Here is a 72,089-nt window from a genome sequence, read left to right on the forward strand (position 1 = left end):
TGTAAGCCAATTCCTTGTAATAAATCTCTCTTTCAAAAGAAAGAAAGAAAAATATCAGATTTAACAAAAACCTAAACCATCATGTCCAGGAATATCAAAAACAAAAACCTTGAAAAAATTTTAAAACCACAAAAACTAATTAGCTTACATATTCATCAAGCTCTTATTATACATGGGAGTGATATTCTATAAAGTCAGCAGGAGCAATAAATTAGAGAATACTGGACCATTGCTCTTAAGGAAAATACAGTGTTAAGTTCTAGTCATAGTATTTTTGTCAGCTGATCAACACATAACCTTAAATTATGTGTGTATTTGTTTAAAGGCACCTTATTTAATGTACATAATTGATTCACCAACATTGTACATTGTAACTTAAGCCTGAATAAAGATTATCTAACACATATATTTTCTCAATAAGGTACATTTCAGACATTTTACACTAAAGAAAACAAACCTGTAACTCCTCAATCTTGTTTTGGTCCATATAAAAGCTCCAAAATGAGAGAAAAATAGTGCTGATTAGACCGCCAAAGTGGACTTGTTTACAGTATGAGCTTAAAACAGGAAAGCGTACTGTCAGCCTGTTTGACTACAGTGGCCTGATACAGTGTATCAGGTGACTCAGCTCTTTCACTTCTCCATGCATGTCTGTGAATGACCACAGACATGCCAAGATTAATGTTTTGCATTGATCTGTGAGTTACAATTAAATTTTAGCAAGTAGATAAATTTGAAAATGTAGAATCCATAAATAATGAGGATCATATACACATACCCCATGATTAGTATGCACATATCCATGAATATACATAGATATGCACACATAAATCTGTAAACAAGGGGACTGAGTGCACACTTATACACACTCATACACTTGAACACTATAGTAATTCCAATCCTCCTTAACTTGCTTATTTATTTTTTTATAAATGTCACCGTGTTCTAATAATATATAGTATATTTATATTGTATGTTTATAATTATGTATTATTTCTGTTTCTTATTTATTATCTATCTCAAATTTAATGTAAATCTTATGAGAAAAAAGAAAAAGCAGTCTCTTCTGTTCACTGATGTGTCACCATGGCTTAGAAGGGTATTTATGATACATGCTAATAAATATATTTCAGTGAATGTTAGGTCCTTGATATAAACAGTGAGTTTTAAGATAGTTCATTTACTGTTCTCTGTAATGAACTTGAAATCAGATTGCTCCCTCTAAACTTATTCTTATTGGAAATTCTAGAGTAGACGGAATGACACATGTCTAAATTAGTTTGATGACATCTTTTTAACAAGTTTGTCTCATTCCCTGGTTGCTCAAATCTAAGAACCCAGCAGCACAACCAAGTGGGACAATTAGTAAACAGTTTTTCCTTGAAAAGTAGAACTAAAAAGAGGATTAGGTTAGATATAAAGACTTAGAATTGTGTATAAAGGTGATGGCTAAAACTGGATAAGTGTGTAAGCTGAGGAATAATATACAGATAATTCAATAGGACTGGAGAAGAAATAAAGAAGAACCTAGAGAAATTCTAAGACCAGCTAAATTTAAAAACAGAAGGAAGAAAATGAGATAATTAAAGATATAGTGGAGAAAATACTATTTCTAACATCTACCCATCAGGTTCATGACATTGTACAGGGACAGGGATCAAGACCATCCCCATGGAAAATAAATGCAAAAAAGCAAAATGGCTGTCTGGGGAGGCCTTACAAATAGCTGTGAAAAGAAGAGAAGTGAAAAGCAAAGAAGAAAAGGAAAGATATAAGCATCTGAATGCAGAGTTCCAAAGAACAGCAAGAGATAAGAAAGCTTTCTTTAGCGATCAATGCAAAGAAATAGAGGAAAACAACAGAAACAACAGAATGGGAAAGACTAGGGATCTCTTCAAGAAAATCAGAGATACCAAGGGAACATTACATGCAAAGATGGGCTCGATAAAGGACAGAAATGGTATGGACCTAACAGAAGCAGAAGATATTAAGAAGAGATGGCAAGAATACACAGAAGAACTGTACAGAAAAGATCTTCATGACTCAGATAATCACTATGGTGTGATCACTGACCTAGAGCCAGACATCCTGGAATGTGAAGTCAAGTGGGCTTTAGAAAGCATCACTACGAACAAAGCTAGTGGAGGTGATGGAATTCCAGTTGAGCTATTTCAAATCCTGAAAGATGATTCTGTGAAAGTGCTGCACTCAATATGCCAGTAAATTTGGAAAACTCAGCAGTGGCCACAGGACTGGAAAAGGTCAGTTTTCATTCCAATCCCAAAGAAAAGCAATGCCAAAGAATGCTCAAACTACCGCACAATTACACTCATCTCACACGCTAGTAAAGTAATGCTCAAAATTCTCCAAGCCAGACTTCAGCAATATGTGAACCGTGAGCTTCCTGATGTTGAAGCTGGTTTTAGAAAAGGCAGAGGAGTCAGAGATCAAATTGCCAACATCCACTGGATCATGGAAAAAGCAAGAGAGTTCCAGAAAAACATCTATTTCTGCTGTATTGACTATGCCAAAGCCTCTGACTGTGTGGATAACAATAAACTGTGGAAAATTCTGAAAGAGATGGGAATACCAGACCACCTGATCTGCTTCTTGAGAAATTTGTATGCAGGTCAGGAAGCAACAGTTAGAACTGGACATGGAACAACAGACTGGTTCCAAATAGGAAAAGGAGTATGTCAAGGCTGTATATTGTCACCCTGTTTATTTAACTTATATGCAGAGTACATCATGAGAAACGCTGGACTGGAAGAAACACAAGCTGGAATCAAGATTGCCGGGAGAAATATCAATCACCTCAGATATGCAGATGACACCACCCTTATGGCAGAAAGTGAAGAGGAACTAAAAAGCCTCTTGATGAAGGTGAAAGAGGAGAGTGAAAAAGTTGGCTTAAAGCTCAACATTCAGAAAATGAAATCATGACATCCGGTCCCATCACTTCATGGGAAATACATGGGGAAACAGTGTCAGATTTTATTTTTGAGGGCTCCAAAATCACTACAGATGGTGACTGCAGCCATGAAATTAAAAGATACTTACTCCTTGGAAGGAAAGTTATGACCAACCTAGATAACATATTCAAAAGCAGAGACATTACTTTGCCACCAAAGGTTCATCTAGTCAAGGCTATGGTTTTTCCTGTGGTCATGTATGGATGTGAGAGTTGGACTGTGAAGAAGGCTGAGTGCCGAAGAATTGATGCTTTTGAACTGTGGTGTTGGAGAAGACTCTTGAGAGTCCCTTGGATTGCAAGGAGATCCAACCAGTCCATTCTATAGGAGATCGGCCCTGGGATTTCTTTGGAGGGAATGATGCTAAAGCTGAAACTCCAGTACTTTGGCCACCTCATGCGAAGCGTTGACTCATTGTAAAAGACTCTGATGCTGGGAGCGATTGGGGGCAGGAGGAGAAGGGGATGACAGAGGATGAGATGGCTGGATGGCATCACTGACTCAATGGACATGAGTTTGGGTGAACTCCAGGAGTTGGTGATGGACAAGGAGGCCTGGTGTGCTGCAATTCATGGGGTCTCAAAGAGTCAGACATGACTGAGTGACTGAACTGAACTGAACTGAACCCATCTATCAACCTACCTATCAACCTGTCCCAATAGGGAAGTGCTTGATGTGCCAATGATGAAGACAAATTAATTTATGTTTAAATAGTCTGACCCTGACAGTGGGAAACAATTTTTTCTTCCTTCTAAGTATTAAATGTCCATTAAAACAATGGTCACTTTTAATGTCTCATAGAACTGGTACATGGATGGAAATCAAAGGCTAACTCCTAACAAAGGCTGATTTTCCTTATGTGGCTACTTTAAGCTTAGGGGAGTAGGAAAATCTTGGAGCTAAAAGACAAAGCCACAGTGATGGGGTAGATGAAAAATATTCGTAATAAAAAAAAAATCTTCATGACATTTGCAAGTTTTTGGATCCTCATTAGTTGGATCCTCATAAGAGGCTAATGAAGTAGAAAGTTAAAGGACAGATATTTTACTAAAAGTGTAACTCTGTCTTGTCATTGATCAAATCCTGATAAGGTGATGATCTCAGCATTCTTCTTTACTGGGAGAGGAAAAGAGAGAGTTTTTATTGGTGGAAGATATTATCCATACTTACACAGGTCTTTTAATAAAGTCTGGTTTAAAATTTTATAAAAATTACTATGCACACAAGATGCAAGAAAATGTGACTAATAATTAAAAGAAAAAAATTGAACTAAGCAGCAATAACTAAAATATCAACATTAATATAGTAAGGTAGGAAAGGATAGGAAAAATGGATGCTGCTGCTGCTAAGTCGCTTCAGTCGTGTCCGACTCTGTGCGACCCCAGAGATGGCAGCCCACCAGGCTCCCCTGTCCCTGGGATTCTCCAGGCAAGAACACGAGTGGGTTGCCATTTTCTTCTCCAATGCGTGAAAGTGAAGTCGCTCAGTGGAGTTTGACTCTTAGCGACCCCATGGACTGCAGCCTACCAGGCTCCTCTGTTCATGGGATTTTCCAGGCAAGAGTACTGGAGTGGGGTGCCATTGCCTTCTATGGATAATTTCAAATATATTGAAATCTATAAAGAATAAAAAGACATTCTAGAATTAAAGAGTTTAATATTTGAATTTAAGAACTCATTAGATGAGTTTAACAACTGATGTAAAAAAAAAAAAAGAAAAACATTAATGAACTCAAAGACAGAGCAATAGAAATAATTCAGAGTGAATTATAGAATAGAAAAAAAAGAATGGAAACCATAGGGAAATTTAGATTTTGCTAGCTAATCTACTATAATAAAATTTAGAGTCTTTGAACAATAACCTTTTATTTCTTCACAATTGTGTAGGTTGACTAAATGCTTCTTTGGGTCTGAGCAGGTTTAAATGATCTCTCCTAGGCTAAGAGTTCATGCATCTGGAGTTATTTGGTAGGGGTGTGTGTGTGTGCGTGTGTGCTTGCATGTTAATCATGTCCAACTCTTCATAATCCCATGGACTATAGCCCACCAGACTCCTCTGTCCATGTTTTTTTTTTTTTTTTCCTCAGGTTAGAATACTGAAATGGGTTGCCACTTCCTACTCCAAGGGATCTTTGTGACCCAGGGATTGAAACCACGGATGCATCTCCTGCACTGGCAGACAGGTTCTTTACTACTGCACTAGTGATTAGATAATCAGGACAACTTCCCCTAGCTATTATTTAATGAGTTATAGGATGGCCAGTTGTTGTTCAGGGCATTTCTCTCCTTCCTGGCATTTTCTTCTCGAGAAGGCTAACTCAGATTAATTCACATGATGATTTCAGGGTTCTAAGCATATGAGAGAGAACGTGTTCCAATGCTGAAGTAATTTACAAGCATTGGTGGTGCTTTAGTCAATCATTCATATCCAACTCTTTGTAACTCTAAGGACTGTAGCCTGCCAGGCTCCTTTGTCCATTGTATTTTCCAGGCAAGAATATTGGAGTGGGTGGCCATTTCCTTCTCAAGGTGAACATCCTGACCCAGGGATCGAAAGCAGATCTCCTGTATTGCAGACTGGTTCTTTATCTCTGAGCCACCAAGAAAGTCTTTTCAATCATTACTTCCACTGTAATTGCCCAATGTCTAGAGCCATTCAAACAGTCAAGACAATACTTAAAGAATGGAGAAACAGATTCAATCTTTTGATGGGAGAAGCAACACATTTCCCATAAAAGAAAGCTGTGCTTACCTGGAAGAGAGAAAAAAAAAAAAAAAAGGCCATTTTTGTAAACTACCATGTTTGGAATTTGAAACCCCAGAAGAGAAAGACAGATGAATTGAATCAAATGTAATATTTAAAGACTGAGAATTTTCCAAAAGTTTTCAAAGACACCATATTCCAGATATTAGAAAAGGTATAAAATCGCAAGCAGAATAATTTTAAAACAAACAAAAAAATTTAAGAATATGTTAGCCCAACTATTAAAAAAGAATACATTTTAAAGATAGCCAATGACCTGTCGAAGAGACAAAAGTAGCATACTGACCAATGTCTGAACAAATATTGTGAAATTCAGAAGATAATGAAATCGTATTGTTACACCATTGAAAAATAAGTATCTATCAGAAGTTTTTGATAAATAAGTATAAATAATGGGTTTAACATTATTTATAAATAAGTATTTATAAATAAGAATAAATAAGTATTGCTAAGATAAGGGCTAAATAGAACACTTGCACATTGGTAAAATCACTTTGAAAAGCTAATTAGCAACACATTAAAAAGCCAACATGCATCTTCCTTTTAACTCAGTAGTTGCATTCCTAACTGTATATCCATCCAAAAATAAGGACATAGGAACACCAAAATATATGTGCAAGATTGTTATAGCAGGTTATTTCATAATAGTTACTTATTGAAAACAACCTAAATATCATGAAAATTAAGGTTGCTAAATATATTTTTACTTTTCCTTCAGTGGAATACTAGTGTGATTTTTAGTATTCACAGTGTAATATTTAGTAATTTTATCCTGAATTTCCACAAATGTTGAAACTAGACTATACACAGAATATCATTATTCTCTTAAAAAGCAAATAATGACTCTGTGGTTTACCACTATTCAGTTCTTACTCCTGAGGTAGTATGATGAAAACCAGGTCAGAAGTCCTATACATAAAAACTTTAGAGTCTATGTCATAGGAAAGAGGTAGATAAAAATTCATTTTATCTGTTGACAACCAGGTGAAAGAGAGATATCACTCTCTCTCTTCTCCATAAAGAAGGGATAAAAACTTTTACTTCTTGAAGAAGAAATCAAAAGGATTATGAATTTTTACTCCAACCTTTTGGAATAGAAACAAAATCTCTCCAGGGGCTGAAGAGTCCCAGGTGTATTCATAATTTACAACCTAGAGATGTTGCCACAGTCATAGACTCTTTTTCTCTTGAAATATAAACACACACCTCTGTAGTTAGTTAAATCTCTCTGAAGAGCTCCTACTCTATTTAAACACAAACATATTTTCTCTACACTTCATAACAACACAACAATGTGAAAGAATAAATTAATTTTAAACTCAGCATCATGAATGAATCTCAAAGATATGATGAGTAAAGAGTGAGAGAAAAAAGGAGTATGTACTCTCTTACTCTATTTATATAAAATTAAAGAATACATTAAACTATTTATGGTGATAAAAATCAGAAAAACAGTCTCCTCTGGTTGGGAAGGTGAATAGGAAAGGGCACGTGAAAAAATTATGGTGTTAGAATGTTTGGTGTCGGAATTTATGTGATGGTGGCACTGGTGTGTTTGTATGTAAAACTCAATAAAATTTACTCTTAGAATTTGTGCCCTTGTACACTTTCTGTAATATTTCAGTAAAAAAGTGAATAAAAATATCTTTTTGCAAAGACTAATTTTTCAGTTAAAGAGGTGGATCCAATCAGAAGAGTTTTTTCATATTTTTCCAACAATATTTGTTAGTCCAAGTATAAAAGTGAAAAATATACAAGGAGTTGGATTTCTCAGAGGTTGAGAGTAAAAGATGCCATAGGAAATTTTGTTAATAGTGATTGCTTTTGCTTTAAGTTTGATCATGTAATTTATGCTAGGCAAATGAAATTAAAGTAGGAGATTCAGGAAGATTAAATAAAACATCTTCTAATAATATTTTCTTTTTAAGTCTTTAGAAACTATTTCATTTAATCTCGCCAAAAATCAAGACATAGGAAAATTTTGCATTTCCAAAACAAAAATAGAAGAAATTACAAAGATTTAAATATTAAGGTTAGTTATTGGTGGGTAAGAAATCAAGACTTAGACTAAGGTTCAGCAATAATGCCATTGCCTTAAAAAAAAAAAAAAAAGAAAAAGCTTATAGCACCATGTTCTCTAAGGTAAAGTATTTGAAACAGCCAAACTATTAAATAAATTATGAGACATACATAAAACAGAGCATTAGTAGGTTAAAAAAGAGGAAGGAAGAAGAAATAAAAAGATTACTTCCAAGTGGTAAGTATAAAAACAGTTGCACAGTTTCTTTATTGTATTTCCTAAAAATCAATCTTGGAAAAGGAATTTTACACTTAGGAGGCTTTAAGGATTATATTCAAAAATAATATCTCTAATCAACTGAGGAAGCAACCTCAGGCAGAGGGAGAAACTGAGCTATGATGCAATGCAAAAGAGGACTTCATTGGCCACAGAGTCCTTGAGCTGGGATGATCTCCAGAGCTTTTCAAACTGATGTAAGAGGTTCACTCCCTTGTATTTCACATAGATCAGTCATTAGATAAAGGCTACTTCAAGGACAGTGTTGAACTCAGTCAAAGCAGCTGCTTCCTGTATAGTACAGGGCAAATCAGAAGGTGACCTCACAGTGGCTGGCTGAATAAATCCCTCAGTCTTTAAGGTAGAAGATCTGGATTGCATACCATTGTGTCCATTGTAGTCCATTCATTGTGCCACATGGATCTACCTGCTTCTTATAACTTTACTTTATATAGACATAGACTCTCCAAGATCCCAATCTGTGTCTTTACCTGGAGAAATATATGAGAAAAGTTAGCAGTACAATATTTTGCCACTGTTGCTGGTTTGAGGTCAAAGCTGATGTTGATCATCTGCCTCCTCTACTAGACTTTCAGTTAGGTTTTACTTAGTTTCAGCTAGCACCTCCATGTGCTACCTCAAGGAGTGAGCCACACCACACCCTAAACTCTTAAAAGAGTTTAATTCCCTTGTTACCATGTCCTTCTCAGTGGAGAAGGCAATGCAACCCACTCCAGTATTCTTGCCTGGAGAGTCCCAGGGATGGAGGAGCATGGTGGGCGGCTGTCTATGGGGTTGCACAGAGTCGGACACAACTGAAGCGACTTAGCAGCAGCAGCATGTTCTTTTCAGACAGATTTTCATCCATTCGCCATCAAAATCAGCCACTGAAATGGCATAAGAAGCTGCAGAAGATGGCCTCAGTTTCTAATATAACCTTCCTTTCTGATTTTAGGTGCAACACTACCTCCTGCTAGTAATTTACTCATTCCAAGTGTAATTCCATTTCAATTATTTTTCTTGACTGCCTTTTCCATGGCATGTGTAGTCTGGCATTAGAGAGGGGCAGCTACACGTTAAGGTTTAATGGAAATTTTACTATGTCCCTTATAGCTCAGTCTGCCTGCAATACAGGAGACCCCGGCTCAATGCCTGGGACAGGAAGATCCTCAGGAGAAGCCGTAAGTAACCCATTCCAGTTTTTGTGGCCTTTCCTGGGGGCTCAGCTGGCAAAGAATCCGGCTGCAATGCTGGAGACCTGGGTTCAATCCCTGGATTGGGAAGATTCCCTGGAGAAAGGAACGGCTACCAACTCCAGTATTCTGGCCTGGGGAATTCCATGGACTGTACAGTCTGTGGATTCACAAAGAGTTAGACACAACTGAGCGGCTTTCATTTTACTGTGTCCCTTAGAAAAAGTTCCCTCTGGGAACTAGATTTTCTATACTCACTAAGTCTACAGTTGTGGAAACTGGAGGCATAAATTCTCCACACATGGTTCAGAGAATAAAATAGGAGCATTCAGCATACACCCCTTGGTCCAGTAGCCCAGGGATCTTCCTTTGTGAAGATGTGGCACTATATCATGTTCACTGAATTGTGGTATATCCTTAAGTTGGGATTATGTTCCGTCCTCACAGAATATTATTTCTGAGTTACTATAGCTTCATCATCAAGAAGCTGTTCTACCACTTTATTATGCTAATGGTTTCTGTGCTGCGACATGATAAAAACCATAGATCCCATGATGTAATAACCAGTGCTGTACCTCCTTTTGCTCATGGTACGTGGTGTTATGAAGAATAACATTATGGTGGATCCGATTCTTAGAACATCCTGAAGGTTTCTTTCTGCAGATTCAAATTCCCCTTGAGCAGGTAGGTAGCAGGTCTGAAAAGGGCCTCCAAAGCCTCAAAACTGATCAAGTGTGTTTGCCTAAAAAGCAGAACGTTGGGTTTAGGAAAGAGGGAGGACAGTTCACCAACAGGGAAAAGACAGTTATGTTGCCAAGTGTGTGGGAATATTGCTCAGAAAATTTTTCAAGATGTAATTGTCTCCAGTTGAAGTCTCTGGGCACCAAACTTTCCCATTCGGGGGTCCTCTTCTTGCAGTATGGAAACTTGATAGAGTTGAGAATTAACTCTGGAACCCTACTACCATTTTATAAAGTCTTGGGTCTGATCCTCAGTTTTTTCTGTTCTCCAACTTTAGAAAGTAAGATGTTCTGTACACTATTAAGGAAGTCTTCTTTCATCTATTGCTTAGATTTTTGATCATTCTCAGCCTTGAATTTTTTTCCCCAATATATCAATAGCACCCGATAACAGATATCCGATTCCATACTCCTTACAATTACTATTTTCCTATTTTACTTGTACTTTCCAAATGCTTGGAATAATCTACCAGCCAACACATTCTATTTTATCAGTACCCTATGCCATTTTATAACCAGTGTAAATTTTAATAGTTGCTCTACTACACCATGACATGGGCTAAGTATGTCAATTACCTACTACAAATGATGAAAACCTTTTTAATAGCCAACTAACCATTAATCTATTTCAAAATCCATTTTTAACCTGCTTCCTCAGACAATTCCTGGCTTTTAAAACACCTAGATGGCAATAAATAATAGTTTAATAATCAAAAAGAATCGACTTCAGTGTTCTAGGCATACAAAATTGGGAAAACACAGCCTCTACCTAAAGTCACTTGGGTTGAAAGACAAACACAATTCAAGTCATTATAATATTAATTACTATATTAACATTTAAGATGAAGATAATATGAATTAATATTTTTAACACTTATAATTTAAGTTTTAAAACTGAGACTCAGAGGTGCTGGGTTTCTGAATGCTCTGACTCTTTAAAAAAGAGTGATTTTAAAGAACAGTGTCAAAATCAACTGGAAGTGAAGATGTACTGTGTATCACTGTTTTTGTGCTTCCATATTTAAGGTAAAATAAATGTAAACAAATTGGAAAGCCAATTATACTTCAAAAGTTCTTCGTTTCAGTAGAACTAGTGATCAGAAAAAAAAAAAATGTTACTATCTATCACTACTCATTTTGAAGAGTGGCAACCAGCTGGTAAGTTTCATTTGTCCTTTAAACTATATACCAGTAGGTACAGAAAGAGAATAGGGAAAAAATTAGGGTAGGGATTTTCTTAAATTTACATCAAGGAGATCATGCTGTTATCCCCATATAAATCCAAAGTGTAGAAACAATTCTTTCGTATAGGAGTTAGCAGCATCCAATTTATTAGATGCACATGGTGATTGCAACCATGAAATTAAAAGAAGCCTACTCCTTGGAAGGAAAGTTATGACCAACCTAGATAGCATATTTAAAAGCAGAGATATTACTTTGCCAACAAAGGTCCGTCTAGTCAAGGCTATGGTTTTTCCAGTAGTCATGTATGGATGTGAGAGTTGGACTATAAAGAAAGCTGAGCACTGAAGAATTGATGCTTTTGAACTGTGGTATTGGAGAAGACTCTTGAGAGTCCCTGGACTGCAAGAAGATCCAACCAGTCCATCCTAAAGGGGATCAGTCCTGGGTATTCATGGGAAGGACTGATGTTGAAGCTGAAACTCCAATACTTTGGCCACCTGATGAGAAGAGTTGACTCATTGGAAAAGACCCTAATACTGGGAGGAATTGGGGGCAGGAGGAGAAGGGGATGACAGAGGATGAGATGGCTGGATGGCATCACCGATAACGGACATGGGTTTGAGTGAACTCCGGGAGCTGGTGATGGACAGAGAGGCCTGGCGTGCTGCGATTCATGGGGTCGCAAAGAGTCAGACATGACTGAGTGACTGAACTGAACTGAATTTATTGGCTTTTGATCTTTGAAGAGTCAATTAAATATATTCATGTTGATGTATGGCAAAACCAATACAAAATTGTAAAGTAATTAACCTCCAATTAAAAAAAATAAATTTATATATATATAAAAAGAAATAATCAGCTTTTTATTTGCTTCTCAATTAGAAGGAGTCTAGGTGATCTGAAGACAAGAGCTTATAACTTTCTGAGTTCATTTGTAAAATCCTTTTAAACAACAGATATTTTCAAAAGGAGTTGTTAGACTACAAGTGCTATAAAAGACATTATCACATTTTCATTCTGAAGTGAATTGAAGTAAAGTTGCTCAGTCGTGTCCAACTCTTTAGGACCCCATGGACTGTAGCCTACAAGGCCCCTCTGTCCATGGAATTTTCCAGGCAAGAGTACTAGAGTGGGTCGCCATTTCCTTCTCCAGGGGATCTTCCCGACCCAGGGATCAAACCCAGGTCTCCCAAATTGCATGCAAATGCATTACTGTCTGAGCCACCAGGGAAGCTGAAATCCAATTAGTACAGTGGACACAATTCCAATGTATATTCTAGTCCTGTCCTTCAAAATGGTGGCTGGCATTCTTTAGTTTTAAAGTAAAATCCTGGAATTGGTAAATTATATGTTTATTAAATTTTTGAGAGAGAAAAAAAGATGTAATGGAGTAATATATTTGAAAAGTCTTGTTTTCCTTTTGGTTATTTCAGAGGAACAAAGTCTAATTTTCAGCATGTATATTCATTACATAATGTGTGTGAGTTTATATTTTAAATGAGTATAAATTTTAACATTATAATTTTGCATAGCACAAGCTTTCAACTGCAAAGAATGTTTTACCATATTTGTTAAGTATTCCTTTGTTTTGATGTTATGAAATCAAATTTTTCTACTATCCCAGTTGCAGTATGGTAAACTACACCATTTTGGTGATTACTTTTCCTTTCTTCTAACTGATTACAAACCAAATTATAAAATGCTGGAAGCATTCAGGCTTAAATAAGTTTTCAACTTTAAAGCATGAAAAGCCTGTAGTAAAGATTTAATGAATTTACTTTTCTTTTCTTTGTATTTTGTGGTAACAGTTGAAGCCCATGGCAGTTCCTGTTTGTCAGATGGATTTAACACCAGACATGAGATTACAATATAAGATTTATAATTGAGATTTTTATTTAGGAATGCCAAGTGTTTCTGTGGAGCTTCTTAGTGTCAGAGCTAAATTTTAAAAGAACAGAAAAAACAAAAGTATAAGACTCTTGCAAATATGAAAAAAACGAAAATCATTTCAATAATAAAATGAATTGAGATATAATATAAAGCTATATGACTATATTAATGCTTTTATATATTTTATTCATATGAAATATAAATGGCAATCATGCATAAGCAGAAAAGAGCATCATCACAGGGGATTTCTTTTTTTTAAACTTGAGCATTTATGACACCATGACATAGTGATTAGGAAGAGTCTGAAATTCACATACCAGGTTTTCCATTCACAAGTTACCTGACCTTAGGCTAATTTAACCTTTAAACATCCGTTTCTTATTTAGAAATGATTAACAAGAAGTATAGCACTGATCTTACACAGTTGAACCTAAGTTTAAATGAACATTTGTCAACATGACTGAAGCTTAATTTTACTTAAAGCAAAGAATGTGAGGACCTTCCTGCTGGCCCAGTTTTCAAGAATCTGCCTGCCAATGCAAGGAACACAGATTCAATCCCTGGTCCAGGAAATAAGATCCCACATGCCATGGGGCAACTAAACTTGCACACCACAGCTACTGAGCCCATGCACCTGGGGCCCCTGCTCTGCACCAAGAGAAGCCACCACAATGACAAGCCCGTGCGCTGCAAATAAAGAATAGCTCGTGTTTCCCACAAATAGAGAAAGCTCACATGCGGCAGTGAAGACCCAGCATAGCCATAATAAGTAAAGAGTTGTAACAAAACTAAAAAGAGTCTGAAATGGTCTGACTCTGGTCATATGACTTGCTTTGGCCAATCATGGCTGGGAAGTGTGACTAAGAGACTTGAGAAATACTCGTGCTTGCACTCTTGCTTCTCTGCCTTTGCCATGTGGGAGGATGGAGAAAAAGAGACCCAGAGATCAGAGCCAAATTGCACCCATTATTCAAATTTTCTTCCTTTAAGATGAACTGATAGTATGAAAAATAAAAACTGAGGCATACTTTAAAATTTATAAAAATTTCAAAATTATAAGAGATTATTTCAGCATTAAGGCAAAAGGGGTGTCTGAGGAGGATTTATAAATAGCTGAGAAAAGAAAAGAAGTAAAAAGCAAAGTAGAAAAGGAAAAAATATACTCATCTAAAGGTGGAGTTCCAGAGAATAGCAAAGAGAAATAAGAAAGTCTTCTTAAGTGAACAATGTAAAGAAATAGAGGAAAATAGAATAGGAAAGACCAGAGATCTCTTCAAGAAAATTGGAGATATAAGGGAACATTTCATGCAAAGATAGGCACCATAAAAGACAGAAACAGCAGGAACCTAACAGAAGAAGGAGAGATTAATAAGAGTAGCTAAGAATACACAGAACTATACAAAAAAGGTCCTAATGACCAAGATAACCACAATGGTGTGGTCATTCATCCAGGCAGACATTCAGGAGTATGAAGTCAATTGAGCCTTAGGAAGCATTACTATGAACAAAGCTAGTGAGGTGAAGGAATTCCAAGTGAGCTATTTCAAATCCTAAAAGATGATGCTGTTAAAGTGCTGTATTTAATACATCAGCAAATTTGGAAAATTCTGAAGTGGCTCAAGGACAGGAAAAGGTCAGTTTTTATTCCAATCCCAAAGAAAGGCAATGCCAAAGAATGTCAAATTACTGTACAATTGTACTCATTTCACTTGCTAGCAAGGTCATGCTCAAAATTGTTTAAGCTAGGTTCCAAAAGTACATAAACCGAGAACTTGCAGATACTGAAACTTTATTTAGAAACAGCAGAGGAACCAGAGATCAAATTTCCAACATTTGTTGGAACATGGAGAAACAAGGGGATTCCAGAAGAATATCTACTTCTGCTTCATTGGATATGCTAAAGCCTTTGACTGTGTGGATCACAATAAACTTGAAAATTTTTAAAGTGATGGGAATACCAGAACAACTTACCTGCCTCCTGAGAAACTTGCACGTAGGTTAAGAAGCAACAGGTAGAATCAGACATGGAACAACAGATTGGTTCAAAATTGGGAAAGGAGTACCTAAGACTGTATATTATCACCCTGTTTATTTAACTTATATGCACAGTACACCATATGAAATGCTGAGGTGGATGACACAAGCTGGAATCAAGATTTCCGTGAGAAATATCAACAACCTGAGATATGCAGATAATATCACTCTAATGGCAGAAAGCAAAAAGGAACTAAAGAGTCTCTTGATGAAGGTAAAAAGAAGAGACATGAAAAAGTTGGCTGAAACTCAACAGTTGAAAAACTAAGATCATGGCATCTAGTCCCATCACTTCATGGCAAATAGATGGGGAAAGAGTGGAAATTGTGATATATTTTATTTTATTGGGTTCCAAAATCACTGCAGATAGTGACTGCAGCCGTGAAATTGAAAGATTCTACTTTTTGGAAGAAAGTTAAGACAAATATAGACAGAGTATTAAAAGGCAGAGACATTACTTTGCCAACAAAGACCCACATAGTCAAAGCTATGGTTTTTCTAGTAGTCATGTATGGATGTGAAAGTTGGACCGTAAAGAAGGCTGATGCCAAAGAACTGACACATTTGAACTGTGCTGCTGGAGAAGACTCTTGAGAGTCCCTTGGACTGCAAGGAGATCAAACCAGTCAATCCTAAAGGAAAACAACCCTGAATATTCACTGGAAGGACTGATGCTGAAGTTGAAGCTCCAGTACTTTGGCCACCTGATGCGAAGAGCTGACTCATTGGAAAACACCCTGATTCTAGGAAAGATTGAGGGCAGGAAGAAAAGGGGGCATGAGAGGATGAGATACTTGGATGGCATCACCCACTCATGGACATGTGTTTGGGCAAACTCCAGGAGATAATGAAAGACAGAGAAGCCTGGTGTGCTGAAGTCCATGGAATTGCAAAGCATCAGACAGGACTTAGCAATTGAATAGCAACAACCTTTTGAACTGGGCAGTTCCAAACCAGAAGTAGTTAGGAACACCACTAAGAAGAGGGTGACAGGAGTTCTAGGAGAGACTTTTACAGAGAAAAGAAAGAAGCAAAGTAAGAAAATTATTGACTGGCTGTAGTTCAGTTCAGTTCAGTAGCTCAGTCCTGTCCGACTCTTTGTGACCCCATGAATCCCAGCATGCTAGGTCTCCCTATCCATCACCAACTCCCAGAGTTCACTCAAACTCACCTCCATCGAGTCTGTGATGCCATTCAGCCATCTCATCCTCTGTCGTCCCCTTGTCCTCCTGCCCCCAATCCCTCCCAGCATCAGAGTCTTTTTCCAATGAGTCAACTCTTCGCATGAGGTGGCGAAAGTACTGGAGTTTCAGCTTTAGTATCATTCCTTCCAAAGAACACCAGGGTTGATCTCCTTCAGAATGGACTGGTTGGATCTCCTTGCAGTGCAAGGGACTCTCAAGAGTTTTCTCCAACACCACAGTTCAAAAGCATCAATTCTTTGGCGCTCAGCCTTCTTCACAATCCAACTCTCACAACCATACATGACCACAGGAAAAACCATAGCCTTGACTAGACGGACCTTTGTTGGCAAAGTAATGTCTCTGCTTTTCAATATGCTGTCTAGATTGGTCATAACTTTCCTTCCAAGGAGTAAGCGTCTTTTAATTTCATGGCTGCAATCACCATCTGCAGTGATTTTGGAGTCCAAAAAAATAAAGTCTGACACTGTTTCCACTGTTTCCCCGTCTATTTCCCATGAAGTGATGGGACCAGATGCCATGATCTTCGTTTTCTGAATGTTGAACTTTAAGCCAACTTTTTCACTCTCCTCTTTCACTTTCATCAAGAGGCTTTTTAGTTCCTCTTCACTTTCTGCCATAAGGGTGGTGTCATCTGCATATCTGAGGTTATTGATATTCCTCCTGGCAATCTTGATTCCAGCTTGTGCTTCTTCCAGCCCAGTGTTTCTTAAAGCCTAATTGGCTGTTTGTGATTAATTGTCCTTAGATATCGATTTTATAACCCTGAGGCATTCAAAGGCTTAGATTTAGGTTTGTGTGGGTAGGCTACCAGGCCATTAGAGCCACCTCAATCTAATGACCTCTTTGTTTAATTAATTTAGCAATAGTCATCCAACTTTCAGACATGTGAGCAAGGCGTTAAAACCTTTAGAATTACCAGTTTGACACTCTGTTAATTCCATAGACATGAGCAATGAGTATTCATTTTACATGATTGAGTGGGTTTTTGTTTGTTCATTTGCTTGGTTTCTTTGTAATATTGTTGTTGGTCGTGTCCATTTGGTGGCAGGGGCATATATTTATGATGTTTATCATTATGATAAAATATAACCTAAAAAACTCCATGGATGGAGAACATTTTTATCTGGGACAGTGATATAATGAGTTTATAGCTTAGATTATCATCAAATGCTTTTTTAATTCTAATCCCAGTTCTCTTAAATTTTATGAAATGAAACATACTGGAGAGAAACCCATGAGTATAAAATATGTGGTTAAGGATTTTTTTTTCAAAAAGGTTTACAAAATCATGAAAAAAAAATCACACTATACTCTGTACTTGCTATTGAATTTTATGTGATAAGATTCTGAAAAAAAAAAAAAAGGATATATGTATATATAAAACTGTGACTGGGGCTCCCCAGTGGTGCCAATGGTAAAAATCCACCTGCCATTAGAGAGACATGGGTTTGATCTCTGGGTCAGGAAGATCCCCTGGAGAAGGGCATGGCAACTCACTCAAGTTTTCTTGCCTGGAGAACCCCATGGACAGAGGAGCCTGGCACAGTCAATGGGATTGCACAGAGTCAGATACAATTGAAGCAACTCAGCGTGCATGCTTCTTTAGTGGACCCCAGTCTGAATTTGAATATTGAATTGGCATGATAAACTACCTACCCTTTTTTTTTTATCAGAAGTGCCAAGCTAGTCATTTAGACACATAAAATTACATACATATCACAAAAAGTTAGTGCATCTCCACTAAAATTGCATTTTCTCAAGAAATAGATTCATATAGAGAGAGTGATGGTGGTGGTGGTTTACTTGTTAAGGCATGTCTGAATCTTGCAACCCCATGGACTATAGCCTACCAGCCCTCTGTCCATGGAATTTTCCAGGCAAGAATACTAGAGTGGGTTCCCATTTCCTTCTCCAGATAGAGAGTGTAGAGTTTACAAATATTTTTACTTTTATTGTCTCATTAGGTATGGATTTTTGTACCAGCATCAATACTAATTTGAATATCATCCAAAACTGTATATAATATACCATAAAATTAACAAATGTGCTAAATAACTGAGTATAGGAGTTACTATTCAATACGTTTCAACAGATTGACTTAAGTCACTTGTAGTTTCATAAAAAACTATTAAAATTAATAAATGAATTCACCAAGGTAGCAGGATACAAGATTGATATATATAAATATGTTGCAATTCTTCACATAATAATGAAATATTGGAAAGACAAAGTGAAAAAAAATCCCTTTTAAAATTGCATCCAAAAAAGAAAACAAACTATGGGAATAAACCTAACCAAGGAGGTAAAAATTTTACATGCTGAAAGTTACAAAGATTGATAAAGGATATAGATGATGATTCAAAGAAATAGAAAGATCTTAAAGCTCTTGGATTGGAAGAATTAATGTTATTAAAAGGGTAGTACAACCCAAAGCAATCTATAGATTTAATGCTATCCTTATCAAATTATCTATAGCATTTTTCACAGAACTAGTAATTCTGAAATTTATATGGAACCACAAAAGGCCCAGAATTGCTAAAGCAATCCTAAGAAAAAAGAACAAAACTGGAGATGTAACCCTCCCAGAATTCAGACAATCCTACCAAGCTACAGTAATCAAAACAGTGTGGTGCTGGCACAAAAACAGATGTATAGATCAATGGAATAGAGTTTAGCAATAAACCCACGTATCTTCAATCAATTAATCTTAGGCAAAGGAGGCAAGCATATACAATGGACAAAAGATAGTCTCCTCAGCAAGTTGTATTGGAAATCTGAACAGCCTCATATAAATAAATGAGGTCAGAACACTCACTCACATCATACACAGAAATGAACTCAAAATGACTTAGAGACTTAAATATGAGACATGACATCACAAAACTCCTCAAAGGGAACATGGGCAAAATATTCTAACATAAATCTCAGCAATATTTTCTTAGATGTAAGTCTTCCAAAGCAAAAGATAAAAAAGTAAAAATAAACAAATGGACCTAGTTAAAATTAAAAGCTTTTGCATAGCAAAAAAAAAAACCATGAACAGAACAAAAGGATAATTTATGGACTGGGACAAAATATTTGTTGTTGTTCAGTCACTAAGTTATATATGACTCTTCGCAACCCCATGGACTGCAGCATGCCAGGCTTCCCTATCCTTACTATCTCCTGGAGTTGCTCAAACTCATGTCCATTGAGTTGGTGATGCTATCCAACCATCTCATCCTCTGTCACTCCCTTCTCTTCCTGCCCATCTTTCCCAGCATCAGTGTATATGTGTGCAGGGGTGTGCGGTTAATCATGTCAGGGTCTTTTCCAATGACTTGGCTCTTCGCATCAGGTGGCCAAAATATTGGATCTTTAGCTTCAGCATCAGTCCTTCCAATGAATATTCAGGGTTGATTTCCTTTAGGATTGACTGGATTGATCTCCTGCAGTCTAAGAAACTCTCAAGAATCTTCTCCAGCACCACAATTTAAAAGCATCGATTTTTTGGAGTTCAGCCCTCTTTATAGTTCAAATCACATCTGTACGTGACTACTGGGAAGACTGTACCTTTGACTAAATGGACTTCTCTCTGCAAAGTAATGTCTCTGCTTTTTAATATGCTGTCTGGGCTGGTCATAGCTTTTCTACCAAGGAGCAAGCATCTTTTAATTTCATGGCTTCAGTTACTGTCCACAGTGACTTTGGAGTCTAAGAAAATAAAATCTGTCACTGTTTCTACTTTTCCCCCATCTATTCTCCATGAAATGATGGGACCTGATGCCATGATCTTAGTTTTTTGAATGCTGAGTTTTAAGCCATCCTTTTAACACAATATTTGGAAGGCTTTAATTGCCAAAATATATAAACAGCTCATATAGCTCAATATAAAACAAAGAACCCAACCAAAAAATGTGCAGAAGATTTAAGTAGACACTTCCCGAAAGAACACATGCAGATGAGCAACAGGCCTAAGAAAATATGCTTAATATCACTGAATATTATTAGAGAAATGCAAATCAAAACTACAATGAGGTATCACCTCACACTGGTCAGAATGGTCGTCCTCAAAAAGTCTACAAAAAAAAAAATGCTGTAGAGGTTGTAGAGAAAAGGGTACATTCCTACACTGTTGGTAGGAATGTAAATTGGTACAGCCACTAGGAGAACAGTGTGGGAATTGCTTAAAAAACTAAAAATAAAACTACCATAGCATTTAGCAATCCCACTTCTGGGTATATATATGGAAAATATGAAAACTCTAATTCAAAAAGATATATGCACCCCAATGTTCATAGCAGTAGTATTTACAATAACCACCTAAGTGTCTATCAACAAATTAATGCATATAAACATATGGTACATATGTATAGTGAAATAAATATTATTCAGCCCTAAAATAAGAAATAATACCATTTGCAGTGACATGAATGGACCTAAAGATTATCATGCTAAATGAAGTAAGTCAGAGAAACACAAATATTTTATGTGATATCACTTATATGTAGAACATAAAAAAATGAATTATTTACACAACAGAAATAGACTCATGGAAAACAAACTAATGGTTATCATAGGGAAGAAAGGGAAGATAAACTAGGAGTATGAGGTCAACAGATACATATCACTATACATAACACAGATAAGCAAAAGGATTTAATATAAAGCATAGGATAATATATTCAATATCTTATAATAACCTACAAAGGAGAAGAATGTGAAAAATAGTGTATATGTGTGTGCATGTGTGTGTGTTCTCACTTGCTCAATCGTATCCAGGTCTTTGCGACCCCATGAACTAGATGGAGTCCACCAGGCTCCTCTACCCATGGAATTTTTCAAAGAAGAATACAGGAGTGGCATCCCATTTCCTATTCTAGATATCTCCCCAACCCAGGGATTGAAACCACTTCTCTTGCATCTCCTGCATTGGCAGGCTGATTCTTTACCACTGGCACCAGCTGGAAAGTTTATACATATGTATGTATGTATATGGAGAAGGCAATGACGACCCACTCCAGTACTCTTGCCTGGGAAGTCTCATGGATGGAGGAGCCTGGTGGGCTACAGTCCATGGGGTCTCGAGGAGTCGGACACGACTGAGCGACTTCACTTTCCCTTTTCACTTTCATGCACTGGAGAAGGGAATGGCAACCCACCTCCAGTGTTCTTGCCTGGAGAATCCCAGAGATGGGGAGCCTGGTAGGCTGCCATCTATGGGGTCACACATAGTCGGACACGACTGATGTGACTTAGCAGCAGCAGCAGCATGTATGTATATGCTGCTGCTAAGTCACTTCAGTCATGTCCGACTCTGTGTGACCCCATGGACTGCAGCCTACCAGGCTCCTCCATCCATGGAATTTTCCAGACAAGAGTACTGGAGTGGGGTGCCATTGCCTTCTCCAATGTATGTATATGTGTGTATACATATCTGAATCACTTTGCTGCACACATGAAACTAATGCAATATTGTAAATCAACTATAGTTCAATTTTTTAAAAATCCTGTAATTCATCTTTACTTATGAATATCTCATAATTTGGTATAAATAAATTTAAAAAATAAATAGTAAGATCAGTTTTTGTACACCTTAATAAGAAGTTCTTATTAAACATAAACATACATATACTGGTTATTCATGTGTGTTTGCAGAAAGGTCTGTGTCAGAGGAACAGCTATTTTGGCTAATATAAATTTAAGGTAAAGGAGATTGACTATGGAAAAAATAGGAAAAAATGAAATGTGGAACTCTATAAGATACTTAAGAAGCAGAATGAGAAAGAACAATCAGGGAATGAAACTGAAACTTAATAATCCAAGAATTAGAAGAACTATAGAAACTAAGTTGGAAGAAATTATTAAATAATGATTTTAATAAGATGATAATTGATGTGATAACTGTAGATCTGACTGATATTAAGATGAAACAATACTTAGGGCAAAATGAAGACTCTTTAGGAATTATGCATATAAAGAAGTAAAATAGATTAAGAGTTACAGTACAAAGGTATGAGGGGGAAATTGTTGTTTTGGAATTAATGATGATTCATTGACTGTCTATGATACATAGAACAATTAGTGGAAAGATATTATTGAATACATAGAAATAATTAATTGATAGTAAATGTTTCCTGAAGAAAATGTGATAGAATAAACAATAATGCTCAAGGAAAAAAAATTTACATAGTAACCCAAAATAGGAGACTAAATCCCTGTTTCCTTTATAAAAGACAAGGAGATAAAGCTGAATGCAGACAGAGACAAATATAGATAATGAGATAAGATGTAGAAGAAATGAATGTTCAATAGGTACAATTTGTCTAGGCAGCATGACACAAGGTCATCATCTGAGGAGATATAAATATTTTATAAATAAAGATTCTATATACATAGGTTTGGGCTTTCCTGGTAACTCAGTTGGTAAAGAATCCTTCTGCAATGCAGGAGACCCCGATTTGATTCTTGGGTTGGGAAGATCCCCTGGAGAAGGGATAGGCTAACCACTCCATTATTCTTGGGTTTCCCTGGTGGCTCAGACAGTAAAGAATCCTCCTTCAATGTGGGAGTCCTGGGTTTGATCCCTGGGTTGTGAAGATCCCCTGGAGGAGGGCATGGCATCCCACTCCAGTATTCTTGCCCAGAAAATCCCCATGGACAGAGGAGCCTGGCAGACTACAGTCTATGGGGTCTCAAAGGGGTGGATGTGACTAAGCATGGCACAACATAAATAGATTTACATTTATGAGATTATATATACATATATATATACATATAGTTAGGGGGAGCCAGGGAAAGGAAGGAAAGAGAATGAAAGGCAAGCAGAGAGAGGATGGAATTAAAAAGTTGAGAAAATTGGTAAAGAGTCCAGGGGGAACAGAGGCTGCTGAGATACAGTTATTTCAATGTCTATTGGATCTGTTTTTACACCATGCTCCTAAACTTAGCTGCATCTAATTTTCACTCTTTCTTAAAAGTTTTGGTAGGCTTGATTTGTACCTTCTCAATTCAATTAATTAATATTTAAGCAACAACAATATTATTGGTACTGCCGAATGTTTTCAATGTCTCATTTAAGTTTAAAACATTTTCAATGTAATAATCTGCACAATTTATGATCATTTAATTTTTTAATTTAATAATTGTCTTCCATTTTTAGCATTAGAATTTCAATCATAAATATGAGTAACTGAAAGTTTGTATTTCATTGTTTTCCAGATATTTAATTATAAGATAATATAAAAGTAGTTTTAAAAGTCAGGACAGAGTCACAAAATATAACCAGGAAAAATAGAAAATAATCAGCTAGCATATAAGTGTTATTAAAGAATATATCACAATAAAAAATAAATCCATGCTAGTGATATATATAAACATATAGATTTCATTCTACTTTAGAAAGCAATTTAAAGCTATGAATAAATATTTTCCCAACTATGAATGATTAAAATGACACATATGGTTACATACAATATGTAATATAGTGCTTATTTATTATATATTAATCATGAAAACTTTAACCAGAACTATATATTAAACGTAGGATTTTCTTCCAAATAGCTTCTGCTCTAAATTTATAACTCTTATTTGAGGAGTAAATAAGTAATATGAAAATGATATTAAATAACAAAGGACTATTTTCTTAAGTAATGAGGGGCCAACTCAGAATACAAAAACATCTGTTTAAGCAAAATGGCAAACATCTCTATATTTGGTAACATAAGCTACTCTAATCATAGCATAAAATGTTTTCATTTTACTTCATACTAACTCAGTAATTAAAGCATTCTGAGATGTTTTGTTTACAAAAATCTATGCATCTTTAACCCATTGCATAAAATGAGTCCATAAAGGTTTGCCCCTCACGTAATGTATTCATTAGTTTGGTTTCCAACTTTAATCCAGAATTATAAAATTTCAAATAATCAGATAAAAAGCATAAACATCCACCTAAATGATTTTCTTAATTATTTTTCTTTACTTAGAGAAATTCTGGCCAGTATGCTGGGTGACCACATTGCTTTGTAAATGGAAGAATTCTACTTTTATTAATTTGTGGCATCCTACTTACATGGCTCAATAGGTCTCAATACAAACCCTTTCTTTAAAGATTTATGGGAGAAAAAAAAGGAATTAATGAACAAGGAAGGTGCAGCTTCAAATTATTTTAAGTCATTGCCAAATCATTAAAGCTATATGCAGTTTGTTTCCCCCCAGCCCCAGACAGAAAAATGGAAAGGAAATGTTTCCTTATCACAAACTTTTCTTCATATGTTTGTACTGAGGATTCATAAGGCATTTCTCTACTCAAACAATAGAAGAAAAAAGAAAAATTCCTGGAAAAAAAGAAACAAAATGATATCTAAAATAACAATTCCAAGGAAAAGAAAAGAAAGTAAAGAGCAATGAGAACATAGATTGCAATCAAGTTTTGAATCTGAGACTATTCTGTAACTCACTTCACCATTGATCACTGTAGTCTGATTCCCACAATGTACTGGGAAAGTTTTGTCATACATAGTCATGAGTTGGCTAGTGAAGCTGAGCCTTAGGCTAAAAGTTGCAAGTACTCGCTGGGCATGTGATGGAATGAATATCTCAAGGAACTCACTTCAATAGGCTCTGAGGCCAAGGTAGACAGGGCTTCAGAAGCTATATTCTTATGTTCATTTCATGCTTTAGTCAGGCAGCCCTTTATTAGACAGCTACTGTGTTCACAACACAGCAATAGAGAGTAGCTGTTCATGTGACTATGCGAGTTTTGGCCCTACTGCCACTCATCCATGCGCCCATAACCTCAATCAGAGACTCAAACATGATCCCCGTTGTGTGTGTGATCATAGGATGACTCCTGGCAAATTGGATAGAAAGGGAAAAAAAAAGGGTTTTGCTTTTGAATTCAATTTGCTATGGTTATAGACCCAATCATTGTATCTTTTATGATTTGTTAAAAGAATTCCAGGTGCAAGGGCTATTGTAGCAGAGGGCATGTAGTATTCATGAGGCACCATATAGGGAAATATAGACACCCAACAATCCAACCAACTTGCTTGATCTCTCTACTCTCCACATGTCAAGTGTCTCTGTCCTGGTGCCTCTTCCTTGTGAGAAAACACAAAAGGCAATGAATAACCCATTATCCACATAATAAATTTTAGACTCAGTTTTTGTCTGTGAAAATGAATAGATATCTTTGGAACCAATTTTAGAAGTCATAGGTTTCAGGTCCTGTTGTCACTTACTTTGTTAACTTGGACGAGTTATTTAACCTTTCTGAGCTCAAGTTACCATATCTATGAAACTGAAATAATAGCAGCTAACTCAGAGTGCTCTGAGACAAATGCTGTAAGTGAACAGGCTTTGGAAACTGCAAAGTATAGCACAGTTTAAAGTATTATTATGGATCATAGTTTCCCTTTTTTGGTATAAAATGTAGATAAAACTGGAATTCTTTTTCTGTTTGTACATTCCTTTCTGGGTCAATAAAGTTTATCAATGGAAAACATTGCCCTTAGTGCCCAGACCAGAGATGGATATAGTTATGACTTAAATGGTTCCATTTCAATCTTTAAATAGAATATCCATAGGAAAAAAGCTGACATTGACTTTCTAATGTCTAATGGGCTTTACTTATCTTGAGTTGGGAAATATTGTGAGGTGTAAAGCACAGTGTTAAACTCTCTATTTCAGTATCACCTTTTTCCTAGCCTAAATTTAGCATTGAAACCAGAGGTCAAAGTTAGGTATATTCATATAAAACCTATGACAATCTTTCTGTGTAACAATAGACAAAAAACATTTAACAAGACAATATTCACAGGCATGCCAACCCTACCATGACCACTTTTTACCATCTAAAGACAAATCTGTCTTCTTTCTTATCTTCAGTGAAGAATTCTGACTTTACCAGGTCCATTCCTGAGAGGCTGATAAGAGAAGAGGTTCATGAGGACAGAAAATGAAAAGGATAAAAAGAGGGAGGAATGAGCAAGAGAGGAAGGAGAGAAACAAGAGGAGGAGAGTGGAGAACTGGAAGAGTAGGAATAGTTGATCTGTGCCTCAAGGGTAAATAATCTCTTTGGAAGAAAGAAATAGTAGACATAAAAGGAAAGAGAGAAGGACTAGAAGAGAAAGAAAATCCTTCAATTCTACAAAGCTTCAGGTTGGTTACTGAGAATGAAGAGAAAGAAAATTAAAATTTTGGGGAAAAGTAGCTGCCACAAATGTATTAAAATGGAAAGCAATAAGAATAGATGATATACAATGTATGTCATTATGTCCAGTGAATATAGGTTTAATTTTAGTTGCATTTATCAATTTTTATTTCTTGGGCTATACGTCTCATCATAAAGATGGGGTATTGTATGATCCCAGGTATATTCTGTTGACATTTTAATGTTTTAAACGACAAATTATATCAACAGAAATCCCATATGTAAAAGGATGTTCTTTAACCATTTAGTCCATTGTAATGATCAAATCTTTGGTTGAAATCAAGTACATTTTACAGTCTTGTTTCACAGTGTGCATTTTCGTATCCTTGCTCCCTCTCTACTAAAAAGGCAAGCCAAAAACAAAATGCCTCATCAAAATTAACAGTGAGTAAAGTTATTTTCTATATTCTCTAAAGTATATTTTAACTAAAATCATCTACTTTATTTAAAACTGTATCTATGAAGGTCCGTCTAGTCAAGGCTATGGTTTTTCAAGTAGTCATGTATGGATATGAGAGTTGGACTCTAAAGAAAGCTGAGCACTGAAGAATTGATGCTTTTGAAATGTGGAGTTGGAGAAGGCTCTTGAGAGTCCCTTGGACTTCAGGGAGATCAAACCAGTCCATCCAGTGGGTGTTCATTGGAAGGACTGATGTTGAAGCTGAAACTCCAATACTTTGGCCACCTGATGCGACGAGCTGACTCATGTGGAAAAGACCCTGATGCTGGGAACGATTGAGGGCAGGAGGAAAAGGGGACGACAGAGGATGACATGGTTGGATGGTATCACCCACTCAATGGACATGAGTTTGGGTAGGCACCAGGCGTTGGTGATGGACAGGGAGGCCTGGCGTGCTGTGATTCTTGGGGTCGCAAAGAGTCAGTCACGACTGAGTGACTGAACTGAACTAAACTGATTATCTGCTTTGTAGAATTTTAGTAGATACTATTAATTATTCTTTCTATGCTTAGACCAATATCACTTACACTAGTTGAAAAGAAAATTTGATTTGATTATCCTAGAAAAGTGACATCACTTTGAAATTTCTTTATCAAATATAATACTATCTAATATTTATTTAGCATCTATGGCGTGCCAAACACTGTCCATCTTTTAAATCATTTTGTGGAATACTAGTGGTCTCTCAAGTGAATTTAAACTAGGATTTAGCCACAGGACATTGTTATAGACAAAAACTTTTCAAGTTGAAAAGCATTATAATTAAGAATGGGCCATATATATATATGTGTGTGTGTGTGTGTGTGTGTGTATATATATGTGTGTGTGTATATATATATATATATATAATTTTCAAGTAATTTTTGAAATTTATTGATTTAGTCATACTGTAAATGAAATACATAGAATTATTTTTAGCCCTAAAAACAGGTTGGCCATATAGCGCCAATATTTTGCTAATGCTACTAATTCAAAGCACGATATTAAACTTAATTAAATCTGAGAAAAAAAAATTGTTCAGTTCTAGGGACCAGAGCAACAAATAACCAGTAGGAGCAATATTGTTGGAAAAAATGTGTTTCTGATGATGATAAACTGACATATTAACTTGTGCTTCTTAGGAAAGTAAGTGGAAGGATGGGTAAGAGTAAACAGATAGCATTCTCTAATCAATATTATATACTTTACACCATGTTGAAAAGAAAAGAAATATAATTTTTCTGTAAATATTCTGTGTCCTAAAAAAATGAAGAGAAACTAAGGCCAGTTAAGAACTATACTTTAATGCCAGAGCTCTGTCTAACATTGCTCTCAATAAGATGAAAGGATAGCTTACAGACAATTTGGTCTAAGAGTCTAAGAAAATTGATCTTCAAGGACTTTGATATGGGGAAGTTTTGATGGTAAATTTAACCTTTGCTATTATATAAGCCCTCTTTTGGAACAGTGAACTTGATTTTACTGACTATAAAAGCTCACCCATTGCTTCTAAACAGGCTTTCTCATCTTAACAAGTTATTAATATCGCTAGTGTCTTTTTGCTCAGAAACAAAAATAGTGTGAACATTTTGCAAAGTAAAAACTATGCAGTTCATAGAAAACTACTGCAGGTGAAAGAAGATATGTGGAACACCATTCTTCTTTTTTTAGATATGCAGAAAGGTTTTGTTCTACTAGTATTATTTCTTTCCATTCTTCCTCACAAGAAGGCATTTTCACTTTATGTGGTAAGAAGGAAATGAAGTGACTATTGCAACAAATGTGGGATAGAACTAGTAAAAGCAGAGAGCATGGTTTGTATTAAGAACAAAACACTATAAATTCCACTCATGTGTGTTATCTGAAAAAGGCAATTTTATAAGCTGTAAAAATCAGAATGTGAATATATAAAAATATGACTTACTAATCTGGGAATCCTTTGAACTAGATTTTTTTTATCATTGGTTTGAACACTTGACCTTTGAACCCACTTTTGGCATCTATGATGCTGTGTTGAAATATAAATGACTGTCCAACTCATTATGATCAAAGTGTGCATTTTTTTAGGAGGATTGAAACTTAACTTTTTCCTTTATTCATATTGTTAAAATGTTATCAATAAAATTAATGATTATTATATGAAATGATTATCTAAAAAATGTTTTGGTTGGTATTGTACTTGTGATAAGCTTTAATTAGGAAATTATATCAAGAATGTGTGAATGAGGAAAAAGATATTTCCTCCCTCTAGTTTTGAACTTGAACACTCTGCCCCCTTAAAGATTCTGTGCTTATCTGTGTGATCCTCTATTTCTAGCGTCTTTCACTCTGCCTCGAACCTTCTCACTTCCATAAAGAGGTTATATTAGTGCTTTCTTCATTTTTGTCTTTATTCTGATGTTGTCTGACACAACATCCTTACCACTCTTCACTTCTTCTTGTCTACTGCATACTGGAACCTGGAAGTCTACACATTAAGATCATTAATAATGTTCTTCTCAGGCCAAAAGCCCATTTTCCATCATGCAAATTTAGAATTTTTTGAAATTTTGACCAAGTTATCAGTAAGTTCTCTTTGTTTAAGTCTTGTTTATAACACTGCATTTTCCTGGTTTTCCAAATTCTCTCATTCTTTTGCTTCTGAAAGTTAATTTTCTATACCCTTTATTTTTTTCTCAAGGCATTCTTAAGGAATGACTTTCATCTTTTGCCTTGACCTTTCTACTACATAAGAAGTTGCAAGGTTTTAATTACTTACTGAGCATGTGTACTTTAAAGTCTTGCTATTGCTTCAAGCTCAACACTAAGAAACTAATAACAGGATTCCTTGTCAAACTATTTTCTGTTTTTCTTTTTGCTGTTTCTCTTATCAACCTAGAGCTCTCTCTGCTATCTTGCTTACTCCTGCCTTCCAGTACTGCCACACTTTGTCTATGCTATTTTTTAAAACTTCTTTTTATTTCTTCTTTCATGTTTCTATTACTACAGCTCTAAGTCATTTATCTGTCCCACATCAATCACATCAGAGAAAATTTGTAAGTGAACTTTGTCAAATGACAACTTTAAAGTGAAATACACTGGTCACTACTACCACTAAACTATTACTACTATACTACCACTACTACCACCAATATTATGACCATTAACACTACTATCTAGACTGCAAAATTCTAACTTGTCTCCTTGCTTTGTGAGTCCCTATTCAGATACATCCTGCATTTAACCATCTGATTGATTTTCTGAAGATAATCACAAATATCTCCCTATTTATTACTATAATCCCTACAACTAATATTTCAGACTTCTCATAATAAGATAGCAATCTGCTTGCCTTACACACTCTTCTTCCTGATAAAATTCCTAATTTTTACATGTATACCAAATATGCTATTTTTGTTACCATCCTTGTTAAAAAATTCTGTTTAGGTCATTCTCTATGACTTCACTTTTTCATGCATGTTTCCAAATTATGTTATTGCTCACCTCTTTTGTGCTTACTATCTGAAGAAGATTTTATCTTCTTAGGCTCCAAAATTACTGCAGACAGTGACTGTAGCCATGAAATTAAAAGACACTTGCTCTTTGAAAGAAAAAGCTATGACAAACTTAACATATTAAAAACAGAGACAACATTTTGCTGACAAAAGTCTGTATAGTCAAAACTATGATTTTTCCAGTAGTCATGTACAGATATGAGAGGTGGACAATAAAGAGGGCTGAACTCCAAAGAATTGATGCTTTTGAATTGTGGTGCTGGAGATGAATCTTGAAAGTCCCTTGGACAGCAAGGAGATCAAACTAGTCCGTCCTAAAGAAAATCAGCCCTGAATTGCTGAAACTCCAATACTTTGGCCACCTGATGCCAAGAGTCAGCTCTTTGGAAAAGACCCTGATGCTGGGAAAGATGGAGGGCAGGAGGAGAAGGGAGCAACAGAGAATAAGATAGTTGGATGGCATTACTGACTCAAAGGACACACTCTGGGAGATAACGAAGGACAGGGAAACCTGGCTTGCTGCAGGCCATGGGGTTGTGAAGAGTTGGACACAACTTAGCAGCGAAAGAACAATAATCTGAAGAAGCTGACACTTTTTGCATACAACATTGTATTGTTAGTGTTTTCTATATTGTTAGTGTTTTCTATGAGTATGTTTTAGTATCACCTTGCTTTTAAATTCCTTGAAGCAAATAAAAATTTTTAAATTATTTTATTTTCCATAGTGTCTTACAACAATTAACTTTTTGAAAATGTTACTTCACTGTTAATGTGTTATTTTCAAAAACAAACACCCTACTTTGGAGTAAAATGAAAGTAAAATAATAACACTTTCATATTCATTCTAAAAATGTACAGTACTCATGAAATTACTTTTCTCTTAAATTTTGTTTGAATAAGTCATATGAGGATATTAGTATTAATATAAACATTTTAGCTTATAGTTGAAATATTTTTTCAGAAATAGTTTCTGCCAAAATATTTCTTTACTATAATTAAGAAAATGTTATGAGTTGAAAATAGTTCATAGCCTGACAACTGAAAGAAATAAACAGAATTTTAAAAACCTGTCATGATTCCTTGATTTAGCTGGACTGAAAAATATAAAGGGTCTGAAATGATTTAGGCCAACTGACCATGACGCCAGAGTTAATTATTACTCGGGGTGGGTACGCTATCGTAATGCTAGTCAGCTCCCTTGCAAAACCATGACATTGACTGGGCAGTGGAATGTGGGTAGACCAGGACAAATCCATTTCCCTTATTAGAGAAATAGCTTAAAGCACTGACTCCAATGACAGGCTTACTGAGATCACTTGAGTGTATGACAGACAGAATACTAATTTTTGTTATTTAGATTTTTCATAACAAAATTATGCACTTCTGGAAAGTATTACTTCTCCTCTGAAATACTATCTGTACAACATCATGGAAAAGATCCTAGTCCATTTCTGCTACTTGCTTCATATTAAAATATAATAGTGGATATATAAAAATTTTACTTTAGATTTTTAAAAGATGAGTAGCAATTTTATGTGCCATATTCTATTACTAATGCTTAATTTATATGAGTTTATTTAATATTGACAACAAAACTATAAAGAAGGTATTGTTATTAACTCTAATAAAAATGAATGGATTGAATTTTGTTTCACAGTTTCCTAAATGATATCACCATTAAATATTTAAAATGCTATTCATATTTGTTTGTTTTTCCATTTGTTTTTATCCTGGAAATCACTATAGAATACAGCACATTTAAAAAAAAAAAGAAAAGAAAAAATCTTGTTCCTGAAAGATGTGTAAAATATTATTTTAAATAATTTGGCCTTGAATGAATCCAAACTTGCTGGTGTTTGGCAGACTTCAGAAAACATTCATCCTTGAAATAAGAACAGGACAGACAGTCCCAAGGGCAGATTGGTTATGGAATATTTTGCAAGTCAGCACTACAAAATTCCCCTGTGGAGAACACATGTGTCATGGAACAAACAAGCTGTTTACATTTTCTAAATTTTACAATTTTTCTACACTACTATTTTCTTAATTTAATAAACTACAGACCTATAAAAAACACAAAGAAATTTTTTAAAGAGGTGGGGAAATGAAAATGATCAAATAAAAATATCTAGAAATTCCTATATTTTTGCAGTTTGAAATACTAGGTTTGTATGACTATCTTCTGACTAGTAAATTTTTATTTAAAAATCATCAAATTCTAAAAAGTTTGTATTGCATGAGGTGATATTGTTATAGTAATGATCAATACCAATCTATATGCATTGGCAGATTTTGAGATATTAATAATAGAGGCTGCCCTTTCATGAATATTAAATTGCTTTCACAAATTTCCATTTTGATAATAATGAAATAGTAATTTTTGAGTCTCCTAACAGCTTCTGTATTCAAAGGTTGCAAAGTACTATAATTGATATAATTTTTCAGAATACAAAAGTACATATTAGGAGAAGGTTAGGGATGATTTTATTCTAGAACTAAGCTGTCCAATATATTACCAGCCACTTGTGTCTAAATAAATTAATCTTTCAGTTAATTAAAATTAAGTAAAAACAAACATTCTGTTATTCAGTTGCGCTAGTCTTATTGAAGGCTTCCCAGGTACCTCAGTGGTAAAGAATCTGCTGATCAGTGTAGGAGATTAGGTTCAATCCTTGGGTTGGGAAATGCCCTGGAGAAGGAAATGGCAACCCACTCCAGAATTCTTACCTGGAAAATCTTATGGACAGAAAACCCTTTAGCACAAGGGGTTGCAGAGAGTTGGACATGACAGCTGCTGAGCATGCACATGTGCACAGTCATATTTAAGTTCTCAGTAGTCATATATGGCTTAGGAGTTGCTGCATTGACAATGCAGCTATCGAACATTTCTATCATTGCAAAAAATTCTATTGGACAGTGATGTTCTAGAGTTATATTCTTCAAAATGAAAAATGTAAACCTTACTGAAATTTTGTAAGAACTCTAAATATTTACATATAGTATATAATAAAATCAGTGTAATATTTGTTTAACAACAATCAGCAAGCTCTAATTTTATTCTAGCTCCTTAATCCCATTTTTATAGGATTTTGTATAGATCAATATAAAGATCTTTACTTTTCCATATTTAATACTTTGAATATGTATATCTGACCCCATTTGCTCATATAGTACCACAAAATAGCTAAGCTTTACTTAATGTATTGCATTCTATATTTAAAGTATAACCATCCAATCTTATATTAAACAAACCTCAAATAAATATTTTCATAACACATTGCTTTCACATAATTAAAAATACCTTGATTAAATTTCTGAACTACTCTTAGCTGGGAAGGAATTGGACTCAAGGAAATCTTCAGTTTTAAAGTTCATTGGTTTCTGAATTATTGAAGCACACTGAGTTTAAATTGAACTTAAAATTGGAAAAGTGCTCCTATTCCTTGCTTCTAGCTTAAAAATAGCCAAAGGGTTTTCGCTCAAAGTAATGAGTCATTTGAATCCAGGAATTTTAAAGAACGTACAAAGTTTAGCTTAACTGTATTGTTTATAGCTTACAACATACTCATGTAAATTAGAGACCTAACACTAGAAGGAAGCTGCTTTTAGAGACAAGTGTAGCCATCCAAGGACTGAGAACGCACAGTCCCTCTACAGTTTTTCATAATTATAGTTGGGTAGTTCAAGTGGACTGAATTCTATACTCATTCAATTAGTACCACGAATTCAGTTCCCATCTTATTATTTAAAGAGATGTAAGTATATAGAAGTAGATACGTAGGCAGCAAATGTAATGTTGAGTGGAATTTGTCCTCTTTTTAAGGACAGAAGAGAATAAGTGCACTCAAATTCTATAGTAAATGGCACAACTGCAAACTCTCTTTTTTATTCAGAATGTCTTAAAACATACTACTGTAATGTGTCTCTCAAACTCACTGCCCCCTACACACCCATATAGGATAATACTTGAAAATAGATAGCGATAATTAAGAGAGTGGAGTTGTAGGCCGACCAAAAAAAAAAAAAAAAAAAGCTTTGTAATTTTTCACTTCTTTCTATGGAGAGAGATAGAGTGCAGCCTCCCTATGCTAAATGAGTCAATTCCAGAAAATCATTTCATAAGCACTGGGGATGTTTTCTACAGTTTGAGATGTTACCCAGCCCACAATGGATGTTTACTAAACTATAGAAATGGATGAGCTTATGGCAATATATCTAGTGGAGGTCTGTGGGAATTCTTAGACAAAGCTGTCATGTGGTCCATGGAGTCCATGTTAAAAAAAAAAAAAAAGACTGTTTCATTCCTCTCGACTATATAATTATGAACAGTTGGGAGTCTGGCAGCTATAACTCACAAGCTGAGGTTAGGAGGAATAAAAGCAGTGGAAAAGCAAGCTAAATTTCCTTAGTTTGGTATTACAGGGATATCCAAGTTTTCCATCTACCAGAGAGTTCCTGAAAAAGGTAGATGGTTAAAGTCATCCTGAAAGGTACTACACCCAAGAAAACAGACTACTGGGATGAGGGATTCTAGAAGTAAGGTTTTGTAGAGTATTCACTTCAAGAGGCCAGGAGCTGAGGTGCTGAGACCATAAAGGTTCATGGCTTAATTATGAATCATCAGCTGTGAATATTCCTTGGAGGTTTCTAAGAGTTTCACAACTGTCCCCTGTGAAGGATAAAATTTCAATATTTCTCTTACAGAATACCAATCACAAAATTCCTCTCTCTGCTTCCTGTCATGGCTCCTGACTCTATTCTAAAAGTATTAAAAACAGCAGAAAACAGATTAAGCTTTCTTTTTCTTTCTTTTAAACTTTTTATTTTATACTGAAGAAGTGAAAGTGTCAGTCAGTCACGTCAGATTCTTTGTGGCCCCGTGGACTGTAGCCTGCGAGGCTTCTCTGTCCATGGAATTCTCCAGGGAAGAATACTGGAGTGAGTAGCCATTCCCTTCTCCAGGAGATCTTCCTAACCCAGGGATCGAATCCAGCTCTCCTGGTTCAAAGGCAGATTCTTTACCACCTGAGTGATAGCCAATTAACAAAGTCATGATAATTTCAGATGAACAGCAAAGGGACTCAGTCATACACATACACATATCCATTCTCCCCTAAATTTCCTTCCCATCCAGGCTGCCATATAACATTGAGTAGAATTCCCTTTGCTATACAGTAGGTCCTTATTGGTTATCTACTTTAATGGCAATGTGTTCATGTTAATTCCCAACCTTAGCTACCCTTCCCCTCCAGTTTTCCCCACTCCTCCAGCAACCATGTCTTTTTCTCTAAGTCTTCAAGTCTGTTTGTTTTGTAAATAAGTTCATTTGTATCATTTCTTCTTAGATTTCACATATAAGGGATGTCATATGATATTTTTCCTTCTCTGACTTACTTCACTCATCATGACAATCTCTAGGTTCATCCATGTTGCTGCAATGCATTATTTCACTTTTTTTAAAAAAAATGGCCATCTCTAGACACTGGCTGGAGTGAAGTGGAGGAGGAGTGGAGTAAAAAATACCAGTTGTGCATTATATATAATGAACTTTTAAATGTGGACATGGCAAGCTGTTTTAATTCCTGAACATTACTTGAAAACACTGGGATTTTCCTGAGATTCTGTCATAGGTCAGGTGAAAGTGTACATCAATCACGTTTGAAGGTGGGGGTTACAGAAAAGTAAAGGTGTTTCCCTGAACAAATTTAAACTTTTCAATATATTACACACATAAAAACCAAATTATTTTCTATATAACCATTTCAAAATGAGTGTCATTGATCAAAATGGGCAGTAGATGAGAGAAGATGGATGGCTATTGATAACTCATCACTACTGTAAAAAGGAAGGAAAACACAGAAAATGCATTGAATATGGGTTTGAATAGTTATCTTAGGTGTTTCAAGTCCACTCAAACAATTTTTGTTCAACTCTTTCCAATTTTAAAATCATTTTCTTTGATAGAGAAGTCAAACAGTTCTGTAACTATTTCGCTTAGAAATATGTCTAATTTTTCTTGTCTTTTCTTTTCACTTCCAGTGTAACTCAAAGGATTTTGTTTGTTGGTTTGTTTCCTTAAGTATTATCCTAGCTCAAGAGTTAGCTTATACTGGGATATATTTTTCTTTCACCTTTCCTTATAGAACTATGTTATACTCTGGTTTGTCCTTCAATATATATATTTTCCCCTATATTTTGTACATGTTCTTCTAAAGTTTAAGAAACGTAGACTTTCCAAAAAAACATGAATGTTTTTGAATATCTATACCTATTTTTCAGTTTCCTGAAATCTGAGTAATTATTTTGGATATCAGGTTAATAGCAGTCTACCAATATGATACACTTTTTATCTTTTTTTTTTTTTACATGGTTAACCTATTCATTTAAAAAAAATGTGTTAATAAACTATAGGTGTATGTAATGCCTTGTTGTTGTTCAATTGCTCAGTCATGTCTGACTCTTTGTGACCCCATGGGTTGCAGCACTTCCTGTCTGCACATGAAGTTTTCCCTGTCCTTCACCATCTCCTGGCGCTTGCTCAGATTCGTGTCCATTGAGTCAGTGATGCCATCCAACCATCTGGTCCTCTGTCATCCCCTTCTCCTCCTGCTTTCAATCTTTCCCAGCATCAGGGTCTTTTCTAATGAGCCAGCTCTTCGCATCAGGTGGCCAAAGTATTGGAGTTTCTGCTTCAGCCTCAGTCTTTCCAATGAATATTCAGGACTAATTTCCTGTATGATTGACTGGTTTGATATTCTTCCAGTTCAAGGGTCTCTCAAGAGTCTTCTCCAATACCACAGTTCAAAAGCATCAATCCTTCAGCACTCAGCTTTCTTTATGGTCCTCGTCTCACATCTATACATTAATACCAGAAAAAACATAGCTTTGAATAGACGGACCTTTGTTGGCAAAGTAATGTCTCTGTTTTTAATATGCTGTCTAGGCTTGTCCTGGAAATCAATTTTTTAAAAAAATTCATAAACTATTAAACAATTGGGAAAATCTCTTCCAAATTCCTATCAGTTCCACTCTACCAAGTAGTTTCTTTCATATTAGTTAAAATACAAAATCCCATATTTTCATTTGGCAAAATATGACTAACAAAAGGAAAATAAACTGAAAATGAAAAATTATGATTCACGTATTTGCCTTGATGAAAGATTTTTCACAAAGCTGTATGTATACTTCTCCATATGGTTAGGCAGGATTTTGCATTTTCACAGGATTTGTAGATGTTTCACTTTTAATACAGGTATCTAAATATTTAACCCTATTTTTCTACCTCTGGATTGTATAGATTTTTTTTTAGAAATATGCACACATTTAAAAAAAAAATACTTGTGCTAATTTTCTCCTTCCCTCAAAACTTTGTTTCGACGACTTAAATTTGATCCAAGTCTATGTCCCAACCACTGATGCTGAAGAAGTTGAGAGTTCTGTGAAGACTTACAAGACCTTCTAGAACTAATGCCAAAAAAATATGTCCTTTTCATCATAGGGGATTGGAATGCAAAATAGGAAGTCAAGAGATACCTGGAGTAACAGGCAAGTTTGGCCTAGGAGTACAAACTGAAGTAGTACAAAGACTAACAGACTTTTGTAAAGAGAATGCACTGGTCATAGTAAACACCCTCTTTCAACAACACAAGAGACGACTGTATACATAGACATCACCAGATGGTCAATACTGAAATCAGACTGATTATATTTGTTGCAGCTGAAGATAGAGAAGTTCCATACAGTCAGCAAAAACAAGACCAGGAGCTGACTGTGGCTCAAATCATGAGTGCCTTATTGCAAAATTCAGACTTCAATTGAACAATGTAGGGAAAACCAGTAGGCCATGCAGGTATGACCTAAATCAAATCCCTTGTGATTATACAGTGAAAGTGACAAATATATTCAAAGGGTTAGATCTGATAGATACAGTGCCTGCAGAACTATGGACAGAGGTTTTAACATTGTACAGAAGGCAGTGATCAAAACCATCTTCCAGAAAAAGTAGTGCAAAAATGTAAAATTGTTGTCTGAGGAGGTTTACAAACAGCTGAGAAAAGAAGAAAAGTGAACAACAAAGGAGAAAAGGAAAGATATACTCATCTGAATGCAGGGTTCTGAAGAATAGCAAGGAGAAATTAGAAAGTCTCCTTAAGTGAATAATGCAAACATGTAGATGAAAAAAAATAGAATGGGAAAGACTAGAGATCTCTTTAAGAAAATTACAGATGCCAAACAAACATTTCATGCAAAGATGTACACAATAAGGACAGAAGTGGTACGCACCTAACAGAAGGAGAAGTTATTAAGGAGAGGTGGCAAGAATACATAGGAAAACTGTACAAAAAAGGTCTTAATGACCAATATAATCAAGGTGCTGTGATCACACACCTAGAGCCGTACATCCTGGAATACGAAGTCAAATGGGCCTTCGGAAGCATTACTACAAAGAAAACTAGTTGAGGTGATGGAATTCCAGCTGAGCTATTTCAAATCCTAGAAGATGATAATGTGTAAGTGCTGCATCCCATATGCCAGCAAATTTGGAAAACTAAGCAGTGGCCACAGAACTGAAAAAGGTCGGTCTTCATTCCAATCCCATAGAAGGGGAATGCCAAAGAATGTTCAAACTACCACACAATTGCACTCACTCCACATGTTATCAAAGTAATACTAAAACTCTTCAAGCTAGGCTTCAAGCATATGTGAACCAAGAACTTCCAGATATACAAGTTGATTTAGAAAAAGCAGAAGAACTAGAGGTCAAACATTCATTGGATCATGGAAAAAGCAAAGGAATTTAAAAAAAAAAGATGTGTAGAACAGTCTTATGGACTCTGTGGGAGAGGGAGAGGGTGGGGAGATCTGGGAGAATGGCATTGAAACATGTAAAATATCATGTATGAAACGAGATGCCAGTTCAGCTTCAATGCACGATACTGGATGCTTGGGGCTAGTGCACTGGGACGACCCAGAGGGATGGTATGGGGAGGGAGGAGGGAGGAGGGTTCAGGATGGGGAGCACATGTATACCTGTGATGGATTCATTTTGATATTTGGCAAAACTAATACAATTATATAAAGTTTAAAAACAAAATAAAATTTAAAATTTGAAATTAAAAAAAAAAAAAAACTTCTGCTTCACTGACTATGCTAAAGCCTTTGACTGTGTGCATTAGAAAAAACTGGAAAATTCTTCAAGAGATGGGAATACTAGACCACATTACTTGCCTCCAGCGAAACCTGTGTGCACGTAAAAGAAGCAACAGTCAGAACCGGACAAGGAACAACTGACTGGTTCCAAATTGGGAGAGGAGTACATCAAGGCCGTATATTTTCACTCAGCTTATTTAAGTTTTATGCAGTGTACATCATGAGAACTGCCAGACTGGATGAAGCTTAAGCTGGAACCAAGATTGCTGGGAGAAATATCAATAAACTCAGATATGCAAATGCCACCACCCTAATGATAGAAAGCAAAGAGGAGCTAAAGAGCATCTTGATAAATGTGAAAGAGGAGAGTGAAAAATCTGGCTTAAAACTCAATATTCAAAAATTGAAGATCATGTCATCTGGCCCCATCATAACATGGCAAATACATGGGGAAACAATGGAAACAGTGATAAACTTTATTTTCTTGGGCTCCAAAATCACTGTGGATGATGGCTGCAGCCATTATATTAAAAGAGACAGTTACTCCTTGAAAGAAACACTCTGACAAACCTAGACAACACATTAAACAGCAGAGACATTACTTTGAGTCTTCCCTGGTGGCTCAGCTGGTAAAGAATCTGTATGCAATGTGGGAGACTTGAGTTTGCACCCTGGGTTGGGAAGATCCACTGGAGAAGGGATAGGCTACCCACTCTAGTATTCTGGCCTGGAGAATTCCATGGGCTACAGTCCATGGGGTCTCAAAGAGTTGTACACTATTGAGCAACTTCCACTTTCACTTTACATTGCCAACAAAGGTCCATCTCATCAAAGACATGGTTTTTGTAATAATCATGTAGGGATATGAGAGTTGTGCCATAAAGAAGTCTGAGCACTGAAGAATTGATGCTTTCAAACAGCTGTGTTGGAGAAGACTCCTGAAGAGTCCCTTGGACAGCATGCAGATCTGATCAGTCAAGCCTAAAGGAAATCAACTCTGAATGTTCATTGGAAGGACTGATGCTGAAGTTGAAGCTCCAATACTTTTGCCACCCAAAGCAAAGAGCAGACTCGTTGGAAATGACCCTGATGCTGGGAATGACTGAGGGCAAGAGAAGAAGGGGAGAGGGCCAGAGAATGAGATGGTTGGATGGTATCCTGGACTCAATGGACATGAGTTTGAGCAAACTCTGGGAGATAGTGAAGGACAGGGAAGCCTAGTGTGTTGCAGGCCATAGAGTCACAGAGTCAGACATGACTGAGCAACTGAACAGCAACAACAAACTTGGTTTTAAGTACTTTTTTTTGGTTATGTTGTTACTGATGTTAATTTTTATTAGATAATATTTAGAAAATTCAAGTTATATTTTTAGGAATAAATTATGCTTTTATTTTAGGGCAAAAGAATGATCAGTTCAGTTCCGTTCAGTCACTCAGTCATGTCCGACTCTTTGCGATCCCATGAATCGAAGCACGCCAGGCCTCCCTGTCCATCACCAACTCCTAGAGTTCACCCAGACTCACGTCCATCAAGTCAGTGATGCCATCCAGCCATCTCATCTTCTGACGTCCCCTTCTCCTCCTGCCCCCAATCCCTCCCAGCATCAGAGTCTTTTCCAATGAGTCAACTCTTCGCATGAGGTGGCCAAAGTATTGGAGTTTCAGCTTTAGCATCATTCCTTCCAAAGAAATCCCAGGGCTGATCTCCTTCAGAATGGACTGGTTGGATAAGTTTTCACAATTTTTCTAAGATGTATTGATACATTTATATTCTTTGCTTGTAGAATGTAAAGATCTTCCAAACAAGGTATATACATTCCCTTGTGCAATTTTCTCTTATGATATAGTTGTGTACAAATTCCCTATTTTGACTCTCATTTTATTAATAACAAATTGTACTTATGTTTCTAAAAGACTTTAGTTTGGACAATGTGAACTTGACAACTTAATACCTCAAAACTTACATCGCAAAAGAAAAAGTGAATTCTTCCATTTAAAACAGTTTAACTATCCCATCACTTCATGGGAAATAGATGGGGAAACAGTGGAAACAGTGGCTGACTTTATTTTGGGGGGCTACAAAATCACTGAAAATGGTGATTGCAGCCATAAAATTGAAAGACGCATACTCTTGGATGGAAAGTTATGACCAACCTAGACAGCATATTAAAAAGCAGAGATATTACTTTGCCAACAAAGGTCCGTCTAGTCAAGGCTATGGTTTTTCCAGTGGTCATGTATAGATGTGAGAGTTGGACTGTGAAGAAAGCTGAGCGCCGAAGAATTAATGCTTTTGAACTGTGGTGTTGGAGAAGACTCTTGAGAGTCCCTTGAACTGCAAGGAGATCCAACCAGTCCTGGGTGTTCATTGGAAGGACTGATGCAGAGGCTGAAACTCCAATATTTTGGCCACCTCACACAAAAAGCTGACTCATTGGAAAAGACCCTGATGCTGGGAGGGATTGGGGGCAGGAGGAGAAGGGACAACAGAAGATGCGATGGTTGGATGGCATCACTGACTCGATGTACATGAGTTTGGGTGAACTCCAGGAGTTTGTGATGGACTGGGAGGCCTGGCATGCTGCGATTCATGAGGCTGCAAAGAGTCGGACATGACTGAGTGACTGAACTGAACTGATACCACTTAATTATCTAATATACAATTTATATTTAATATTATTAATTGTACCCAATTTCCTAACAATGTATTTTATACTAAATTGAAAAAAATTAATATCCAGTCCAAAATAACTCATTTTCAGTTGTCTAATATAATTTACTTTTCCACACAAAATGTTTGTGAGATTCTATTATACTAGTTTAAGTGTTCTAATTCTACAGAATTTATACATACAAACATAAACACACTCCCTTATATATGAATTTATCTCTAATTTCTCCTTCTGTTGACATTTAGGCAGTTTCATACTGCTTTTTATCATTACACAGCATGCTGTTATAACTTTTACAAACCTCTTTGTATGAATATGGGTATACTTCCTCTTCTTATATTAACAGAAAAGTAATTGCTATCCATTTGGGTAGGCATCCGTATACTTGCAGTAGATATTACCAAATTATTATTCAAACCAGTTTTCCAATTTGTACTTCCAAGAGCAAAGGATGAGTGTACCTTGTACTTCATATCTGCTCAGTTCAGTTCAGTTCTGTCGCTCAGTCATGTCCAACTCTTCGCGACCCCATGAGCTGCAGCACACCAGGCCTCCCTGTCCATCACCAACTCCTGGAGTGCACCCAAACCATGTCTATTGAGTCAGTGATGCTGTCCAATCATCTCATTCTCTGTCATCCCCTTCTCCTCCTGCCCTCAATCTTTCCCAACATCAGGGTCTTTTCAAATGACTCAGCTCTTTGCATTAGGTGGCCAAAGTATTGGAGTTTCAGCTTCAACATCAGTCCTTCTAATGATCACTCAGGACTGAACTTCTTTAGGATGGACGGTTGGATCTCCTTAGAGTCCAAGAGACTCTCAAGAGTCTTCTCCAACATCACAGTTCAAAAGCAACAATTCTTTGGCGCTCAGCTTTCTTTATAGTCCAACTCTCACATCCATACATAACCACTGGAAAAACCATAGCCTTGACTAGATGGACCTTTGTTGGCAAAGTAATGTCTCTGCTTTTTAATATGCTGTCTAGGTTGGTCATAACTTTCCTTCCAAGGAGTAAGCACCTTTTAATTTCATGGCTGCAATCACCATCTGCAGTGATTTTGGAGTCCCAAAAAAATAAAGTCTGCCACTGTTTCTGCTGTTTCCCCATCTATTTGCCATGAAGTGATGGAACCGGATGCCATGATCTTGGTTTTCTGAACGTTGAGCTTTAAGCCAACTTTTTCACTCTCCACTTTCACTTTCATCAAGAGGCTCTTTAGTTCTTCTTCACTTTCTGCCATAAGGGAGGTGTAATCTGCATATTTGAGGTTATTGATATTTCTCCTGGCAATCTTGATTTCAGCTTGTGCTTCTTCCAGTCCAGCGTTTCTCATGATGTACTCTGCATAGAAGTTAAGTAAGCAGGGTGACAATACACAGCCTTGACGTACTCCTTTTCCTATTTGGAACCAGTTGTTGTTCCATGTCCAGTTCTAACTGTTGCTTCCTGACCTGCATACAAGTTTCTCAAGAGGCAGATCAGGTGGTCTGTTATTCCCATCTCTTTCAGAATTTTCAACAGTTTATTGTTATCCATATAGTCAAAAGCCTTGGCATAGTCAATAAAGCAGAAATAGATGTTTTTCTGGAACTCTCTTGCTTTTTCGATGATCCAGTGGATGTTGGCAATTTGATCTCTGGTTCCTCTGCCTTTTCTAAAACCAGGTTGAACATCTGGAAGTTCATAGTTCACGTATTGCTGAAGCCTGGCTTGGAGAATTTTGAGCATTACTTTACTATCGTGTGAGATGAGTGCAATTGTGCAGTAGTTTGAGCATTCTTTGGCATTGACTTTCTTTGGGATTGGAATGAAAACTGATCTTTTCCAGTCCTGTGGCCACTGCTGAGTTTTCCAAGTTTTCTGGCATATCTGCTAGTGACTGGTAATTTCAGGCTTTTAAAGTTTTGACAATCTCAATTGCATAAATAAAGTCATATTGTGATTTAATTTTTATTTTTGTGATTACCAGTGATGTTGAGATTGTATGAAATGGACTTTCAATCATTTGTATTTCATATTCTGTGACTTTCTTCATATTGTGTTTTGTACACTATTTTAAAGTTATTCCTTATTTTCTTATTGATTTGGAAGACATACACTTGAGATAATAAAACTCCTTCATTTCATATATGTTGAAAAATGTATCCAGTTATTGTGGTCTTTGGTGCAAGGTTTTCTTTTTCTCCCCTTTTACACAGAGTTTATTTTTTATAACAATTCTAGTTCAAAGCAATATTGAGTAGAAAGTACAGAGTTCCCTGACTTCTGTTTCCCCTCTCCACAGGGTACCCCTGCTATCAACTTACCAAACTACAGCATTGTATTTATAAAAATCAGTGAAGCTATGCTGACACGTTATTATCACCTAAGTCCATAATATACATTAAGGTTAATTCTTAGTGTTATACCTTCCTTTCACAAATGTACAATATGTACTCGATATTACAGTATCATCCAGAAAAGTTTCACTGCTCTAAAAACCCTGTATGCTCTGACTCTTCATCTTCACTTACCCTTAACTCATGCCAACTATTTGTCGTTTAACTATATAGTTTTTGTCTTTTTCAAAATGTCATATAAAATCGTAAAATATAAAACTTTCTCAGACTGGCTTCTTTCCCTTAGGAATATCCTCTTACTTTTTCATGGTTTGTTAGATCATCTCTGTTAAGTGCTCAGTAATGCTCCATAGTCTGTGTGCAGCACAGTGTATTCCTCCATTCACCTGATGAAGGGCATTCAGCTGCTATGATCATCCATGCTCAGGTTTCTGTGTGGGCATATATTTTCAAAAATTTGGCTAAATAAAGTTGTGCAGTGACTGAATATTATGGTAAGAATGTTTAGTTTCAAAGGTAACTAACAAATTATCTTTCAAAATGGCAATATCATTTTTCATTCCTACCAGCATTGAGTAAAATTTCCTATTGTTCCACATCCTTGTCAGCATTTGTCACAAGTGTTCTGATTTTGGCCTTTTTAATAGGTACACAGTGCTATCTCACTGTTTTAATTTTCATTTCCCAAAGACATGAAGCTCAACATCTTTCATAAGCTTATTTACCAACTGTGGATGTTCATAGTTGGTATGAACTATGGAGAAGTTCAGGTGAAGATGGACGTGTGCTCATCTTCTCCTGTGAGAACTCCAAAATTACAACTCACTGTTGAATAACCATGCACAGGAAAACGTTGAATCCCACCAAAAAAAGATACCCCACATTCAAGGGCAAAGGAGAAACCCCAGCAAAATGGCAGGAGGAGCAAAATGCACTTAAAATCAAACCCCATACCTGCCAGAGATGCTTGGAGGGCTCAAATAAGACCTTGTGTGTACCAGGACACTCCACAGAAACTGTGCTAGACCTGCCTTTGAGTGTTTGAGTGTCTCCTGTGGAGGTGTGGGTTAGCAGTGGCCTTCCACAGGGGCAGAGGCTCTGCGTGAAGCAGACCTGGCTGTGGCATAAGCCCTGTTGGAGGAGGTCACAATTAATCCCACCATAGAGCTGCCAGAACTTACACAGGACTGGGGAAACAGACTTTTGGAGGGCACAAACAAACCCTTGCGTGCACCAGGACCCAGGAGAAAAGAGCAGTGACCCCACAATAGACTGACCCAGACTTGCCTGTGAGTGTCCAGGAGTCTCTGGCGGAGGACGCTGTTGGGTCAGTGGTGGCCTGTTGCAGGGTCAGGGGCACTGGGTATGGCAGTGCATGCATGAGACCTGTTGAAGTAGGTTGTCATTTTTCATTACCTCCACCACAGTTCGGTCTCAGGTCAAACAAGAGAGAGGGAACAAAGCTCCGCCCAAAAACAGAAAATTGGATTAAAGATTTACTGAGCATGGCCCTACCCATCAGAGCAAGACCCAGTTTCCCCACAGTCAGTCTTTCCTAGCAGAAAGCTTCCATGAGCCTCTTACCCTTATCCCTCAGAGGGCAGAAAGAATGAAACCCACAATCACAGAAAGCTAATCAAACTGATGACAAGGACCATGGTCTTGTCTAACTCAATGAAACTATAAGCCATGCCATGTAGGGCCACCCAAGAGAGATGGGTCATGGTGAAGATTTTGGACAAAATGTGGTCCACAGAAGAGAATGGCAGACCATTTCAGGATTCTTGCCTAGAGAACCCCACGAACAGTATGAAAAGGCAAAAAGATAGAACACTGCAGGATGAACTCCCCAGGTTGGTAGGTGCTCAATATGTTACTGGAGAAGAGTGAAGAAATAACTCCAGAAAGAATGAAGAGACATAGCCAAAGCAAAAAAAAAAAAAAAAAAGCCCAGTTGTTGATGTGACTGGTGATGGAAGTAAAGTCTGATGCTGTAATGAGCAATATTGCATAGGAACCTGAACCTAAGGTTCATGAATCATGGTAAATTGGAAGTGGTCAACAGGAGATGGCAAGAGTAAACATTGACATTTGAGGAATCAGTGAACTAAAATAGATTGGAATGGTAGAATTTAACTCAGGTGATCATTATATCTACTACTGAGGGCAAGAAATCCTTAGAAGAAGTGGGGTAGCCATCATAGTCAACAAAAATCTGAAATGCGGTACTGGGATGCAATCTCAAAAACAACAGAATGATCTCTGTTCGTTACCAAGGTAAACCATTCAATATCACAGTAATCCAAATCTATGCCCCAACAAGTAATGTTGAAGAAGCTGAAGTTGACGTTTCTGTGAAGATCTACAAGACTTTCTAGAAGTAACCCCCCAAAAAGATGTCCTTTTCATTCTAGGGAACTGGGATGCAAAGTAGGAAGTCAAGAAACCCTGGAACAGGCAAATTTTGCGTTGGAGTACAGAATGAGTGAGGGCAATGACTAATAGGGCTTTGCCAAGAGAATGCACTGATCATAGCAAACACCATCTTCTAAGAACACAAGAGAAGACTCTACACATGGACTTCACCATGATGATCAACAAAGAAGTCAGATCGATTATATTCCTTGCTGCCAAAGATGGAAAAGCTCTTTATGTTCAGCAAAAACAAGACTGGGAGCTGACTGTGGTTCAGATCATGAACTCCTTATTGCCAAATTCAGACTTCAGTTGAAGAAAGTAGGGAAAACCATGAGACATTCAGGTATGACCTAAATCAAATCCCTTACTATTATACAGTGGAAGTGAGAAATATTCAAGGGACTAGATCTGATAGAGTGCCTGATGGACTATGAATGAAGATTTATGACATTGTACAGGAAACAGGGATCAAGACCATCCCCAAGAAAAAGAAATGCAAAAAAGCAAAAGGGCTGTCTGAGGAGGCCTTACAAATAGCTGTGAAAAGAAGAGAAGCCAAAAGCAAAGGAGAAAAGGAAAGATGCATTCATTTGAATGCAGAGTTCCAAAGAATAGCAAGCAGTGATAAGAAGGCCTTCCTCAGTGATCAGTGAAAAGAAATAGAGGAAAATAGAATGGGAAGACTAGAGATCTCTTCAAGAAAGTTAGATAAACCAAGGGAACATTTCACACAAAGATGAGCTCAATAAAGGACAGAAATGGTATGGACCTAACAGAAGCAGAAGATATTAAGAAGAGGTGGCAAGAATACACAGAAGAATTGTACAAAAAAAAGATTTTCATGACCCAGATAATCAAGATTGTGTGATCACTCACCTAGAGCAAGACATCCTAGAATGTGAAGTCATGTGGGCCTTAGGAAGCATTGTTAGGAACAAAGCTAGTGGAGGTGATGGAATTCCAGTGGAGCTATTTCAAATCCTAAAAGATGATGCTGTGCAAGTGCTGCACTCAATATGCCAGCAAATTTGGAAAATTCAGCAGTGGCCACAGGACTGGAGAATGTCATTTTTCATTCCAGTCCCTAAGAAAGGCAATGCCACTGAATGTTCAGACTACCGGACAGTCATACTTATCTCACATGCTACTAAAGTAATGCTCAAAATTTTCCAAGCTGGGCTTCAACAGAACGTGAACCATGAACTTCCAGATGTTCAAGCTGGTTTTAGAAAAGGCAGAGGGACCAGAGATCAAATTGCCAACATACATTTGATCATCGAAAAAGCAAGAGAGTTTCAGAAAAACATCTATTTCTGCTTTATTGACTATGCCAAAGCCTTTGACTGTGTGGATCACAATAAACTGTGGAAAATTCTGAAAGAGATGGGAATACCATGCCACCTGACCTGCCTCTTGAAAAATATGTATGCAGGTCAGGAAGCAACAGTTAGGACTGGACATGGAACAACAGACTGGTTCCAAATAGGAAAATGAATACATCACCTTATATATTGTCACCCTGCTCACTTAACTTATATGCAGAGTACATCATGAGAAATGCTGGGCTGGATGAAGCAAAGCTGGAATCAAGATTGCTGGGAGAAATATCAATAACTTCAGATATGCAGATGACACCACCCTTATGGCAGAAAGCGAAGAACTAAAAAGCTTCTTGATGAAAGTGAAAGAGGACAGTGAAAAAGTTGACTTAAAGCTCAACATTCAGAAAACTAATATCATGGCATCTGGTCCCATCAGTTCATGGGAAATAGATGGGGAAACAGTGGAAACAGTGTCAGACTTTATTTTTGGGGGCTCCAAAATCACTGCAGATGGTGACTGCAGTCATGAAATTAAAAGACGCTTGCTCCTTGAAAGAAAAGTTATGACCAACCTAGACTACATATTAAAAAGCAGAGACATTACTTTGCCAACAAAGTTCTGTCTAGTCAAGGCTATGATTTTTCCAGTAGTCTTGTGTGGATGTGAGTGTTGGACTATAAAGAAAGAATTGATGCTTTTGAACTGTGGTGCTGGAGAAGACTCTTGAGAGTCCCTTGGACTGCAAGGAGATCCAACCAGTCCATCCTAAAGGAAATCAGTACTGAATGTTCATTGGAAGGACGGATGTTGAAGCTGACACACCAGTACTTTGGCCACCTGATGCGAAGAACCGATTCAGTTGAAACGACCCTGATGCTGGGAAAGATTGAAGGTGGAGAAGAAGGGGACAACAGAGGATGAGATAGTTGCATGGCATCACCTACTCAATGGACTTGAGTTTGAGTAGACTCTGGGAATTAGTAATGGACAGGGAGGCCTGTCATACTGCTGTCTGTGGGGTAGCAAAGAGTCAGACACGGCTAAGCGACTGACCTGAATCCTTTTTTGGACATTTATCATCTAATAGATTTTAAGCCTTTAGAAGACTCTGGGGTCACGCTGTTGAGAAACACAAATCTCATGAAGGAAAGACATTTGTAAACATTTGTGCAGTGAGATGAGCGTTTGCTGGTGGTTCAGCAGTAAAGAATCTGCCTCCCAGTGCAGGAGATGTGGGTTTGATTCCTGGGTCAAGAAGATCCCCTGTAGAAGCAAATGGCAACCCACTCCAATATTCTTGCCTGAGAAATCAAATGGACAGAGGAGTGTGGCATACTATAGCCCATGAGGTTGCAAAGAGTTGGACACAAGTTAGCAGCAACCTTTATATATATAAAGTGAAAGTGAGAGTGAAGTTGCTCAGTCATGTCTGACTCTTTGCGACCCCGTGGACTGTAGCCTACCAGGCTCCTCTGTCCATGGGATTCTCCAGGCAAGAGTACTGGAGTGGGTTGCCATTTCCTTCTCCAGGGTATCTTCCCGACCCAGGGATTGAACCATCTCCCACATCGCGAGCAGATGCTTTAACCTCTGAGCCACCAGGGAAGCCCCATTTATATATATAAGATTATCATATATACTGAGTCACATATATCTACACATATATACAGATGTATACATATATATGTGTGTTTATTAATACATATTAATTTATATTAAACAATGTTTTATAGATTAAATAGTGGTTCAAAGAAACCTTGGAATGACAATATTAATAATAACTCTTTCTAAAAATATTACTTTAAAATGCAAAATAAAACATGCAAGATTTTAGAAACCCAAAGGAAGAATTGGCCTTAGAGAGTTAAGGGCTCTTTACATAAATTTATGTCTAAGTTATAAAAATATTTGCAAAGACTTGACAAATATTTTATATACTGTCAGCAGGAGAAAATCAGTTTTAATAGCTGAAATCAAATTTCTATTATGCTTTTACTTTTATTTGAATATTTATTCATACATTTTTAAATCTTAAAACTTTATCCAAAAATTCATATTTTAATAAATCACCCATAATTTCACTATTATTGTGCTAATTTGGTGACTTTTTCCATATAGTCTTTAAATATTTATTTTATATATAATAAATCACAGAACGTATATCATTTTTTCGTATTACTATATTCTCTTTTCATTATAGGTTAACACTGATTATGCTGCATTTTTGGCCTTCAAGATCATGCCATTAAATGGCTGAATAAACATGATAATTATTTACATAATGACTTTCTAAATTAATAATTAGCTCAAATCAACATGATTATACTTGATTTCATTTAATCAAAGCAGATTCTGGCCTTGGGATATATTAAGTATAGAATATTTAGTGAGTATCTATACAAAGTTTTGTAGGGCTTTCATTAAAAGGTAGCATGGTTCAAGGATTAATAATCTGACTCTAGAATTATAAAATGTAGGGCTTTGTTGCTAACTTCATGACTGTGGTCCTATCATCTATGTAAGTAATACATAAAGTTGGAAAATTACATCCCTATATGTATTAAATATTAGCATATTAACACATCATGGCATTGAGGTTTCAGTTGCAACCTCTGAGTCACAGAGAGTTAGATTGGGTTTTTATATTGATTGCTCTACTTACTAGTTTTATTACATTCAATGAGTAATTTCACCTGTCTGAACCTCATTTTTCTCATCTATTAGATCAGAAAAATAAAATAATTAATACAGTGGGGTTTTATTTGTCAAATGATATAATCTCTGTAAAGCAAGTAGAGTGACTAACACATGATAAAAGCACAGATTTTAGCAGTAGTTATATTAGTAACAGTAGTTATATAGTGGTTTAATAACTAAGTCATGTCCGACTCTTGTAACCCCATGGACTGTAGCCCACCAGGCTTTCCTGTCCATCACCAACTCCCAGAATGTACTCAAATTCATGTCTATTGCATCTGTGCAATTTTCCAGGCAAGAATACTGGAGTGGATTGCCCTTTCCTTCTCCAGGGGTTCTTCCTGACCTAGGGATTGACCCGGATTTCCTGCATTGCAGGCAGATTCTCTGCCATCTGAGCCACTGCTGCTGCTGCTGCTGAGTCACTTCAGTCATGTCCGACTCTGTGCGACTCCATAGATGGAGCAGCCCACCAGGCTCCTCTTTCCCTGGGATTCTCCAGGCAAGAATACTGGAGTGGGTTACCATTTCCTTCTCCAATGCATGCATTCTTGTTAAGTTGCTTCAGTTATGTCCAACTCTGTGCGACCCTAAGGACAGCAGCCCACCAGGTTCTTCTGTCCACGGGATTCTCTAGGCAAGAACACTGGAGTGGTTGTCATTTCCTTCTCCATCTGAGCCACTAGAGAAGCAGTAGTTAAATTAGTAATAGTAGTAATAGTACAAATCAATAAATATTGGTATTTCCATATAGAATTTTTTTACATTTGTTAATAATGCATCAAGTAATTTTTAAAATTCTATGTTGTGTTTTGAGAATTGGTTGCATTTTAATTATTTTTATGTATGACATTACATGCTTCATGGAGTAGCTCATCAGGGTCCTTGGTCCATGGAATTCTCCAGGCAAAAATATTAGAGTGGGTTGTTCTTTCCTTCTCCTGGGGATCTTCCCAACCTAGGGATCAAACCCAGGTGTCCTGCACTGTAGGAAGATTCTTTACTGTCTGAGCCACCAGGAAAGCTCAAAATATTTTACCAGGATTTAAACAGATTTTTATTCTAGTCTTTTATGGCTGCTGAGAGAAGTGATTCCTGTTTAAGGTCAAATCAGCCAATAAAAAGAAATTCAGTAAATTTGAATATATAATGGCTAAACTTACAGTAGAATTATTTTTAAGTTCATATCTTAATATATTATTTCCAATCTATGTTAAAATATTCATTGATTATTGAAATAGCTGTAGAAGACTCAGCCATTTTCCTCTAACAAACTGTTATGACTAATCTCATTCTTGTTTATGCTGTATTAGTCAATATATGTATTCATAAACTTGACCTCAAGTCAGTTGATACATTCATGAGATGAGATTCAAAAGATATACAACTGGACCTATACATTTGTAGTAGAAAATGGACATCACTATATATTGAATTCTGAACATGATTTAAGTAAGTGCTGTCCTTCAAACTCTGGTGTGCATGCCCTCAGTGCCCAGGGAAATCACCATTGACTAATCTTATGCAAGTGCAATCCTTAGGCACTGTCTGAAAGCTCCAGGTGAGCTTTGTGTTTTCTCCTCTGTGTTCTCCTATTACTTTGTTCCTAGCACTTTCATAACACGGTCTGCATTTTTCCTTGTCCGTTTTTTTTTTTTGGCTTTCATGATTGTATCTTCTGCTGGACACTGAGTCCCTGGAGGTCAGTTCCTATCTCTTCATTTGTATAGCCTCAGTACCTGGCATGATGCCTCACTGGAAAATGAATAAATGTTGAATGGACGGCTGACCACTGAGATGGGACATACAAAAGTTTCTCTAATTAAGAACAGCTTAGGTTGAAAACCTATTCATGTGCCTCAACCTAAAGTAAAACCCTCTAAGAGCTCAGTGAGAGAACTACCATTATTATGGCATTGGTGTCAGTCTTTCTGCTTATTTTAAATTCTCCTCTCTGTATATCTGCATTTATAATTTTTCCTTTTATTATACTTCCTACATGGAAAATAAAACCTAAACCAAAACAAATAAAAATGTCTATGGTCAAACTAAAATAATCATGCTTAAATAACTAATGCCATTTTTAAAATGTGAGCTGATTTGACATGCCCTAAGGTGAAGCTTTTAATTCTATAAAGGTTCTGAGGTTTAACCAGAGGAGATTCTGTATTATCTGAAAGCCTCATGGGGAAATGCAGTATTTTCTATTATAATTAGTTACCTTAAAGGTAGGTGACAGTACACTTATCGGTAAGTCTTTTACACTGTTAATGACATGTTCAACAGCCAAGAAAAATACACTGACAAAGAGCTGCTCTAATAAAATAGAAAAGGTTAAATCAAATTTCATTTTAAAAGTTCTCATTTCCCCCCGCCCTGTTAAATAAGAGACATTTTCAAAGCTGACATATTTGGGGGCACATGGTTTAAAGCAACACTGGACTAATAGAGAAACCATAATGTGCTTTTATTACTTGAGTTTTTACAAACAGTTTTGGGATAACTCAATGGTATTATCACCATTATTGAGTAAAACGTGCAGCATTTTACCACTACAAGAACACCTGCTAGCAAAGCTGTTAAACTGTAAGTTTCCCTATTGCTCAATTCAACTAAAGCTGCTTTAAACTGCCTCCTAATGTCTGTATAACATCAGTAATTTCTTTTTCTGTCCACTCTTGGGGCATATTGTAGAGGAACTGAAAGACAATAAGCTGGAAGATGTTAGCAGCAAAATCTCTGTTATTTGTTTAGTATAAATACATAGTTACACATGTATTTCATATTCCTTGGAGAAATATGTAAGGTATCATAAATCTCAGTCAGAATCTATCTTGGATGTTGCTAATATAATCTTTTCATCATATAAAATAATAAATCCCTAGCTTCAAAGGCTAATGAGGTCTCTGAAATTACTTGGCAATCAATTTTACTTTTATTGTTATTACAAGTATTATTATTAGTCCAGAGAATATTGCTACCAATAGATATATAGGGTTAAAAGTCAATGGCTATTTTTGTAATGCGTAAAATCTTTGCTATAAAGCTCCCTGTGTTGACTAAGTATGCACTGTAAAGTTGAAATGCAGTGTTTGCATACTGAGTAATTCTAAAATGTAAACTACATCCCTTAATATTAATGTGTTATAAGTGACACTCGTTATGTACGTCTATGATTCATACTGCTGAGCTGTTCCCCTTCCCTAGAATGATGTACTGTCACTGTCCTATTCATTTTGAATGCTGTATTCATAAGGGTTTTGTGACTAGACATCACTGTAAATCAATGTTATTGGACTATATTTTCAAACAAAACATTTACAGAGACAGTCATCCCACATTCTATCCTCAGAGTGCAACACTTGCATGAAGGTCAAATAAAGTCGACATCAACTTATGGATTAGTTTGTTGAAAGAGTAAATGAAACCAACAATTTTCAGAATACCTTAATAAGAGGTTTAATGTATTCATCCTTCACTCCAGAATTCCTATTAGTCTTAAGAGCTGAGATAGAACTGTAAAACAAACATTTGGGGGATATATAAGTACTTGAGGCTGTCTTTTCTGATGAAGCACAGGAAATATTCACAACAGGGTTGGTTTATACTATGACTTTAGAAAGCATGTGGTAATGTTAACAATGTCACAGTTTACTTGAAAATAAACAAGATTCATTTGTGATCACTCATTACTTACTGAATTTATATTCATGGTTGACACACAGAAATACAAACTGTTCCAGTAGAACCAGCTGATCTACTTCTTTCTGATATGTATATATGTGTATACACACACACACACACACACACACATATTAATATTGGGAAGTCCCTTAGATAAGCAAACAATACTTCTGAATTTTTTTGCAACAATTTAGTGTGGCAGACGTTTCAAATAGTTCATGGCTTCCAAATATCCTCATGCAATGTTCTGTAATTGTTTTCCTCTATTTGCAGTTTCTTTATTCATATGCCTTGAAAAGGAGGCCATATACTATGTAAAAAAATATGCTCATACATCAACATGATGTATGGCAAAACCAATACAATATTGTAAAGTAATTAGCCTCCAATTAAAATTAAAAAAAAAATATGCTCAAACCAGTACCCATGATTGCATTACAACAAACCATCCACGTGTGAAGAAAATGAAAAAGGAAATTTCATTTTCTTGAGAGGTACGAGCCATTCTTTTGTTGTTATTGTTGTTTGTTGGCTGTGCAGTATAGACTGTGGGGTCTTTGTTCCCAATCATGAACAACCAAGGAATTCCTGAGAGTGTGTGGTTTTTTGTTGTTTTGGCTGCAGGGCTTGCAGGATAGTACCCAAATCAGATTGAACCCAGGTCCCCTGAAGTAGAAGCACTAAGCCAAGTTATTCTTGAGTAAACAATATTGAATCTAGATTTTCTGGCATGGTTTGGGCTTTCTAAGCATTAATTTAGATGCTTCTTTAAAGAGTAAAGAATATATTTTTGTTAACATTGTTGAAATTAAAAAAAAAAAGTTTTCCCTAATATACTAGAAATAGTATACATAAAACAGAACTTTCTGAATTTGAGTTATTTCTTAATGCTGAAAATGAAGTTGCAATATTTTAGAATTTATTAAAATTACTAATTAAATAAAGAACAGTATTCAAAAGTCACCTTACAGATACATCACACAGAAATACTCTCTAAATAAAATGAATAACCTACACAAATTAATAAATAGTAATTTTGGATGTAAAATAAATTAATTTTATATAGAAAATTGCAATGTGCTACAGGTAGGCTAATTTATCTTAAACTGAAGCCCATAATTTACACACTGATGACATCCATCCATTGCATATTCTGGTAGAGCACTTAGTACATCCACAATCCACTATGATAATCTTCAGTTCAGTTCAGTTCAGTCGCTCAGTCGTGTCTGACTGTTTGCGACCCCATGAATTGCAACACGCCAGGCCTCCCTGTCCATCACTAATTCCTGGAGTTCACTCAGACTCATGTCCACCGAGTCAGTGATGCCATCCAGCCATCTCATCCTCTGTCGTCCCCTTCTCCTCCTGCCCCCAATCCCTCCCAGCATCAGAGTCTTTTCCAATGAGTCAACTCTTCGCATGAGGTGGCCAAAGTACTGGAGTTTCAGCTTTAGCATCATTCCTTCCAAAGAAATCCCAGGGCTGATCTCCTTCAGAATGGACTGGTTGGATCTCCTTGCAGTCCAAGGGACTCTCAAGAGTCTTCTCCAACACCACAGTTCAAAAGCATCAATTCTTCAGCACTCAGCCTTCTTCACAGTCCAACTCTCACATCCATACATGACCACTGGAAAAACCATAGCCTTGACTAGACAGACCTTTGTTGGTAAAGTAATGTCTCTGCTTTTCAATATGCTATCTAGGTTGGTCATAACTTTTCTTCCAAGGAGTAAGTGTCTTTTAATTTTGTGGCTGCAGTCACCATCTGCAGGGATTTTGGAGCTCAAAAAAATAAAGTCTGACACTGTTTCCCCATCTATTTCCCATGAAGTGATGGGACAAGATGCCATGATCTTGGTTTTCTGAATGTTGAGTTTTAAGGCAACTTTTTCACTCTCCTCTTTCACTTTCATCAAGAGGCTTTTGAGTTCCTCTTCACTTTCTGCCATAAGGGTGGTGTCATCTGCATATCTGAGCTTATTGATATTTCTCCCAGCAATCTTGATTTCAGCTTGTGTTTCTTCCGGCCCAGCATCTCTCATGATGTACTCTGCATATAAGTTAAATAAGCAGAGTGACAATATACAGTCTTGACGTACTCCTTTTCCTATTTAGAACCAGTCTGTTGTTCCATGTCCAGTTCTAACTGTTGCTTCCTGACCTGCATACAAATTTCTCAAGAGGCAGGTCTGGTAGTCTGGTATTCCCATCTCTTTCATAATTTTCCACAGTTTATTGTGATCCACACAGTCAAAGGCTTTGGCATAGTCAATAAAGCAGAAATAGATGCCTTTCTGGAACTCTCTTGCTTTTTCCCTGATCCAGCAGATGTTGGCAATTTGGTCTCTGATTCCTCTGCCTTTTCTAAAACCAGATGAACATCTGGACGTTCACAGTTCACATATTGCTGAAGCCTGGCTTGGAGAATTTTGAGCATTACTTTACTACCATGTGAGATGAGTGCAATTGTGCAGTAGTTGAACATTCTTTGGCATTGCCTTTCTTTGGGATTGGAATGAAAACTGACCTTTTCCAGTCCTTTGGCCACTGCTGAGTTTTCCAAATTTGCTGGCATATTGAATGCAGCACTTTCACAGCATCATCTTTCAGGATTTGAAATAGCTCCACTGGAATTTCATCACCTCCACTAGCTTTTTTTGTAGTAATGCTTTCTAAGGCCCACTTGACTTCACATTCCAGGATATCTGGCTCTAGGGGAGTGATCACACCATCGTGATTATTTGGGTCATGAAGATCTTTTTTGTATAGTTCTTCTGTGTATTCTTGCCACCTCTTAATATCTTCTGCTTCTGTTAGGTCCATACCATTTCTGTCCTTTATTGAGCCCATCTTTGCATGAAATCTTCCCTTGGCGTCTCTAATTTTCTTGAAGAGATCTCTAGTCTTTCCCATTCTGTTGTTTTCCTCTATTTCTTTGCATTGATCACTGAGGAAGGCTTTCTTATCTCTTCTTGCTATTCTTTGGAACTCTGCATTCAGATGCTTATACCTTTTCTTTTCTCCGTTGCTTTTCACTTTTCTTTTCACAGCTATTTGTAAGGCCTCCCCAGGCAGCCATTTTGCTTTTTTGTATTTCTTTTCCACGGGGATGGTCTTGATCCCTGTCTCCTGTACAATGTCACGAACCTCAGTCCATAGTTCATCAGGCACTCTATGTATCAGATCTAGGCCCTTAAATCTATTTCTTACCTCCACTGTATAATCATAAGGGAGAATTTAACTCAGAAGACCATTATATCTACTACTGCAGGCAGGAATCCCTTAGAAGAAATGGAGTAGCCATCATGGTCAACAAAATAGTTTGTAATGCAGTACTTGGATGCAAACTCAAAAATGACAGAATGATCTCTGTCTGTTTCCAAGGCAAACCATTCAGTATCACAGTAATCCAAGTCTATGCCCCAATCAGTAATGCTAAAGAAGCTGAAGTTGAATGGTTCTATGAAGACCTACAAGACCGTTTTGAACTAACACCTCAAAAAGATGTCCTTTTCATTATAGGGGACTGGAATGCAAAAGTCGCAAGTCAAGAAACACCTGGAGTAACAGGCAAATTTGGCCTTGGAATACAGAATGAAGCAGGGCAAAAACTAATAGAGTTTTGCCAAGAAAATGCACTGGTCATAGCAAACACCCTCTTCCAACAACACAAGAGAAGACTCTACACATGGACATCACCAGATGGTCAACACCAAAATCAGATTGATTATATTCTTTGCAGCCAAAGATGGAGAAGCCCTATACAGTTAACAAAAACAATACCAGGAGCTGACTGTGGCTCAGATCATGAACTCCTTATTGCCAAATTCAGATTTAAATTTAATAAAGTATGGAAAGCCATGAGACAATTCAGGTATGACCTAAATCAAATCCCTTATGATTATGATAATATTACTTCCCAATTATGCTTCTGGGTCAGTAAAGAGTAACACAGACATCAGAGCTTTCATTAAGGAGCAATAGATATAAGTACTCTGAAAGAGGTAACTCTGTCTACCTCACTTAAGGTACATTATATAAATATATGATCTTAATTAACATTTGCTGGCCATAAATTATCCTAATCTTTAGGTTGTTGGAATATTCTGAAAAGTTTTGTTACTTACTTTTTTTGGAGGCTATTTGAGGGGGTTAAGAGGAGTAAACCAAATAGCAAACAACAAAATGATTCCATTCCCTCTGTGAACAATAAACCAGCAGAAAAAAACAAGATGTAACCTGTCTGTCTGTGGGTTTCTTTTAGCTATGTTACATCCTTTTTATTTTACTCCATTCCAGTTACCATAAGGATGCCATTCTTACAGTATACTCTACCTCAGTTCATTGCTATGCAGCACAACCGTCTCTGGAAGGTAATGTTCACTTCACAGATGAAGAAAGCAAAGAATAAAGAGACCTGCTCTCTTGCCTAAGGTTACATTATAAGTTAGTGGCAAAATGTGTATTAAAATTCATGTCTCCAGAGCCCCAGTGTTTTAATTAGCTTAATAATCCATGCTAACTTTCATGATTGTTAGGGCTTAGGTTTTGGTATTCTTTAACATTATTCTCAACACCTATGAAAAATGGCTGCCCTTCATAAGGTTAATGCAAACTATGAGTTACACCAATTATGCAAACCCTAATCTTTGTAACTTATCTACCCCCAGGGTGCTTAGTGCTATGTGAACATGTATTTTATTTCTTATTCAAAGGAGCTTTCACCCACTTCTGTGAGCACTTTCCTTTTACACTATTAACAGCAGAAACAAAACCATCAAATAAGTGTTACCACATTTAAACTTATAATGAAGGTATAAATATCCCTACTGTATTAATAAAGAAATTAATGTTCAGTGTCTTGTCCCTGGCTGCATAGCTAATAAAAATTAGAACTTCAATTTAATTTTGAGACTTATTCCAAGTATTGCAATACATGATGTTTGTGTGTAAGGTTGATTTTTAAAAGAAATAATGATATAAATGTAAAAAATCAAATCAATAAATGGATTTGAAAATGCATACTTTCCAAAGTTCTTAATGTAAGAATTTTCCTCTAGTCTTATCTTCAGTCATGGTTTATATTCTACACTTTATTTATTCTCTCATTCATTTAATTAGTCATTTGACAAATACTGTACCAACCATTGGAGGCATAAAGCCAAGGAAAATGATTGTAGGTTGTGCTACTACAGTTTTTTTAAAATGGGAAAGTGAAATAATACATTAAATTGAACTGACTCTAGATGGAGTGGTCAAAAAACATTCTCCCAAGATATATTCTATTTAAACTGAATGTTAAAAGAGATGAAACTACCACATCAAGAGTGAGGGGAAAATATTCCAGCACAGAGAAACGTAGATAAGATCTTCATCATCATTGAGTTATACTGTGGAATAAGAGACAAAGAAGCAAAGTAAATAAATAAAAGATATGTTATGCCCTTCATAAGCTTAAGGCAAACTCTTAGAGAATTGAAAACAACTAGAACTTTTAAGGAACTCCAGAAGTAAGGAGATCAAGGGGAACAATTATTTTAGGTGAGATATAGAAAGTCTCACTGAAAAGGAACCTGAATAAGACCTGAAAGCAATGAGGTAAAGAGCCAAGATATCCCAGGTAGAGGGAACAGCACATACAAAGGCCCTGAGGTAGGGAGTATACTTGGTGTGATAAAGGAAGGCTGTGGCAGTGTGTAATAAACTGTAGCACTTACAAAAATACCTTTCATGGCACTTACAGAATAGAAAAGGGAACTCAAGAATGAAACAGGAGAATAAATAAGATGCTTTTTCCAAGGTAAGGGATGGTTATGACCTGAAGAAAGAAGGCACTGGAGATGATGTAATAAGGTATATTTTGGAGGCAGAATCAGCAGGATGTACTTTATTACAATAAAATTTAAAAAAAGAGAAATCATCAATAACTACTAATTTTTCATTGATAGATAGGCTGCCTTTTATTTAATTAGTAAATATGTAGCACTGAGTTTGGAGAAATAGTAAAATGTTCTATTTACCCCTATTAAATGTGAGATAGCTGTACAGCTCTAAGAGGAAATTTCAAGAAGGCCATTAGTAAGGGTATGATATATAAATGTGTTTTGTCATCATCAAAATGATATTTAATTGAATTCATAAGCTGTCAATTTCTGAACAATCCTACTCAACAGAAGCTTAGACAAATGATACTATTTACAAGTTAAACTTAATGAAAGTTAAATATGAAATTCTTAAGATTGTTAAACTTGTTTACTTAGAAGCAAATAAATGGTTCTAGTCTTACATAGATTCACAAGAGGTGATTTTGTGGGTAGCATAAATATTTTAGTCTAAATACCAAAATAATCATGAACAAATTTGAATAGGAAGTACCCCCAAAAAACAACCAAAAAGGTGAAAACTAATAAAAACACATTATTTAAGTCTTATCTGGCTTTCTCTTGATTACTATAGTTTTCCAAAGCATATGACCATGAACTCATGAACAAATAAACACTTCAAGCAAGATGACTATAGATTTCATGACTCACATGAAGATATGTTAAAGTCTACAATTCAGAACTGCCTCTGAAATCTGAAGACATGTTTTATTAAGAGGTATTCTGTTTTAAAAATTTTGCTTTGAATGCCACTAGGCATGGATTATAGAGAAAGCCAACAAAAAATGTCTTAATCTGCTTCATTGACTATGCTAAAGTCTTTGACTGTGTGGATCATGATAAACTATAGCAAATTCTTAGAGATGTGAATACTAGACCACCTTACCTGCTTCCTGAGGAACCCGTATGGGGGTCAAGAAGCAACACTTGGAACTGAACATGGATCAACTGAATGATTCAAAACTGAGAAGAGCATGACTAGGCTATATACTGTCACTCTGCTTATTTAACTTATATGCAGAGTACATCTTGTGAAATATTGGGCTGGATGAAGCACAAGCCAGAATCAATATTGTTGGGAGAAATATCAACAACCTCAGATATGCAGATGATACCACTCTAAAGCAAAAAGTGAAGAGGAACTATGCAGCCTCTTGATGAGGATAAAAAAAAAGAGAGTGAAAACACTGGCTTAAAACTCAACATTCAGAAAGCTAAGATCATAGCATCTGGTCCCATCACTTCATAGCAAATAGAAGAGGAACATTTAGAAGCAGTGACAGATTTTATTTTCTCAGGCCCCCAAATCACTGTGGATGATGACTGCAGCCATGAAATTAGAAGACTCTTGCTCCTTGAAAGGAAAGCTGTGACAAACCTAGATAACCATATTCAAAAGCAGAGACATCACTTTGCTGACAAAGTATGGTCAAAGCTATGGTATTTCCAGTAGTCTAGTATGGATGTGAGAGTTGGACTATAAAGAAAGCTGAGTGCTGAAGAATTAATGTTTTCAAACTGTGGTGTTGGAGAAGAGTAGAGTCCCTTGGACAGCAAGGAGATCAAATCAGTCAATCCTATAGAAAATCAACCCTGAATATTCATTGGAAGGACAGATGCTGAAGCTACAATATTTTGGCCACCTAATCCAAAAAGCTGACTCATTGAAAATGACACTGTTGATGGTAAAGACTGTAGACATAAGGAGAAGAGGGTGGCAGAGGATGAGATGGTTAGATAATATCATTGCCTCCATGAGTGTGAATTTGAGCAAGCTCCGGCAGATAGCGAAGGACAGGAGAGCCTGGTGCACTGCAGTCTATGGGGTCACAAAGAGTAGGACATGACTTTATTGACTGAACAACAACAATAGCAATGGATGATGAGCACTTTATAGTTAGTCTTAGAGGCTGCCGCTCCCTATCACCTTCATTTTATGCTTTTTGCCTGGTTCTTGACATGATTTCCTAACTAAGCTACCACAGATCACTTTCAATATCTGTCTACTTTTATATATTAAGACTAACTGGCAAAGCACTGTGCATATCGATTCTTTGAAATGAGCCCTTAAAAAATGTATTCTGCTGGCTTGTGTTTTGGTGTGTATCTGTTAGCCTATGATGAAAGATGTTATAAGAAACATACCCATCGTTCCTATCAAGGTATTCATGGTAAGAATGTTATTAAGAATGTTATGCCTTATGCCACAAAACATAACTTTTATAAAATAAAAATCAAAAACATTATTTATAATATTATTATTGAATTAAGTTTTAGCTCTAGTTGATCAGCTTATTTTATATCAGGATATTGTTAAGACCCGACTTCACTATGCAGTTTCCACTAGTTGCTTGAAACTTAAGCAATCTTAAGTTGCTTGTTTCTGCCTTTAGGTCCTGGCACATAGCTCCTAAAACCTTTTTAGTTTGCAAAGTGATGAGTACTAAAAGTGTCTTTTGTTCTAATATAAGGTCGCTGACCCTAGTTCCTGATACATAGCTTCTAAATCCCTTGGAATTTCCTGAATGGTATCAATATGTTTGTTCTGATGAGGTGATTCTTGCTGGGCTCCAAGACGGATTCAGAATGGAGGCTGGTCACCAGAAAAATAAAAACTTGACTAGATTTCCAGGTCCATCTCCAATCCTGAAGGAAGGGGAAGAGGGCTGGAGAATGAGCTAATAATCCATTATAGCTACGTGATAAAGCCTCTATAAAAATACTAAAGTATGGGATTCAGACAGCTTCCAAATTGGTGAACACATTCGTGTACCAGGAAGGTCAGTTCAGTTCACTTCAGTCCCTCAGTCATGTCCATCTCTTTGTGACCCCATGGACTGCAGAACACCAGGCCTCCCTGTCCATCACGAACTCCTGGAGTTGACTCAAACTCGTGTCCATTGAGTCCGTGCTGCCATCCAACCATCTCATGCTCTGTTGTCCCCTTTTCCTCTCGCCTTCAATGTTTCCCAGCATCAGGGTCTTTTCAAATGAGTCATCTCTTCACATCAAGTGGACAAAGTATTGGAGTTTCAGCTTCAAAATCACTCCTTCCAATGAACATTCAGGACTGATTTCCTTTAGGATGGACTGGTTGGATCTCCTTGCAGTCCAAGGGACTCTCAAGAGTCTTCTCCAACACAACAGTTCAAAAGCATCAATTCTTTGGTGCTCAGCTTTCTTTACAGTCCAACTCTCATATCCATACATGACTAGTGGAAACACCATAGCTTTGACTAGATGGACCTTTGTTGGCAAAGTAATGTCTCTGCTTTTGAATATGCTGTCTAGGTTTGTCATAACTTTTCTTCCAAGGAGTAAGTGTCTTTTAATTTCATGTCTGCAATAACCATCTGCAGTGATTTTGGAGTCCCCAAAAATAAAATCTGCCACTGTTTCCACTGTTTCTCCATCTATTTCCCATGAAGTGATGGGACTGGATGCCATGATCCTAGTTTTCTGAATGTTGAGCTTTAAGCCAACTTTTCACTCTCCTCTTTCACTTTCATCAAGAGGCTTTTTAGATTGTTTCACTTTCTGCCATAAGGGTGGTGTCATCTGCATATCTGCAGTTATTGATATTTGCCCCAGCAATCTTGATTCCAGCTTGTGCTTCCTCCAGCCCAGCGTTTCTCACGATGTACTTTGCATATAAGTTAAATAAGCAGGGCGACAATATACAGCCTTGACGTACTCCTTTTCCTCTTTGGAACCAGTCTGTTGTTCCATGTCCAGTCCTAACTGTTGCTTTGTGACCTGCATACAGATTTCTCAAGAGGTAAGTTAGATGGTCTGACATTCCTATCTCTTTCAGAATCTTCCACAGTTATTGTGATCCACGCAAAGGCTTTGGCATAGTCAATAAAGAAGAAATAGATGCTTTTATAGAACTCTCTTGGTTTTTTGATGATCCAGCAGATGTTGGCAATTTGATCTCTGGTTCCTCTGCCTTTTCTAAAAGCAACTTGAACATCTGGAAGTTCACAGTTAACATTGCTGAAGCCTGGTTTGAATTTCAAGCATTACTTTACTAGCGTGTGACGTAAGTGCAATTGTGCAATAGTTTGAGCATTGTTTGGCATTTTATTTCTTTGGGATTGGAATGAAAATGGACCTTTTCCAGTCCTGTGACCACTGCTGAGTTTTCCAAAGTTGCTGGCATATTGAGTGCAGCACTTTCACAGCATCATCTTTTAGGATTTGAAATGGCTCAACTGGAATTCCATCACCTCTACTAGCTTTGTTTGTAATGATGCTTCCTAAGGCCCACTTGACTTCACATTTCAGGATGTCTGGCTCTTGGTGAGTGATCACACCATCATGATTATCTGGGTCCTGAAGATCTTTTTTGTACAGTTCTTCTGTGTATTCTTGCCACCTCTTCTTAATATCTTCTGCTTCTGTTAGGTCTATACCATTTCTGTCCTTTATTAAGCCCACCTTTTCATGAAACGTTCCCTTGGTATCTCTAAGAAAAAGAAATGCAAAAAGGCAAAATTGCTGTCTGAGGAGGCCTTACAAATAGCTGTGAAAAGAAGAGAAGCAAAAAGCAAAGGAGAAATGGAGAGATATACCCATTTGAATGCAGAGTTCCAAAGAATAGCAAGGAGAGATAAGAATGCCTTCCTCAGTGATCAGTGCAAAGAAATAGAGGAAAACAATAGAATGGGAAAGACTAGAGATCTCTTCAAGAAAATGAGAGATACCAAGGGAACATTTCATGCAAAGATGGGCTCAATAAAAGACAGAAATGGTATGGACCAGGAGGGTGGTAACAAATTCCACAGAGACAAAACCTCTTATTCTCAGGTCCCTTGCAGACCTTACCCCGTGTATCTCTGCATCTGGCTGTTCATCTATATCCTTCATCATATCCTTTATTATATAATAAATCAGTAAATGTAAGTAATCATTCCCTGCATTCTGTGAGTGCTCCTAGCAAATAATTGAACTTTAGGGGTGCTTGGAAACCTGTGATTTATAACTGGTCTGTCAGAAGTGCAGGCAACAATCTGGGACTTGTTTTTGTATCTGGGGTTGGGTAGAGTTGGGTGGCGTTTTGTGGGAGTGAGCCCTTAACCTGTGGGGTCTGTGCTAACTCCAGGTGGTATCAGAGTTGGATTGAATTGTAGACACCCACAAATTCTGTGTCAGAATTGAAATAGTGTGGTAGTAGTGCAAGAGTAAATCAGATGTACAAGAGAGTTCTTCCAGAACAGTTAGGCATGATAAGTGTCGGTACACTGCAGGCAGAATTCCATGACCCCCCACATCCCTGTTGACCCTCACCCTTGTATACTTTCCCCTTGAATGAGGGTGGAGCCTACAGAAATTAAATTTTGCACATATAATTAAGGTCCCAAGTTAGTAGATCTTTTAAATATGGATTTCAAGGTCAGAGGCAGAAGAAGTGAAATAGTCAAAGGGTGAAAAGGCCTTGACTTGAGGTACATTCTCTGTTCCAGTTTTGTAGATAGATAGAACCATGTGACAAGGAATATGAGTAGATTCTAGGACTGAGAGCAGCCCCCTAGAAAGAAAATGAAGACCTCAGTTCTATACCTGCAAGAAACAAAATTTGTCCAGTGAAAAAATGAATTTTAAAGAGCATTCTTCCCCTGGAGATTTCAGGAATGAACAAATCCTAGTCAACAATTTGGTTTTGCCTTAAGACCTAAGCAAAAACCTAGCCATACTTTGTCTGGAATTCTGACCTGTGGGTCTGTGAGCTAATAAAAAGATGTTAAAAGTCTCTAAGCTTGTCATTTGTTACACAGAAATAGATACAAATACAGACTATGTTGAGAACTGTAAAAGGTCTGAAAGTTCACTCCTGCTGTAACCTAAAATTTAACCTGCCATAATTTCATGCCTATGATCTGGGGAAATGAGGCTCCTGAACCACCCAGAGATGGCCTTTGTACTTACAATACAATAGCAGATGCTAGAGTATCAGGATTTGCACTGGTTGCCTAAACCCCAGTTCCCACAGGACAGTGCAGAGGGCCAGGTGATGGGGCCTCTCTGCACATACTTTGGTTTCTATTACAGGAGAGGAACCCCCAGCGCAGGGAACAAAAATCTGTAATTGGCAGTAAGTCTGCTTGACCTTCACCTAGAGTGAGACATTATTTTTATTAAACTGGATAGTATATAAACCTGCCTTCTGCTCCCAAGAGAGGCATTGTATCTTCTAAGGTCTCTTTCCATACAAAGGCTGTCAGTGATGAGCAGAAAAACAAATATTGTCTATCTTGCATCTGCACTTTCCTTCTTGGCAGGAGGCAGTTACCATTAATAATAACACATGCGTTCTTGAAGAATTAAGATGCAGTGAAGAACACTATCAATATGGTACAGTAGGACATCTTCAAACTATAAGATTTTGAATTTTATATAAAACAAATTTACCATCCTTGGCTTAAAACAAAATATATCACTTTCCTTTTGCATATATGTGTAAATAAATGTACAGTACTTTTAAAAATTAGCCTCACTCTTCTCTCTAGTTTGTAATTCCTATCTTTGCTTTTCTATTTCCCATTACTATTTCTAATTTGCATACGGTTTTATATCTTCCCTGGTGGCTCAGATGGTAAAGCATCTGCCTTCAATGCAGGAGACCCAGGTTCGATCCCTTGGGTCTGGAAGATCCTCTGGAGAAGGAAATGGCAATCCACTCCAGTACTCTCTTGCCTGGAAAATCCCATGGACTGAGGAGCCTGTTAGGCTACAGTCCATGGGGTCACAAAGAGTCAGACATGACTTCACTTTCACTTATATTTTCTGAATATTTTAAAAATTAGAAGAATTGTGTTTAAGAAAAGTCAACTGAAACATAAAAACTTGATAAAAAATAGACAAACAGAAAAAAATATTTTTGTAGCTTTCTCATCACCCTTTACACCGAAGACCTATGTTCACTATGGGGCTGGGTTCATTAGATTGGATTAATAGACATTCCTATAGCTTTAGGGGTTTCATTACAGGGTATAGAGTACTATAAAGGAAAATCACTTAGAGAATACTAGATATTTGTAATATTGCTATGGGTAATTTCAAATCTCTGAATAATCTTTAGATCTGACCGAGGTTCGTATCCACACAACATATAACGTGAAGAACAGAAATACTCTTTATATGCTAATTGAACAAACTGTATTTTCAAGCCTATCTCTGGAAAAACTGCTGAGAGGAAAATCATGCCTAATCGTATATTCCTAAACTATATTAATATATTCCAGTAGCCAGTCTTGTGGTAAATTGGATGAAATAAACTTATAATCTTAGAATAATCAGGGACCCACTATGGATTTGGGGAGGGGGTTAGTCCTACTCATAGCTCACTAGCTGATAAAAGGGAAAAGTGGAAGGGATGCTTGAATACAACCTATGTGTTGACTTGCATCAAGACAGAGCTTATTAGCTCTGCATTACCAAATAAGAAACTAAAGACAAAAATGCAATTAAATTGGCCTCAGTCTCATAGTATGGAGAAGGAAATGGCAATCCACTCCAGTACTCTTGCCTGGAAAATCCCATGGACAGAGGAGTGTCGTAGGCTACAGTCCATGGGGTTACAAAGAGTTGGACACGACTGAGTGACTTCATTTTCTTTCTTTCTTTCTCATAGTAAGCGGCAATGTTAGATTATTAGACCAGGTTTTCTGACCTCAGGTCCATTGTTCTTGTCCCTATTTTCTAGATTTCTGTGACATGTTGAGTGAATTAATCTGATCTGTTAATGAAAACAGGGTTTGAAAGATAGAAAAAAGAGAGACATAAAGATGAATAGGCTTGTTGCAAGGAAAAAAAAAAAAAAAAGACTTTCAAAGAGAAAAATGTCTAGAAAGAGGAACCCTGGGTTGGATTTTGTAAGACAATATTTGCCTTCTACAAATTTGCCTAGGTCAGGGCCTTCAAGTGCCCCAGAGCCAGGAACTCAGTGGTAGACTGCACACTCTGTGTCAGGAGACCACCGTGCTGACTCACTGTCCCACTGTGACTCCTCCCAGAACAGCTCAGACTAAAACAAGGAGAACAGATTCCCATGAAAACCTAAGGAAAAGGTCATAAAAAGGAGAGGCAGACCTCATTAATTTTTTTCAGGGCCTGAGGGTTCATTCTTTAAAATCTGTGCCACATTGGCACATGCAGTTTGCATGATGATTTTCTTTTGTATCAAAGCACATCCATCCAGATTACAATACCCTGATACCTGGCTGCCCTTTGGCTCCATGTCCTGGGCTCAGCTGAGGCTGTCTTGTAAATTCAGGAACACATTTCTCTGAGAGTCATTCAAGATGCATCTGCCTCAAGAAAGATTTTACTCATTAAATAATCTTTGAGTAGTTATTTCTGATTTGAACTGTGTACAAATGAGCTGAAATAACATTTACATTAATTGTTAAATTCCATTATTTCCAATGACTACTCCATTTAAAATGTAGCTGCTCTTTTCCCCCAGAAAAAAAGGCAAAAAGACAGTATATGATAATCTGTAATTTTTACCCTTAAATTCAAAAATTGTTGTAAGACAGACAAGTTTGAAAGTTTGATATGGACATTGGCTCTCATGAGATCAACCATGACTGATAAGCCCCTGAGCTCACCGCCTCTTATAGGCACACCACAACCACAATATAAATAGCCTGGCTAAAATCAGTCTTTTTTCCCCATTCTTAATCAAGAAATGAGATGAAGGGTTGGAGACAAAGAAAAGAGTTAGAAGCCTGCTAAGGAACATTCATCACTATCGATTCCATTCCACACTGAAATTCTCCTTAAGTTTAGGAAGCAGAGCAGAGAGATCTAGATCATAACTCAGAGTAGAGAACAAGGACTTATAAGAGGCAGTTGTTATCAAATTTTTTGAGAAATAATTTTCAATATACACATATGGTACTAACGGTCCATCAGTTCAGTTCAGTTGCTCAGTCGTGTCCGACTCTTTGCGACCCAATGAATTGCAGCATGCCAGGTGACCATATAATCAGTTAAATCTGAATATTTCAAAGTGAGGATATGGAATATGGATTATGAGTCTTGAGCCTCCATAGATTTTGGTATCCATGACAGATCCTATAACCTGTCCCCAACAGATTCCAAGGAACAAATGTACTGCTATAGTAACATTTTTCTATTATGTAATAAACACAAAAACATTAAATTAAAATGGATGAGATAAAAGATGAGATAAAAATATGCTTAGAAAATGTTATATTTAATAGTGTACTAAAATTTGTTTAGGATATTTAAATTACTTGCTGTATTCAGTGTGATTATGCTTTATCATCATTAACATCTTGATTTAAAACTATGTGCTAGAAAATGATTTCCAGGTCTGGTTCTAAGTTATCTTTATTGAGACACTTCATTGGTTCAACGACTGCATTAATGAGAAAATCAAGTGGTAAAAATTCATAGGCCCAAATAAAAGAAATGAAAGCTGTCTACATTTACTATATCTTGAAACTCATGTTTCAATCTCATCTAGTAATAATGTTAGCATTTTCTTGAAAGCAGCCAGTAGGTTTTGAGTTTCCATGATGTTCATCATTTGTTCTTTTGACTTAGAAAGTGCTATATTTCATATTTTTATAAAATATATCAAAGATAATCACAAGTGCACCATCCCAAAAGCACCTGGCACTAGGCACCAGCCCTGGAAGCAGCTTCTCATTGCCTATATCACTGAGGCCTTGCTGGCACCCTTTAGCTGGGATCAATGATCTCCCCAGCAGCTGTCAGCCCTACCAGATCAGGACGGTTAATTAGTAAGAAAAGTGGCTTCCATGAGATCAACTAAGGGGGCTGATTGAAAGTATATGAGCTTTCAATCTTCTGAGCTCACCTCTTCTTATGGGCACACCACAATCACAATTATCCAAACAGCCATCGGTGAAAAAGACTACAACCTACCAAAAAACATCTTCTATAACCAAAGACACGAACAAGGAACCACACAAGGTAGGTAGGAGGATCTATATAATCAAGTCCCATAATCCAGGGTGGGTGGCCCCCCAAACAATACATTGCAGAGGCTTTTCAAAGAAGTGAAAAATCTGAGCCCCACATCAGGCTCCCCAGCTCAGGAATCATGCACCAGGAAAATGAACCCTCAGAGCACTTCGCTTTGAAGGTCAGAAGGGCTTGCTTTCTGGGGACGCAGAGGATTGAGGGAAGTAGAGATTTCACTCTTAAATGGAACACAAAGTCTCACACACTCCGGGACCCAGGGAAAAGGCAGTAATTTCTGGAAACTCAGAGGGCTGAGGGAACTAGAGATCTCACTCTTAAAGGGTGCAGAGAAAAGCTCACATGCTTCAGAAACCAGGATAAAGGCAGTAATTTGAGAGGAACCTAGGTCAGACCCACCTACTGATTTGGAGAATCTCCCAGAAAGGCAGGATACAACTGGAGCTCAGAGACACAGATGCAGGTGGCTGCTTCTCTGCTGGTGGACACTACTGTGGAATCCTCACTCTTGCTCATTAGCACCAAGACCCACTTACCCAACAGCCCATAGGCACCAATGCTGGGCAGGCTTAGGCCAGGCAACTGACTGAAAGGAGACACAGCACCACAGGTCAGCAGGCAAGCTGTCTAAGACCAGACTCCCTGAGTCCACAGTCACTTCTGGACCCAGATGCAGCCCACCAGTGGGCCAAGATGCTGCTCTACCCACTAGTGAGCAGGCACCCACCCCAGAATGCCCTGCGGCCTGCCCTGGCCTCAGGGAGCCTGCTTAAGCCTCTGGGCCAGCCTCACCCACTGGGGGTCAGACACCAGACTCAAGAGAACCACAGTTGTGTAGCCTGCATGTTAGCAGGCCAGACCTAGCCCTGGGACCAGCTTGGCCTGGCCCTGCCCACTAGCAGACCAACAGAAGCTTCAGAATACCCCAGGCCCCATACCCAACTGTGTCAGGAACCAACCCTTATGGCCCCAGTTCCAACTATCTGATAGTGACTCTAGGACCCCCTGGGTCAAGCAACCAGACTCCAGGACCCAGCTCTGCCTGCCAGGAGGCTGACACTAATCCCAGGACTTAGCTTCACTCACTCAGCAGTGAATGTGCAACTACCCTGGAGTCTTCTGTACCCTGACTTTACCCATCAGTAAGCAAGTATAAGCCCCAGGGCCCCTGGGATTCCATGGTTTTTTCACTTGGTAACCTGGTTCTGCCAACAGAGCGGCTGCACAAGGCAGGGCCTGGCAAGCAACTGGTCGGGGAGCCAAACAATTCTATCAGATGGCCTGTATAGTCAGTCCTCTACAACAGAAGGACATGTGCAGCCCTCACAGGAGAAACCCCTTGAGTGTATAGCTTATCAAATGACAAAGGGCACTGCACTGCTGGAATGCATAGAATGTCTCCTACAAAAGGCCACTTCTCTAAACTCAGGCTATGTAACCAACCTGCCAGATATATAAAAACAGCAACTTAGATAAAATAAGACAACAGAGGAAAATGTTCCAGACAAAAGAGCAAGCGAAAACCCCAGAAGA

At 37.1% G+C, this 72,089-nt stretch overlaps 1 long non-coding RNA gene across 1 annotated transcript; it reads right to left on the reverse strand.

Moving 5' to 3' along the window:
• Positions 1 to 8,075: 8,075 nt before the first annotated feature.
• On the reverse strand, positions 8,076 to 54,526 carry LOC133245331 (uncharacterized). Its single transcript, XR_009735644.1, has 2 exons — positions 54,456 to 54,526; positions 8,076 to 8,522 (listed from the first exon to the last, which is right to left on the reverse strand). It is a non-coding gene; the product is annotated as an uncharacterized LOC133245331 (long non-coding RNA).
• Positions 54,527 to 72,089: the final 17,563 nt, after the last annotated feature.

The sequence above is a fragment of the Bos javanicus genome, chromosome 3 (genome assembly GCF_032452875.1).
Source record: "Bos javanicus breed banteng chromosome 3, ARS-OSU_banteng_1.0, whole genome shotgun sequence".
NCBI classification, from domain to species: domain Eukaryota; kingdom Metazoa; phylum Chordata; class Mammalia; order Artiodactyla; family Bovidae; genus Bos; species Bos javanicus.